Below are 72,089 nucleotides of genomic sequence, written 5' to 3'. Positions count from 1 at the left end.
GAATTTGAAGGACTTTGCTGCCTAAACCTGTCCTCAAAAGCTCCCAACGTCCATGGAGCCCTCCGAGAAATGAAGAACCTGATAGGACAAGTGAAGCAAGAAGCTGAGGACTGGTTTAGTGAGCTGTTCAAAGGCTGGGGACTCACAGGATGGTGGACCTCAATAATCAAAACAATCTTGTTGTTTTTTGTTCTGTTTCTAATCATGCTAGCCTTCAGGATTGTCCATTGTTTAGTTTTAAAAGCTCTCAAAAAATTAGTATCTACTACCTCAGAGATCAACCACATAGAGCTAGCAGACCAGAAAGCAACTGGACTGTCCCGTCAATCACGAGTGGTGGACAAGCTCATGACCGGTATAAAAATGATCTCACAACCCTTCTTCAAAAATTTTATATAATAAGAAAGGGTGAGATGTTGTAATGCAGTTAGGAAAAATCGTATGACCCAAAGAATGTACCCCCGAAAACGTAGACTTGTAAGTCTTATCTTATCTTATCTTATCTTATCTTATCTTATCTTATCTTATCTTATCTTATCTTATCTTATCTTATCCCTTATCTTGTTCTCCCAGTTTCCCTTATTGGTTGTGTAAATTCCCCCCACCCCTTTCCCCTGCCTTGAAAAAGGGGTGCTTATCGATACCTCTTCCTCTTTCCCTCCTGCCATCTCACCCCGAAGGATCCCAAGAAATAAAGCTGCAACTGACATCTCAGCTAAGGGAAAAAGCCTAGTTTTTAGGGTCTCCACTGGCAAGCTAAACTACCTCCCCAGCCTCCCTGGCCGCTGCGGGGTGGACAGTGGTAACAGAGAGGCTGGGGACAAAGTAATAATAGCACTCCCGTACCTCAGTTTCCCTCTGGAAAAATCCCTCCCGTTTTCTGGGATTGAGGTCGTTTTCCCATTAAAATCCCAATTTGGGAAAATTCCCTCCCGACCACTCCCAGATTTGGGAAAAATGGGATTTTTCCATCGAAATCCATCCTGGTCCTGGAAAACGGGAGGGATTTTCCAGAGGGAAACCGAGGGATGGGTGGGGTTTTTTTGGTTTTTTTCCCCCAGATCTGGGAATGGTTGTGAGGGAATTTTTCCCTTTCATTTTTCCCATGCCTCAGTTTCCATCTGGAAAAACTGAGGTTTTGAGGTTCAACAGTATTTCAGTGTGTAATGATATGGAGGGCACTAATTCATCTCAATCAGTTCAGCTTGAACTTACTTTCAGTACTACAATAACAATAAAGCTATACTTATGTGGAGGTGTTGGTGTCTGACTAAAAGAGAATTTCTCCAGAGAAGTAAAGGTACAGAAATTACCAAATTGATATATTGAATCATCTAGTAAGTTTGGAATACAACCTTTCATACAACTGTAAAACTAGATTACAGTAGAAAGTATCTATTATAAACAAGCATATGGATACTGTAGGAAACAAGTGAGGAGGAAAGGCAGGTTGGTCCATGTGATGTCCCAGCAGCACACAGCAACACAAGGCATCCTTACAAGTGGAATTTGGGCAAACCTAAGTCAGCAGAAATACCAACTACACAAAAAATACCAGCTACACAAAGAACCACATCATTGTTTCTGCATATGTTAATGAATGTCTAAGGCTGAATTATCTAGGGCATGGCATGTCTCACAAACAGTTAACTTAGTGAAAATTCTAAGGGAAGGAACACCAACACTTCAAACTTGTCACAATAATCACATAACTGAGCCTCTAGAGAAAGAGACAATGTTTCAGTTACTGAGCTCAACCCTCAGGCTCTCATGCATCAAATTCACAAATGAAAACAAACTGGAATGGGGGATGGAAAGATTTGTAGTGACAAAATGCCAAGATAATGTAGTGGACTCAAATAAATTTGCCAGTGGTAAATACATAGTCTTAAAAAAGATGTCTGAACTACAACTAAGTCCATTCCTGTAAAACATAGCAAAACAGAACATGAAAAAATAAGAATAATGGGCATGTTGATAGGAAATAATGTAGGTGAGTGGTCTGAAAAAATGCAACAGCTTTTGAAGATAAATATGAGGTGAGTAGACCTACCAAGGTATCACTTGTACTATCTTTATAAGAATAGTAAAAACTTTGGAGAAGAGGACATTTTAGGAGAGCAGACAAAGGCGGAAAAGAGAAGGTACTACTTAGGAGAGACACCAAAACAGGTAGGTTATAGCCTCTAAAGCATATAGAAGTTAAGAAAGATTATAATGTCAACAACAGCATGTTTATAGTAGAATTACTTTTCCAAAATTAGAGTAGAATTACTGATTTGAATCTTTATTCTTACCTTCTAAAGATACTTTTGTGAGTTTCCATTTAGAATCAATACTGAGAGATTACAGAATGATTATTTTATTAGAAATGTTTACCTGACTAATTTTAGGTTCTTTGAAGACTTCCTGTACCATTCAATCTGGAGCATACCAGTGGCTCAGTTTCACTTGCAAAGTTACCATGAAAACATTTGTAATATATTACAATCCTGGAAATGTTGGTATAGAATACAGAGACATTTAATAGGTCTGTTGCAAGGATTATTTACTTTAGAGATGTTTTGGCAAGTTTTTCATTTCATGCTCAGGGACACTCTTTACTCATTAAGCATATTTGGTATTGCACACCATTTGCTTCTACTGACAAGCTCAGCAAGGCTAGAGGGCTGTTTGAACACCAGGGTGGATGGTTGGGAGAAGATTTTTCTAGAAAGATGTTTCTTCTCCAAAGTAGGATCTTTTTTCTGTTATAGACTATAAATGTGTAATGATGTTCTAAAAATTCAATAGACAGATAGTGACAACAAATTATTTACTTCTTAATACTATGTTTGTGTGGCATTTTTTCACAGGAGAGGTTCTACTGATTAAAAATTCATTTTAGATGACTGAGAAAGCATGTCGCATGTTCTGCTTAGAAAGAAAATTTTTTTATATAAGGGTCTGATTGTATATTGCATCTCGTAACAGTTTGGCACAGACTTCTATTTCATGGAAATAGGTGGATTCATGTTTTTTCTATATATATCAAAGTTTTTAGGTAACTGTCAGGTAACTGATGACAACCTCTAGGAAAGTAATATTTATGTAGAAACACTCCAAAAGTGTTTGGCAGAAAGTTGATAATCACTGAATTTGTGGTGGAAACCAATAAAGGAGTCTAAGTTTCCAGTCAAGATAACTTTTGCATCCATGTATGTCAGATACGTCATGATAACGTGGTATAATCATTTAGAAACTCTTTTTCAAGGCAGCCAGTTAAAAGGTTGGTTTCTATATAGCAGGGCTATACTCATGTTTATTGTTCTATAAAATCTGGTACAGTTGAGAATAATGAAAACATAGTTATTCTAATGGGAAAATAGAGATATGTATAATCTTTCAAAATTTTGGTCCTTTCCTTTTAAAGCTTCAAGCATGTCCCATCATGAGGTGGCATATGGACATATAGTAGTTCTACAGAGGCACTGCAGAATACTATGAGGCTCTTTGTCAGTACACTCATTCTGCTGCGGAATCTGTGGAGAAAGTCTCTTGTTCTCTGTGGAAAGCGTCTTTTTAGACTAGTGTCAGACTCAGGTATACAGTCCTTGTGGTTTATGATCAAAACTGAGTCTTTTGCTGTTTCTGGCTTAACCACTACTTGGGTGTGGAATCTAAAGCACTTCTCTCAGTGACAGTTTTTGACTGGTATTTATTGTTGGTTATTACAAAGCCAAATCTAAGACAGTCAGTATAACAGTTGAAGGTGAAAGCTAGTCTAATACAACATTTTTAAGCCTATGCTTTTATGATACTGGTCATCTCCTGGCATTTGTGATATGAAACAACAGCAGTGGAAATGCCTTAAAAATATCTTTTTTAAAAGAAAGTTATCGCATCTCACCGGAGCTTATCTGGCTCTATCACTTCGGCCTGCAACAGGAATGAGTCACACCCCAGGAGCAGGATGACCCCAGGTGTGACTAGAGCACTTGCTCTGTGGCTTTTTGGCTGCCAGTCTGCCCTCTGAGGAGACAAGAACAAGAGGGAGGTCTTTTGCTTGGGATAACAGAGGATTTATTGCTCTGGGGGCAAAAGACAGAAAATGCGAGCGTGCAACAGCTAAAATAGGGAGGCTGTTCAAAGGGAGGGTACAAAGCATCAGCTAATCAGAGATATCCTGGGTAAGCTAAAAGGCAGGGTTCACAAAATCATCATCCAATGAGGGAGGTAGGGGGGGAAGTTGGGTCACGTGGACTAATCAAGCATCGAAGTTTAGGGGATTTCTGAAGAGGAATTCCAAGCATGCGTTGGGCCTAAGACAGATTGACAGGAGACTCAGGGCAGACTGACAACATGGGGTGGGAGGGTCTCATTTGGACCAAACCATCAACTTAGGTAATAACAGACCATACAATTAATAAGAAACACACTGCAACAGTGGGGAAAATATCTTCCAGAAGTTTTAAGGCATGCAGTTTCTATATGTGAATTGGAAATCAAGTTGGCTTTATAAATTTGTCCTGCACAGAAGATAGGCAAGTTTCAGATTAATAAATGGAAAGCTTAGTTAGGCTTGTAACTTAGAAGGCTTTAAGTTTTCAGAAAACAGCATTTCTTATCTTGTAGTAATTGGAAAGTTGTAACTGAAATGTGAATGGCATTTTATTACCACTTACAAGCTTCTTCCTGCTTTTACTGCTGCTGTACAAATGAAAAATGTTCTTCTTGATTTCTTGTTGATCTCATAGGACATGTCTGCAGAGTGTGTGTGGTGGTGCTGGAGAAGAATACCAATCCTCACACTGGTTTATCACAGTTCAGCCTTGTGGTGTATTACCAAAGCATATGCTGCTTTGTAAACTGTGCTTTAAAAGTGCATCTTCAACCAGCAGCACAAAACCAAATTGAAGCTGTTTTCTGACATACAGCCTCCAGCTACCTTTCTGCACAGTGATTACAAAAGGGTAATTTTCAAAGAGGGGAAATACATTCCATAGTTTTTGCTGTTTCTCTGGTAGCAAGGCTTCTGAGTATTTATGATGCTTTATTCTGGTGTTCTGCTGCTTCCTTAGGAGGAGCACAGATGTAATGTAGTAGCTCACAATTTATAATGAACCAGGTGGAGCTGAGGTTGCAGTTCAGTGATTTGTTGCCCTCAGTAGCAGCATGGATCCCACAGGATGCTCTCTTCTGACACCTAATAACACAGATATCGGTCATATTGCAACATGTTCCACCTTAGAAAGTTGATCTGGCACAGGAGAACACAAATGAATTAATGTTAAACTAAGGTTCATTTGTGTTCTGCTGTTTATATGGTTTACCACTTCTGTTGTGGGAAAAATAGAGGATAGTTGAAAAGGTGAGTGGGGGGAGAACTTAACAGAAATACATTCTTTTTCATTTTTGATTCAACCAATTTAAACTCCAGATTAAGTGGGAGCAACTGACCTCAAGAAAAAGTTCAGTTCAAGATAAAGATGCTGGGTAAGATAATTGCATTGTACATAAAATCACAGTGTAAAAAAAACAGCTGGTAACTGTTATTACTGCCTGGTTTTACTATGAATTTTGTATTTTAAACCACTGTAAGAAGCCTCTGTTTCTCCTCAACCATAATGCCTTTGGTTTGGAAGAATGTAAGATGCATCTGACTTACATAAGCAGGTCTTCAGAAAGGCTGTATGTATTGAGCTGTTGTTGTGGTTTTAAAGCAGTAACTAAGAAAATTACTAGAAAACTTACTTATTTCTTGCTGTGAGATATGGATTAGAACAAGAGCAAAACAGGCTTATATCTTAAAAGGAATAAAGAAAGTTTATTAACAAAACTACAGGAAGAAGAACACCAGAATAAACCTCCATAAAACTCCTTTATCGCCCACTATCCAACCATTCTCTTGTACACATGACAACATAGAGACAAAAAAACTTTGGAACTTTGGTGTTTAAAACAGTCCCAGTTCCTGCTAGAGTCTTTTCATCAGCCTTTGTAGAGAAACAGAAGTTTTCTTCTTCTAATTTATGGAGTTTCTCACAAGAAAACTATTTCTGTTATAGTTTTCTATTTTTCTGATGCCAGCTGCCTGGAAATCTGTCATCAGGTCACTCCTCCCATTTCACATCACTCTGAGGTGTGTATGGGCCATGAGTCTAGGGATGTCACTTTTTAAGGATGAGTTATTCAAAGGCAAAAGTCTTCTTCTTCTGTCTCTGTGAGCTTCGCTGGAAAACAGTTTTCTCATTGCCCTCAAGGCCTCAAATCTTCGCTTCACTCTGTTCCAGCACTTCACTGTATCACAATTACTCTACTTTTTGCTCAAAATCCATACTTTGAACACCCCATTCCTCCCAATATACTCTGTCATGAATTAAAGGAGTTTTTTTCAGAACACTATTGCCCATCTGCATAGCTTTACCAAAAAAATATTTCAGCTTATAAAGCATCTCCTTATTCTCTCTTCCCTTTCAAAAACTTAACTCTTTTCCTCACTGTCTTCTTCATGTTGATTTCTCTCTCATTCTCTCTCTGTCTCTCTGGGGAAAAAAAAGGTAATCTGTACATTTTATCCAGGTAGTAAAAGAATTAAAGCTTTAGAAAAGCTGTAGATGTTCATGGTGTCAGGTTTCAGTCCAGCAGCAGAAACTACAAACTAAGCCAAGCTGGCCGGCTCCGTTTCCTTTCCTCCTCCCCTGCCCCCCACCCTCTGCGGCCTTGTCCAGTCTGGAGGGGGGGAAGGAGGCGAAGACAGAGCCTTGTTACCTTCTCAGAAGCCGGAAACCCAGAGAGAGCAAGAGAGCTCTGGCTTCACATCTTAAGGGGGTGTTCACAAGTTGATTTCACTTTTCAATGGTCAAAACTGCTGTCAATTCTTACAAATGACCGATAATCGGTCAGGAGAAAAGACTCCCATCAGCCACCAGCAGCTTCAACTTCCTTAGCTCTCAAAGCTATCTTAAAGGTAGAGTCACCCCATGACAGCTGTGTTTTAGGACATTTATGTGTACTTTGCCAAGCGTAACATTTACCATTTTCAGTTTCCTTTCTTAAAACTGCCTCAGTAAAATGTAAATTTCTTGCAGCTTTCAACAGGACACTGATGCCTAGGATCTGCAAGGATTGCTGCTAATAAAGGCAAAGAAAACCTGGGCCAGATCTGAAGCTTGAAAGCTGTTTATAAATTCTGTTTCTAACATTTTTGAAATACTTTACATATTGTAATTGTAGCCCATCTGCTAAATATTTTGTCACTTTTTCCTGGAATGTACTTCTACCGCACAAGGTTTCATTTTTGTTCGTTTCTGGGAAGGAGGCATGCCTCTGTTAGCTCGTGTATAATGGAGATTTATTTCTTGGTGTTTCTCATGTTGCCAAGTGATCTTGTTTGCTTTTTTGCCTTCATGATTTTTAATTTTTTTTTTTCCAAGTGGTTTTGAGTTAGTGCTGTTGTTTGGATGGAAATCTCTAGATTTGACTCTGAATCAATTCTTGCATAAACCATTTTCTGCTGACACATACCAGTAGTGCTACCTGATATTTTGATATCAAATCTGATTATTTGAATAATTTGGAATATTACATTATTATTACATTATTATAGTTGAATGGCAGGGGACTGAGATAGAAGGGAGTTGGGTTGAATAGTGTGCTGCAGGGAATGACCAAACAGTACTGCAGTTCTTGGTTTTTACCACCACTGGGAGGAGTTCTAGAGGCAAAGTAGATTGAGCAGTATGTGCTCTACAGGTAGGCAAAAACTTTTGGCTGTTTCATGACTTGTTTTTTACTCTTGCCATCTGTGTAATTGCATATTTTGTCTGCCAGTGTTCTCTTATCCCTAGTCTGGATAGCTTGGCAAAGACATTGTAGTTCAAAGATAAAGAAGCTTGAAACTGATTTAGGCTATAGCATTAAAAAGGAACAAGCAGGCATTTAGTATAATTTTGTCTTTTGTCCTACCCTTCCCCTTTTGTCATCCTTGACATCTGTTAAAGCAATTTAAAGTCAGATTATGTTGTATTTGCACATCATCTTTCATGGTGACCAAGAAAAACAGGTTTTTTACACAAGTTTGCTGTTAGCAATTAGAAATAAGCCTGAGCTGTGTCAACAAACAATTATAATTTTAGAGTATGAATGGAATCAATCTAGTATTTCTTGTTGGATTTCAAGGAGAAGTTTCTCATGCCAAGGAAGAAGCAGTTTGTTCAACAGGGAAGAAGTCACATAAGTTCAGTTTTTGCACATGTACGTGGCCATTGTCATCAGAGGCACGGACACATGGATATTTCTGCAACATTTCTGTTCATTACTTCCCTGTGGTTGTTTTGTCCTTTGTAGCCTGAGCTGTGTTGTAATTTCTAAAATTACTAAAGGGGGTTCCCATGCTTTATAGCTCCTGTACTTGCTGTGGAAAGACGGTCTGAGAAGAGCTTTGCACCACATGAGGTTCTGGATTTATGTATTTATTGTATTCTGAGATTGTTTTGTTTGTGTGGCGTTTGTTTAACTTTGTTTTATTTGGTGATTTTCCCCTGTGGAGGGCTCTTTTGTAAGTTGCTGTTTTGCACTGACAAGGACTCTGTCAGTCTTTCTTGGTGACTCTTTCTTTTACACTGATATTGCTGCAGAAGAGTGTGTGTGTTAGAGATACTCACTTATTGAGAGACCGCCAGCTATTCACAACCTTTCACAGAAGTAAACGTGAATGCCGTTTATTTCTGTATTTAGCACACCTTTTATAGGGTTCTGCAGGGTCTGCAGGCTAAGCAAGTTACTATTGGCCAATACACACAGGTTTACGTTTTTCACTTATACACAAGGATATTGTTTTGCTTTACTCTCTCTTCTGCAGGAAGGTTTCAAGGACTTTAGCCTTTAATATCATGACATTTCAAAGACTGGTTTGTGCAGACAGGCCTTTACTAATATATAAAATATAGCAGCACTCACTGTTTGCTCTTTGATCTTAATTTTGCAGGGAAACATTATCTTATTTGGGAACATCTGTGGTAATATAAAGGCAAGAAACAAAAGGGAGGAGGTAGAGAAGAGGGAAAAGGATGATGAAAAATGTTTTCAATTTCTGCAAAATCTTTTAAATTATGGACTGGATTCAGAAATCATTTGTAATCTCAAATACTTCAGGCAAAAATGTTTTGAAATGTTTTGAAAAATATTTTTATCATAGAGTGTGGGACTGTGTGCATTAATGGACAGGACTGAACAGTCCTGGCAGAGAAATATGTCAGCTATGGGCTGGCAACTTGTTTTTGAAAATTAAGCAGCTTGACTTCTAAAGTAAGACTACCTCTGTGGACTCTGTGTCTAACTCTGAAACAGAGAGCCTGTAGAAATTACAGGCCACATAGCTTCTCAGTCTTGCCTGAGAAACTAGCCTGGGAAAAACATGAGAAAGAATTAAAACAATCCTCAGAGACAGAAAACAGACATGCTGTTTGTCTGTCCCTTGTTTTCTCTGCAAGAGAAAGTCAGAGGGTGTTGTGTCCCACTGACCAATGATGGTGATGTAGTTTGCTAACCAATAAGAGTTTGCTTTCTGTACTTTCCACGAACCAGTCTATAAAACAAACCTAAAGTAATAAACTAGAGACATTCTCCTGATTGACTCCATGAGAGTCTGTGTTGCTCATTCCCAGCCGTTCCTAATAGAGCGACATACCTCAAATGCATATTTTGGTAGAACTTCCCTGTGTGGTTTGCAGTGGTCTAATATCTGTCTTATTTCCTGGGACAGTGTCCAGCCCTGAGTGACTGCTGGTCACAAACACAGTCTTTGTGCTCTACTAGGAACAGCTAGGAAGCTTCAATATAATTTTCTATCTGTTTTATAGCTATCTAGTATGCAGGTCACAGTTTCTGCATTGCTTTCTGAACACCATCTGTCTCTAATCTGCTGTTGTTTGCCATATTGACCCATGATCGAAGCAAAAGTTATTTTGTGATTAGGATTGCTGTTAGGGTTCTTACTTAGTTTTATGAACCTTAAGGAGTGTTGTGTACTAGTGCCTATGGTATCAAGACCAGAACACATTCTAGTAAGTTTGTGAAGATGGTATGGATGACTCTGGAGAATAAGTTAAGATTGTTCGTGAGGGGAAAAGCTAAAATGCTTTGGTTGACACTGGTGCAAGAAGAGGAGATGCATAAACTAATGAAAAGAGCAAAAATGTCCCATCAGCACAATGTGGCTGAAAATTTCAAAGTACACAGGTGGTTGTTTTTTCTTTTGGTTCTAAAAAATGTGTATTCCTCCCTTTCTCCCAGTTGAAATGCATTAAACAGTAGCTTTTTATTTGAGGCAGTACTGCAGAGTTGTTGATAGATGACCTTGAGTGCAATATTGCCTAATGCTCTCTTCCTTTCTACAGAAAGATACAGATTACCTGAAGCTCTGGTTGGATAGTTTTGTGTCTAGCTATGAACAGTTTCTGGATGTGGACTTTGAGAAGCTGCCAACAAGGTATGTAGAATTACAGACCTGTTCATCTTCCCCTGATATCTGAAACACACCTGGCTGGGAGCCCAGTCTTGTTCAATGGCAGTGCTGCCTTTAAACAAAAGAAAGTTTTTTTGTTGTTAAGTGGCACTCCCATTCATTTCAAGGTCAAGTTGGGCTGGGAATGATGAAACTAGACGAATACTGGTATTTGCATTATATTAGGAAATTGGCATGAGTGCTTCTTGTTCTTGCTCATAGAAATATAATTGTTATTCTTTGTGTTCCTCATATTTTTTAATAAGTATTTCTTAATTGTTGCATATGAAATTGTGTTTACTATCTGCATCAGCAGTGACAGAAGAGAAGCAAGATATAGGTAAAGAGTTTACTCAGTAAAAGATTTGGATATCTTAGTTGAAAACATTTCAAAATTAAAATATGCACCAGATATAGACTTAAAAGTGATCTCCTTTCATACAAAAAGACTTCAAGGTAGGGGTATTGCTGACATCTCTCATGTTGCTGACCAAAAGCTCCCACTTATAATCATGAGGGTCTGTTGGAGCCTGACTTCAGAGTTTCATATTCAGTATTTTAAGGTTGTATGCTGTGTTATCATGATTGTGTTTTCATGTCTAACTTTGAAAATGAGGAGTGAAAATTTAGGCATTGGATGTTTTCTCTTGGTTTTGAGATTCTTGGATGGACTTGGGATTTTAAGGAAAAACAAATGGTAAAGGATTCTGATTTCATGAAAACTGGTGTCAGTATTATAGCTGATACAACTAATGGTGTTTGAAAGCAAAGAATGGTGCTCCTTGCATGATGGCTGCATTACAAGCCTTGTTGAAATCAATGGAAATTCTTTAATGGGTTTTGGATCAGATCCTGTTTGAAGTGCAAGTGATAGCCTCGACTGTTACAAGGAAATGAAGAATGCTGCAACTGGACCTCAGCAGATAAAACCTGGACTTCCCAGCTCTTTTTATTAAAATTTTTCTCATAATGCCTATATGAGTGCAAAATACATAGTGCAATTACCGATAAGCAAGACCTTCAAGTTAATTCTGTGCTCTTTCTGAGTATTTATTCCTTTGTAGTATCAAAAATGTATCTTACGATGTTTAGTTAAGGAAAAAAATGTGTCCTTTGACACAGGTTATCTTTAGCATGCTCTTTGGTATTGAAATACAAACACTGGAAGAAAATAATGTCTTGGAACTTTGATTTTAAGTTTTTTTTAATTTATATGTACTCTAAGTGTTTTTTAGTATATGTGTTCATGATTTTCATGTTGGGGTTTTTTTCAACAACATAAAGCTTAGTTATACAGAACAGTACCAGCATCTTCATTGTGATAAATGGTGACTTTAGTGAGTGTAAAAATAATGTGTGTTTTTCTGAGCTTAATGACAGGATTAGTGATTTAGTCTGGAAGAATAGCAGCATGTGGATTTAGACTCATTTGTGTAACAGATCTAAAGAAAAAGCATCAAAACAACATAGGGGTGAAGGCAGATCATTCCTATGCTTTTATGTCTGCATAAAAAACCAAACAAACAAGCAAACAAACAAACAAATCTATGGCAATCAGATACTAGAATTAATAAAGAATTGTAGTTTCTGGCCATATTTGCGTTTGTGATATAATCAGGCATTGAAAAGTGAAAAGTGTTATCTCTGGGCTTTGTCAATTTGTATTACAGGCCTTTCCATTGTGAAAACAGCAACACTGGGTGCATGAAAAAGAAAAGTAGGTTAGTGTGGAACCACCAAATGCTGATTTCCAGTGACTCCAGGGGCCACAGGACTTTGTGGACTTACTTTATTTATTTTTTAAACTGGATTCCTTATTAGACAGCTAATTCTATCTTTTGCTCTTAAAGTATGATGCTAGCTAAAATGAGAAACTGACTGATTTTTTTTTAATTTTTTTTTTCCTTCTATAAATCTTGGTATGCTTTACAGCTAAATGCCTGAAAGACCTTGATGACAGGAAATAATGAGAAACTGTTTAGGGAGAAAGCTTGTACAGATTGCTGGACACACTAACCTTTTGGAAGACAGGCATGAAATTTTGTGTCAATCTAAAACATATGTTGGGGTTTTTATCATCCAAGAAAATACCAGTTAAGAAATGTAAAGATTCTATTACAGGTTTGGTTTTGGGTTTTTTCCTTCCTGAAAGAAGGACTTTTAATTGGCACTGTCACTTGATGATTTAACTTGTAAGAATTTTTTTTTTTATAAATTAGAATATCAAATTTCCTAAAGTCTGCTTTGGAAATGTGTAGATGCTAAGCAGTACAGAATTAGGAAACCTCTAAATATAGTGTGTGAGTGTACCCAGTATAATTTTACAGTGTAAGTAGAGCTTATACAGTTACACAGCTTATAGGCTTACACAGCTTCAGTTCTACTCCATCTTTGTGCCTCTACTCGGTGTAAAATGGCCCATTGATGATGTTGCTAATGACTTTGCTGAAAAGGTGAATATAGCTATGCTAATGGTTGGATCATTGAGTACAAAAGTCCAGCGGACCTGTATGTTATTTCCCTCAAAACATGTATCCTTGTCATATATATTTACCATAAAAAGGATAAAACCTTTACCAGCTGGTTGGAGGACTTTTTTCTCCTCACTGCAGAATTGTCATTTGATTCAATACTTCTAAAAATAACAAAGGCCTCCAGAGTGTTGTCATACTTTTTTTCAGCTTTTGGTTTGCATGATCTTGAGCAAAGGAGCTTAAAGGAAGCTCATGCAAAGAATCACAGAAACCATATTTTATTAACTTGCTGACTTCAAATCCACATAAAAATGATGCAGAAATCATTACAGGAATGCTGATTACATGTGAGAGGAATGATGAGCTTGTCTTTACAAACAAGCTGTGGGTCTGCTGATAAGATGCAGCTATCAGTGAGAGACAACAGAAACAATGGGATAGATTCCACTAAAAGATCAAAGAGGCACTGAAAGAGTATCATGAATTCCACAAAAGTTAAGAATTAAGAAGGGATTATGCGTGGGGGGGGGGAAAGGTATCCCAGGTATCAGGCGTTCCGGGAAGCCTGTACCTCTCAAGTACCTCAGCCTATGGGGAAAGAGAGAAGGGACAAGCGGCCGGGAATTAGGATAAAAAGGAGGCTGCGCCCTCCAAAAATTTGAGAGACCCCAGGGGAATGCCCCATGGCCTCTCCCTTTATTCGAATAAAGTAAAAGGACTCCTCTGTCTCCTTTTTGGACATAAACCTCTGGTGTTTGTGGATTAATTTTCCTGACATATTTTTGGGGGCTCGGTCCGGGATATTTCCACCGTCCGGGGCAGCGGGCAGCAAGCGGAGCTGAAGGCGCGCCTCACCCAGTTTTGGTGATCAGCTTCTCTTGGTGGCGGCCAGCACCGGGCGATCGATTGGGTTCCTGAGACTGTCCAGGAGACAGACGAGAGGCAGACCAGGGGGGTCCGTGAAGAGTCCACAGGGAAGGACCACTGAAAATCTCACCGGTGAGTAAAATGGGATCTTCAGGGAGCAAGCCTGGGAGGGCACCCAGGGAGGGTTGCACAGGCAAGCCTGGGAGGGCACCCAGGGAGGGTAGCACAGGCAAGCCTGGGAGGGCACCCAGGGAGGGTAGCACAGGCAAGCCTGGGAGGGCACCCATGGAGGGTTGCAAGGGTACAGCCAGGAAGGGGTCTCGGCAAAAGGGATGACGATCCCATAATAGTCCCAGAGAGTCCCTTGGGGAGAATGCTAAGATCTTGGGTGTCGCTGCCTGCTCGGCCCTTCACGCCCCGGCTAGCTCGTGCCAAGCGTCAGCGGCAGGAGTGGGGAACCAGGTGAGCACTGTGTGGCTCGACCTGGAACCTCTAGAGCTCCTTTGGGCTTGGGCTCTATATTATGCAGGGCGACACGAGGTGCAGTAAAGGGAGAGAGAGTGCTCGGAGTCCTCCAATTTCCCAGGAACAAGTTTATTCCAGCAGGTGCAGGGAGAAGGCGATGAGGGACAGGGCTGGGATCATGAGGAGAAAGTCCGAGCCGAGACCCTGGGCACCTCTGTGCGCCAGGTTTTAAAGCCCATGGGCGGCTCATACAACAACCAATAATGTGGCAGCAGGGGAGGTGTTGTGGGAAGGGGTGACAATACACAAATCCAATGGTAGGGACTTGGGGGAGGGAGGATAGCTATACAACCAATAGAGCATCGAGCAAGGGATGATGAGCAGGGAAGGAACCAGAACAAAAGGTGTGGTGTACATAGATTGATAGGGCTTGGGGGTAGGACCAAAGTGATGGATGGGGAACAATCTGGAAAGAAGGGAGAGGTTTACAATGACAGGCAACTGGGAACAAACCATATCGGGATAGTGGGGAGTAACTGGGGCAAACCAACTCTAAACTCAACGAAGGTGAACAAACATACTTAATAAAGGTAAACTAACAGGCGGCAACACTTGGGACAGATTATGCATTCACACAGAGGTGTTATAAATGCAACGGCAAATTAAAGATTAACAAAGATTAATTTATTATAAATTAATAAAGCAACAAACAGCGAGGAAAAAAACCACAATAAATGGACAGCGCAGCGCTGGGTGGACAGGGTCTATACGCAAGGTATAGGTGTTCCCAAATCCACGTCTGAGGGTTCTCTGGCCTGGGTTTTTATAGGGATTTTATGTCCCCAGGCTAGAATTCCAACCAGTTTCCATTCACCAAATGTCCCTGATTGTCTGGTGAATGGATTTCCTGGCCTAGAACATTGAGTCAGTAAGTATCCGGGCAGAGTCTCCTCAAATGCAAAGTGAGTCTGTATGTATTTTAACATTTTTCATCACAGCAGGATTGAGAGATCCGGGCTAGCGCCGATGGATATCTCGGAGGAGTAGTCTCTTCTTTGTCTTTCTTGATTGAGTTTCTGTAGTATGGGTTTGGCGGGTGTGGTGTTCGATTCTGGCAACGACCATCTTCCTGGGGCTTGTCCCTTTTGTCTTGCTTGATGGTCTCCGGCCGAAATCGGCCGGGCGTTGCCTTTCTCTGGAGGTAGACTTTTAGGCTGGTTCTTTTGTTTCTATGATGGCCTGTGTCCTGTCTTTTCCTCCGAGTTGATGAGTCTGCTGAAACCTGTTATCTGGGGGGGGTTCTTTTGCCATTCGTGATTTTTGGAAAAGGAATTCTACCTCGACCGGGAGGAGAATTCCTTATTCCATACTTACATTTAGTTATAATTATACATACTTTATTTAAACTTCTTATTCCGAATTTTTTATTTACTCAATTCTTTATTACAGAGGTAACTATGGAGATGATGGTAAAATATTGTTATTATGTATGGCCAGAGTATAAGTTGCCAAATGGACTTATATGGCCACCTTAGAAAACAGAATTCATTTGTGTTGAGTTCTGTGAAAGTATCTAGAGGAAAATTGGAAAAAATGGATTAAAAGAAAATGTGGATTGATATGGTTTAAACAATCAACAAGAAAAATCTATGTGTTCAGAAAAAAAAAAAAAAGGAGAAGAGGAAAAAAGCCGGGGGGGAGGAAGAAGAAAACAGCGAAGATTAAAATGTTTTTCAGCGCCTTCCCCCGTCTTGTCCTCCGGTGTTACCAGCTGACCTAAGGCCAGCTGCAAGTCCCTGTGTCCTCACCTTCCAGAACTAGAAGGGATCAGAGTAATGCTGTTCCTACCGCTTCACCTGAAAATAACAGTGGTGTAAGGGAAAGGGAGCAGCATATCATATCAATGCCTGGAACTAGAAGGGATCTCAAGAATCCATGCCCGGGGTGGGGGGGGGGGGTGGGGGCAATAAAGGAAGTCAAGAAAGAGTCTTTGGCAGCAGGAGATGGATGGATGTGCTGGAACAGAATTGATTAATGGAGAATATAGAGAGATATGGTTGAAGCAGGGACCAGGAGTGGAGGTGCAGGACCAGGAGCACAGGCTGGGGGCCTGTGGGGCTGCTGGGACTCAGCACTGGGCAGTGCCTGACCCCACCGGCCCGGGCAGGGGCAGCAGCAGCTGCGGGCCCTTTGAGGCTGCGGGACACCCTGGCTGCCTGTGGTGCTGCCAGCTGTGCCCGCCAGGAGCCCTGGAGCTGGGAGGAGCTGTTTGGACAATGTGGCAGGACAGGGACTGGCTCTGGTATTCGGTGTGTGATAAATGTAACTTTGGAAAAAATTTGTGAAAGAAGAAATAAGTATATAACTGTATTTATAACAATGTAGACCACATAAAAATATAGTGTGGCCTAAAGATTCCTCCCCAGACCCAGCAGTAACTACCTATTCAGGCAATAACGACCCTAAGCCATGCTTATCAGCCTGAGAGAAAGAGCAGAACACGGGCCATCAGGCTAGACAATGAGAGGAGCCCAGCCGAGATGCTCACCGGCTCCACATCAAATCTGGATACCCCACCCCATGAGCCACGACCGAAAAAGCAATCTAACTAAACAATGAGAGAAGCCCAGCTGAGATACCCATCTGCTCCACACTGGACCTGGACACTTCTCCCTGAGAGTCCAACCAAAGATACAATCAGAAATCAATCAGAACTTTTCATAAACAAAAAGACTCTGCCCAGTTGTCTGTTGATTCAGTTCGAAGGTTCCAGGAAATCTATTCAACCAACCATCTAAACTCTTTGTGGAACAGTGACTGCTCGGATTTTAGACTCAGGACACAAAACCCCTATAAAAACCCTAGACAGTCAACCCTCCATGTGGATTTGGGTAAATCTGTACCTCTGGGTATAGACCCCTGTCCACCCAGCGCTGCGCTGATCTATTTTATTGTGTTTTTTTCTCACATTTGTGATTGAAATTGTTTTATAATAAATCGCTGTCTATATTAATCATATTTTTCCATTGCATTTATAACAGGTGTGTGGTAAATAGAGTGAGCACAAGGAGGAAAGGCGAAGGTGATAGCCTTTTTCAGGCCAGAGAAGGAAAAACCGCAAGGTCCAAGGGGTCCCCCGGGACAGAGGGGACGGGATCAGCCACAAGGAAGTGGCAGAGGCGTTCTCTCCCCAGCAGGGGAGACCCAAGCCAAACAGTGGTTGGGAAAGGATCAGTGTGCTGTCTTCAAGGCGTAGGACACTGAAAACGGCAATTTCTGCAACAAAAAGCCAAAAACAACTGGACTGCCGAGGAAGTCCAGAAGATAAGAGAAATAGATTGTTAAGAGTGTCAAAAGCTCTCATTATATCCACCAACCTAGAGCCGTTATCAGTTTGGAGGGGACCACACCCTTCTGCTTTTTGTATGTTTTGTTGTAAAAAGCCAGAATTGGCAAGTTTCAGTTATGAAGCCAATGCTGCAAGTCATATCTTGTGGGGAACATCCCCACCAGTCTGTGGTTTGTTGTAGCCCTAAAGCAAATTCTGTAACTGCAACCTTGTAAAAATAGTGTCCTATGGAAGGCCTGGGTATTTGTCATGCACTTCCTCTGTGGAAGTTATGGGAAAACGTTAAAGGAAAGTATTTTGTTTCTTTCCTTAATAAAAGTTTTAAATGTTAAAAGTTATAAAATGTTATAAATATTAGAGTTTCCTTAATGGAAGTTAATTTGTTAGTCATCTCCTTATGCCTAAGATGGACTTAATGTAAAAATTGAGATAAAGAGTGGTTAGTTACTAAAAAGAAAAAAAAAATAAAGAAATGTAATGTAATTGGCTTGAAGCAGTGGCATTACTTGCTGCTGAACTAAATCATGTTTATACAAAGTCACGCAAAAGAAATTTTGGTTCAGGAGCATGGGAGAACACAGACACCTGTTGCCTATTTTTCTAAAATGTTAGACTCAGTGGCCAGAATCTGGCCCCATTGTCTGCAGAACTGCGCAGCCACGGCTCTGATAATGGCTGAGGCCCGAAAGCTGACAAGGTGGGGGGAGGCCTTGAGCTGTAAGTCCCTTCCAGAGATACCAAGTAGGTTTTACTGAGATGCCCCAGGTGAAGAGATTTTTTTGGTAATAGTATGTCTGTTATAAGTAGTCAGAAGTGTTCCCAGGTGTTTCCGCAACTACAGGGTCAATTATTAAAGTCTTTTTTTTAAAAACAAGATCAGGTCGAGTTGAAAAGATGAATGGAAAAATAAAGAAGCATCTTCTAAAGCTGATGATAGAAACTGATATGCCATGGGTGCGGCTCTTGACACTAGCTTTAGCAAGAGTAAGAGCCAGACCGAAGAGAAATATTCAACTATCTCCCTTTGAACTGATGTTTAGAATTCCTTATCCTTGTAAGTCTCGGCCTGGGTCAGGAGTAAAGTGATGTATATTTAGAACAATTTGTGGCCTGCATACTGTCTCTTGTGAAATTTATTCAATAGGAAACTCAGCTGGCACAGACCCTGCCTTTGGACAAGTGAAAACCAAGAGACTGAGTCCTAGTTAAGGAGTGGAAAGAAGCACCACTGGTGGCTAAGTGGCGTGGACCTTTCCAGCTGTTGCTGAACACAGAAACAGCCGTCAAGAGAGCTGAACACGAGTCAAGGTCTCTGATGCCCCAGAGGTTTGGACATCTCAGCTGGAGGAGAAGGATGGGAAGCCGCGACTGACACTCCGCAGGAGTGGACTGGAGCAGTAGCTGGTGTGTCGACATCGGGGGAAGCCCTGAGTGCCTACCCACAGACTGCCTGTTGAAATGGTCTGTATGGGCATCCCTACTCTCAGATCTCCAGACACTGGGGGCCAATCCATGCTGTCATTGCTTTCTTTATGCTAAGCTGTTTCTGTGTACCACCACAGGTGGTGTAGAAGACAAAGTGAAATTGAAAATTAGAAATTAGACTATAACTCTATTAGAATGTTTCTCTTAATAATTTTACCTTTATATTTTCAGTTAAGTTGGGGTCTAAAGTGGGAAAATAATTTTTTTACTTTAGGAGAACAAGTAGCAAAGACTTTTAACCTTAGAAACTGTTGGGTCTGCGGGGGGCCAGGGGGATCTGAAAGCTGGCCATGGGTGGCCAGCCCAGTCGAGCCTAAATGGTGGGTTAGCACCCTGAGTGAAGTCTATAATGGAACAGGATTTTGGGACAAAGAAGGAAGTCCATGGCAGCTTCATTCTTCTGAAAGAGGCATTTATTGCTTAAACAGAACAGGAAGCACATACGTGGGAAAGAGCGTTTGTGACTGGACTTTAGGTTTAGATTGTTGGACCCCCAACTGCCCTCCTTATGACTGTTCCAGATATCGAGGCAGATGGAATCAAATGCATGTTAAGCTCACTAATGGTGGCTGGGTAAGGTGCTCCTTCCATAATTACCAAAAAGATTTTGAAGGCTGTAAAGCAGTGGGGAAGGATAAGTTTTTTGACCCTTTATTTTTAAGCTGCCCCCAGGATAATTCCACAAGTCAGACACATGTTGTCCAAGACTATCAGTGGAAATGGCAACACCGTAATGGAACTCGAACCCTTTTTAACAGGTTCTGGTCCAGATCTAATAAAACAGATCTGGGATGTGATTGCAAGTGGAAACCTCATGTAGGAGCTTGGAAATGTAAATATTGTGATTCTTATGGCGAGGCAACTATTGTGGGTGGACCCCTAAGCCCTGGAAGCAAGCTGTATTTTGACCCACCAGTTGATGATGAAAATTGGAAAGGTCCTTTCGCTAACAGGACCTGGACTCTAAAGGGGCACTACTGAATTTGTGGCCAAAATGCTTACCGCAGGCTACCTCCAAACTGGTCAGGAATATGTTATGTGAGGTATATTAGACCATTGTTCTTTCTGCTACCACAAGTTCAAGGAAATCAGTTAGGAATCAAAGTATATGATGATCTAATTAGAGAGAAGTGGTCCATTGATACATCCCTGGTTGGAAGGAGCACCCAAAAGTGGGGAAAAGATGAATGGCCACCTCAACAAATCATACAACACTATGGACCAGCTACCTGGAACCCAAATGAATTAATATCAGGTGCCAGAGAACCCATTTATAATTTAAATCAGATAATTAGGTTGCAAGCTGTCTTTGAAATAATAATCAACCAGACAGCTACAGCTGTTGACCTTCTTGCTGACCAGTCTACTCGGATGAGAAATGCAATATTTCAACATCGGATGGTATTAGACTATTTATTAGCAGAAGAAGGGGGGGTGTGTGGAAAATTGAATGACTCAAATTGCTGTTTGCAAATAGATGACAATGGAAAAGTGGTAAAACAAATAACAAAAGGAATAAGAAAGTTAGCCCATGTACCGGTCCAAACATGGAAAGGATGGGAATGGGACATGTTTTCATGGTTGCCTGGTGGCCTATGGGTCAAACAAATGCTTTCTTTCCTCTTATGTGTTGTAGCAACTCTAATCTTTTTACCATGCATGATCCCTTGCATAATACAACTCATTCAACATGTGATCAAAAGAATGCAGGTAGTAGCCGTGCCTACTGATCCAGAGATAGCTACAAAAGGGCAGAAAGTAATGCCACCGCAAATAATTGCAAAGCCAAAAAGGACCCAAGAACAAGAAATTAGGCCAATGATAACTAAAGTTTGTAAGGACAATTATTAACAAAAATTAAAAGAGGAGGGATTGAGAGGAATGACGGGTTTGTCTTTACAAACAAGCTGTGGGTCTGCTGATGAGATGCAGCTATCAGTGAGAGACAACAGAAACAATGGGATAGATTCCACTAAAAGATCAAAGAGGCACTGAAAGAGTATCATGAATTCCACAAAAGTTAAGAATTAAGAAGGGATTATGCATTGGGGGTGGGGGGGGACGGTACCCCAGGTGTCAGGCGTTCCGAGAAGTCTGTACCTCTCAAGTACCTCAGCCTATGGGGAAAGAGAGAAGGGACAAGCGGCCGGGAATTAGGATAAAAAGGAGGCTGTGCCCTCCAAAAATTTGAGAGACCCCAGGGGAATGCCCCATGGCCTCTCCCTTTATTCGAATAAAGTAAAAGGACTCCTCTGTCTCCTTTTTGGACATAAACCTCTGGTGTTCGTGAATTAATTTTCCTGACACATGTTTGTGGAAAAATAAAACCTGGTTTGCTACAGCAGTTTTTTCCCAAGTGTTTACCACTGTCAGAGGAGAGTTCCCAGTGTGTGTTTGAGCTGGAATAGGTGCATACAATGTGGAGGTGATTCAGTTCTCTTTCAGACACCTGACATAGTTTGTGTGGCTGCATAGCCATGTTAATGTAATGAAGGAAATTATAAATAAAAAGAACCCAAATGTGTCAAGTTCTTTGACATATTTTTGAGATAGCATACCAGCGGTAAAATAACGATAGGGTATGTTTTTTTCATATTAATTTTTTTTCTTCCTTTTGGAGTTCTTACTTTAAACAACAAGTCTGCCTGGGAAAAATTTGTACTACATGTCAACAAATTTAAATCTTTGTTTTAAATCAAAGGTTTTTTTGGTGGTGTAGTAGTAATTTGGTCTGGGGTGAAAACAAGCTTGATTACTTATAAATGTTTATATTTATTTGTATACTCCAGTGTATTAATTTTGTGTAATGCGAATTAGGATTTCTCATGCCGGTCTCAAACATCTCTCCCAAATTCTCATGGCTTGTGCAACACGCAGGCAGCTTCTGCAAAAAAGACAATCTTTGAGATGTGAGGCATGAAGAGTATGCTGTTTGTTCTCTTGTAAAGCATTTCATGATCTTACTGAAAAAGACTTGTTGGCCATTTTAGGGAATTAACTTCTGGAGATATTACTTCAGCTGTCAAAAATTACAGTTTTCCTAATACTGAGAGGGAATTATCAGAATCCGAATTATTAGATTATGACAAACCATGCTTGTAGTTCCAGAGAGCATGGATCTGCCAGCATCTTGAGAAGTGAAGTTGCTATCACAGAAATTAAAATTTTCTTCTTGGCATTTTTGTTGGAAAAAAACCAGTTGCTCCCAGTTTTGTACTTAGTGTTTCTATCAGTTTAGATCTTAGCCTGTAAAATGTGTGTTACAACTCTCTGAATCCCTCAGGATTCTGAATTCCACAATGTGAAAAGCAAATTGCACAACTGTGTAAGAGGCTAGGGAATGAACCTTAGGTGGTTGTATGTATAAGTATAGGTAACATATGTTTTCTAGAATATGGGAGCTTTCTGTCACTTAGACCAGTCTAGGTGTTTTAGTAATCTGATTTTCCCTCCTATAAAGGCTTCCTTTTAAACATTAGAGGCTAAACAATGGATTGTTCCCCATTTTCCTCAAACAATAGCCATCACATTGTATAGGGTCACTGCATTTCTACACATCTTTTTTGTGGTTTTTCTCGCATAGATGCAACATACACAGCAGTTGTATCCGTGAGGTTTTGAGCTTGCTGAGTATTTTTGTTGTAACTTTCCTCTGGCTTTGGTTGTGTTAAAGGCTTTTGTAAGCTGTGAGGCTCCTGCTTGTCTTCCTTTTCTGCATACAGTTCATAGAGGATTTGTCTGGGTAAATAGCTGCTGCTAAAGGCTAACTGTTTTTAACATGTGCAACACTGGATGAAGAGTTTTCTTCCTGAAAAATGTTCTTACATTTTTAGATCTGTAGATTTCTATACTGTTACTGAAAGGGGTTTCCTTATGGTTGTTCCTGGGTCATTTTCTTATTTGGTTTTAGATCACTGGGAAAAAAAATGAAACCACAAATAAACCCATTCTTTTCTTCATGTCTTGCTTCTCCCTGGTGTGTTTCTAAAAATGTTTTAGTTTGCAGAAAACAATAGGCAAGATAATTTTGTATGACTTTTTGAAATTTATATAAGAACAATACGAGGTTCACTGTGGATGAATACAAATTGGGCTTCAATAACTATGTAATAGTTGACATCTCATTTATTTGGACACTTTTAATCTTCAGTAGAAAGTTGAAAATGTTCTTCCAAATGCGTTTTGTTCTCATGCTTCTTTCCACTGTGGCTGTTCATGGAGATTTCCCAGGCCATTTGTTTACCTGATGAAGATCATGCAGTTTCTTTGTGGCAACTAAGGTGGGTCATTGCAAGGAGGACGATTTAGGAAGCCACTTAATGCATTTTAACACCTTTATTTATTTTTTTTTTTTTTTTAAATGTAGTTCATTGTTGGGGAAAAGAAAGCTCAAAGTGGCTTATTGTCACCAGACATTTCCTTGTGGTTCATTAGAAAGTGTTTGTGATGTGTCAGTTGGATGACCTTTCCTACAGAACTTCACTGGAACACTACATGAGTACATGAAGATGGATTGGCAGCTTGGCATTTGTATGATTAACAATTTTGTGTCTGGTTTTTTTCATTAGGGTGGATGACATTCCGACAGGAATATCGCTGTTTCCTGATAACATTCTTCAGGTCCTCAGGCTCCAGTTGCTACAGTGTGTCCAGAAAATGTCAGATGGCCTGGAAGAGTGTCTCGTTTCTAGAAGACAGGTGTCTGCTAGGGAGAGCAGGAGCCTTCCTTGAGATGAAAGAATGTAGACCCCCTCCCTCCGAATTATTATAATTTTGAAATCAAGGGGCTTTCAGGCAGAGATCTGGGAATAGGAATAACAGTTCTTTACTAGTATAACCAGGCAAACAAACAAACAATAACAACAGCAAAACCAAGAAAACAGAACCAGGGACCCCGTGACAGCTTTCTTGGCTGAGACGGAATGGAGGAGAGGCTTTGTTTTCACAAAGCCCCTCGGGCAGTCAGTCCCGGTGCTCCTGCAGGGCTCCGAGGAACAGTCAACTGGAACAGCAGGGATGATCAGAGATCCTGGGCTGGTGGATGAGGTGCATCAGCAGCTCCACGGCGGTGCCTGGCACTGCCACACGTCCCGGCAAGACAGGGGGTGTGAGGCCACCAACAAAGAGGGAAGAAGGAGAAGAAGCAGCAGCTCCATCTGGGTGATGGCGAAATTCCCTTCTCTCTACCGCAGCAGCTCCGTGACCCAGCAAACGAATGTCTTCCCCCGAAGCCGAAGAAAGCCGGCCAAAAACTGTCCCCACCCTCCTTTCCTGCCCCCTTCCCCCCCCCCGCCCCCCAGGCCGGCCACTCTTTGTCCTCTGTCGAGCACCCACTAAATATCCACAGTTAGGTTGTCTCCGCAGCTAATGGGTAAAAATTTCACGGGCAGGCCAGAACAACAAAAGAAAAGAAAAAAAAGGACACCTAACCCTAAACAAAGAGCAGCAGCAGACTCTGTCACTTTTGCTTGTGAAATTCTTTATCATCCTTTGCAGGTATTTGTTATAATTGTTACCACAGCAAGACTATTGTTTTGTTTAAGAAATCTTGATGTAGTTTATAAATATAGATTTTAATGACACATGCGATGTGATTTGATGCCTTCCAATAGGTAGAGAGAAAGGACACTTCTCCCAGTCTTCAAAATAAAGGCAGAGGGAATAAAAGAGAAAGAGGAGAGAAACGCAGTCATCTTAGCAATACTGTTTGCAATAGGAATAGAAGGGCGCTAAACACTAAACTCCATGTAGCTATAGAAGATATATCTATGGGAATTCAAGATAAGATGTGTAATAAAGAATTGGGTAAATAAAAATTCGGAAGAAAAGGTTTAAATAAAGTATGCGTAATTATAACTAATGAAAATATGGAATAAGGAATTCTCCTCCAGGTCGAGGTAGAATTCCTTTTCCAAAGTCACGGATAGCAAAAGAACCCCCCCCAGATAACAAACTTCAGCAGGCTCATCAACTCGGAGGAAAGGACAGGACACAGGCCATCATAGAAACAAAAGAACCAGCCTGAAAGTCTACCTCCGGACAAAGGCAACGCCCGGCCGATTTCGGCCCGGAGACCATCAAGCAAGACAAAAGGGACGAGCCCCAGGAAAATGGTCTTTGCCAGAATTGAACACCACACCCGCCAAACCTATGCTAAAGAAACCCAATCAAGAAGGACAAAGAAGAGACTACTCCTCCGAGATATCCATCGGCACTAGCCCGGATCCCTCGACTCTGCTGTGATGAAATATGTTAAAATACATACAGACTCACTTTGCATTTGAGGAGACTCTGCCCAGACACTTACTGACTCAATGTTCTAGGCCAGGAAATCCATTCACCCGACAATCAGGGACACTTGGTGAATGGAAACTGGTTGGAATTCTAGCCTGGGGACATAAAATCCCTATAAAAACCCAGGCCAAAGAACCCTCAGACGTGGATTTGGGAACACCTATACCTTGCGTATAGACCCTGTCCACCCAGCGCTGCGCTGTCCATTTATTGTGGTTTTTTCCTCGCTGTTTTGTTGCTTTATTAATTTATAATAAATTTATCTTTTTAATCTTTAATCTGCCGTTGCATTTATAACAAGATGTATCTTGTATAAGAAAAATCTCTAAAAGAAAAGGTGTACTCTAACAACTGTTAGCTATGGAATAACTTGGGAGAGTTGTACAGGAAGAACTGTTTCACATTCTTAACACGCTTATAATTCCATAAACAGTTTGTGGACCTTATTGCACTACTCATGTAGCTGATTTCCTTCTGAAACTTCCGACTGATAGTGTAATTCTGTTGATACAAATAAACTGACTTAGTTTTTAGGGATCTATTCCTCACTATTTCTTCAGTTTGCTGTTGTAAAATGGTTTCAGATAGAGGAAGGGGATAAAATATAGTGGAGATAATGATAATCTCCTTTGCTGAGGAGTATTTGAAGCAGTATTTTTGAATACTTTGGCTCACCTTCCCTCTGAAACAATACAAAGAGCTGTATGGCAGTGTTTTAAGTATCCTGGAATATTGAATATAAGCAGAGTGGATGGGTGGTAATATGTTTCTGAGTTACAAACTGGTGTCAGCTTTACTTGCTGAAAAGTTCTCCTACATTATCACTTTGGTATCTGATCTTTGTAACTTCAAAACTGAGAAATCCTTAGTTGTTGCTTTATTTTCTAAAATAATTTATTAAGTGTTTGTTTTGCTTCAGAGCATTTAAAGTGAGTAAATGTTTTTAGGTTATATGTTTCCTAAAGTTTTAGAAAGTCTATGTGCTAAGTAAAGTGGAAGTTACTGTCTTTGTTATCAGATGCCATTTCTGAGCTTTCTATTAGGGTGTCCTGGTAATTTGCTTAACCTCTGAAACCCCAAATTCCAAATGGACTTGGCCTGTAGCAGAGTGACTTGAATATTTCTTGCTGTTAGATGAAAACTTGTGAGCTCTGTAATGGTGACAGAAATAAACATTTGAGTTTATACAGTGTTTTGGAGAGTATTTATTAAATGCTGGTATCCTTCTGTATGAATACAGACAAAATGCTAAAACAAACATTGTTTGAACTAGCTTCAAATGGTACACTGTGTACAGTCTATGGTTTTTATGTTGTTGTCTTGGTTTTAGAAGACAGGTGTCTGCTAGGGAGGGCAGGAGCCTCCCTTGGAATGAAAGAATGTAGATCCCCTCCCTCTGAATTATTATAATTCTGAAACCAAGGGGTTTTCAGGCAGAGATCTGGGAATAGGAATAACAGTCCTTTACTAGTATAACCAGGCAAACAAACAATAACGACAGCATTAGCAAGAAAACAGAACCAGGGGCCCCATGACAGCCTTCTCGTCTGAGACGAGAAGGGATGGAGGAGAGGCTTTGCTTCACAAAGCCCCTTGGGCAGTCAGTCCCAGTGCTCCTGCGGGGCTCTGAGGAAAAGTCGGCTGGAACAGCAGGGATGAGCAGAGATCCTGGGCTGGTGGCTGAGGTGTATCAGCAGCTCCAATGACATCACATCAGAGACAGAACCAATTTAAACCTCTCTGTGATACCACAGCCATGACAACTTCAATTTCATCCCCTTTGTGGCAACAGACATGTCAGAGCAGCTGTGTTACTTTCTCGGAGACTCCACAGCTGTGACAGCCTCAGTTTTCCACTCTCTGTGACATCACAGCAGTGGGAACCCCATTTTACACCTGCCTGTGACGCAACAGCAGTGACAGACCCAGTTTCCCCCCTTTTTGACATCACAGCAGTGACAGACCAAATTTCATCCTTTCTGTGACACCACAGCAGAGACTAGCCCAGTATTACAAACTCTGTAACATCCCAGCACTGACAGCCTCAATTTAATCCCCTCTCTGGCATCACATCAGTGATAGAGTCAATTTACGCCTCACTGTGACTCCACAGCCATGACAACTTAATTTATGCTTCTAATTGACACCACAGTAGTGACATACCCAATATCCTACTCTCCGTGAGACACAGCAGTGACAGGATCAATTTACACCTCTCTGTGACACCACAGCGCTGACAGACCCATTATTCCCCTCTCTGTGACATCACATCAGAGACAAAACCAATTAAAACCTCTCTGTGATACCACAGCCATGACAAGCCCAATTTCATCCCCTTTGTGGCAACAGACAAGTCAGAGCACCTGTGTTATTTTCTCAGAGAGTCCACAGCTGTGACAGCTTCAGTTTTCCCCTCTCTGTGACATCACAGCAGTGACAGACCAAATTTCACTCCTTCTGTGACACCACAGATGGAACAACCCCAATTTACGCCGATCTGTAACACCACAGTTGTGACTGGCCTAGTATTACCAAGTCTGTGAAACCACAGCAGTGACATCCTCAGTTTTCCACTCTCACTGGCATCACAGCAATGACAGGCCCAATTTACGCCTCTCTGTGACACCACAGCGCTGACAGACCCATTATTCCCAACTCTGTGACATCATATCAGAGACAGAACCAATTTAAACCTCTCTGTGATACCACAGACATGTCAAGCCCAATTTCATCCCCTTTGTGGCAACAGACATGTCAGAGCAGCTGTGTTACTTTCTCAGAGACTCTACAGCTGTGACAGCCTCAGTTTTCCCCTCTCTGTTTCATCCCAGCAGTGACAGCGCCAATATTCCACTCTCTGTGAAACCACTGCAGTGACATCCTCAGTTTTCCTCTCTCTCTGACATTACAGCAGTGACTGGCCCAATTTATGCCTCTCTGTGACACCAAAGCACTGACAGACCCATTATTCCCCTCTCTGTGACATCACATCAGAGACAGAACAAATTTAAACCTCCCTGTGATAGCACAGCCATGACAAGCCAGATTTCATCCCCCTGTGGCAACAGACATGTCAGAGCAGATATGTTACTTTCTCAGAGACTCCACAGCTGTGACAGCCCAGTTTTCCCCCTTTTTGACATCTCAGCAATGACAGACCAAATTTCACCCTTTCTCTGACACCACAGATGGAACAACCCCATGCAACCCCATGGTACCACATCACGAATCCCACCTTGAGGATCATGACATAAATTGCTGTCACAGACAGGATTCTGAGAGACAGAAGGGGTTGCAGGTTCGTTGTGGAGTCTGTATCAGGGGAAGGACGTTTCTCTTCAGCCACCCCTAGCCTGCCACGCTGGTGAGCAGTGTCTAGAAAGCAAGGGAGGTGACTCGAATTTCTCGCAAACTGCACACGCCCAGGTGAAAAGCACCCCTACACTCATTTGAGGGCTCTGTCTTCAGAATTTTACAAGGGATCTTCAAGTACAAAAGGTGGGTCGTACTGATTTTCTATATGCTGACTGCTTGGTGTAGCGGAGAGACAACCTGAATTTTAAGATAAAGGGGTGCCTCCCAAGCAGATTTGGTCTCTCCACCCACGGCAGGGGGAAGGCAGCGTTGGCTGTGTCTGATGTAGTGTGACTGAGTTTTACCTCCCTGTAGTGATTCTGTGTACTGTTATGTGTTTTTGATGAATTTTGACTGCTTGGTCTAGTGAAGAGACAACCTGAATTTTAACATAAAGGGTTGCCTTCCAAGCAGATTTGGTCTCTTCATCAATACAGGGACACGAAGGGTGACCTGGCAAAGGCTGCGTTTGTGTAACTTAAGTCTTACCTCCCTGTAGTGGTACTGGACCCTTCACACACAAAGATGAGTGAACACTCTGAAAACTCTAGTATAAAAGATAAAGCTGCATTCATTGCTTTGTTAGCAAAGCACAATGCTAAGCCCTCCCCAGCCGGGGAAGAATGGGCTCAAAATAATTGGTTCAACCTGGAAAATGTAGCTGATAGAATTTGCTTCCTGCAACATGAGGCAAAGTTCAAATTTGGCCGTAATAAAACCATAATTTGTTCTATATTGGGAGCTTGCCTTACGTCAGCTGTAGAGGCTTGCACAAGACAAAGGCAGGAAGAAAATGCAATTATACAATCCTTACAAAATTTAGTTGAAAGTTTGCAAAATGAAATTCATTTCTTACAAACTGCTCTGAGTGAGGAGCGCCCCAAAAATCACAGTCTGCTGACTCCTTTAAGGAGTTGCTGGAAAAAGAAACTCCTCAGATAAATCACATATATCCTCAAGCAGAATTACATTTGGTAAAAAATTGTGGTGAAAACTGCTGCTCCCAAATAAGACCTTTGATTAAAACAGAATATAACTATATCAATGATGAAGATCTTGATCCACATATAGCCACTAAAGAAATCCCATACACTGCTACTGAATTGACTAAGTTGAAAAAGGAGTACAGGCGTCTCTCTCATGAGTCAGAGACAGAATACGTATTTCAAGTGTCTCTCACAGGGGGAGATCAAATTTGATTATCCAAACAAGAAGCAAGAGGTTACTGGGGACATGGTGTTTTCTTAACAACAGGAGATAAATGCAACCCATGGTCCCTAACCCAGCAAGCTGCATATTGGGCAGGGGGACTTAACCCCCTGGAAAGGGGAGATCCTGTAGCTTTGACCAGCTCTCCAGACCAAATTTTAGAAAATATTTATAAAGCATCTTATTTGCAACTGATTCATGAAAGAAAATTAATTGCTGGCTATGAATCACCAATGTTGTTACCTGTGAAAGCTGAAATTATGACCCCTTTAATTTGTGGTCCTCCAGAATCACTGAAACCTACAGCAATTCTCCTCCAAACAACCATAGATGATATCCTTGTGGGAGGAGATGAAAAAGAAGTAATAAAAAATAAAGATGCTGAAAAGAGGTACACTACCTGGGAAAAGGGATTGTTTGTAGTTAATCCAGCTCTCATAGAAGTAGAAAAAATTGCACAACAACAACCAATTGCATTAAAAGGCCCTTTTGAAATTACTAAGACAGTCACTACTGGGACTCTCCACCCTGACGGGGTGGCCCAGAGGACCTCAGTGAGAAAGTGGTATGCCCAGATTGAACGTTACTCTAACATCTTCTCAATAACAGAAGGAGCTGTAAAAAATCAGGTGATACAAAAAACTGAGAGCTTAAGTAGCAGCCATGACAAACCTGACTTGGTAATTAAAGAAACCCCTCCTAACATAAAAACAGAAAAGGGTAGGATGATTTCTAGCCTACAGTATTGGTGGAACTTGGGGGTGAAGAAAGGAGTACCGAAGGGTTTAATGGTTAACCTGCCGCTTGAAAAATTAAGTAAATTGGTCTCTCAGTAGCAGGATTCCAGCCCCATTGTACCAAGCTCTCCACCTCACCCTCAACTGATTCTGGGCAGTGGGCCAAAGCAACACCACTCACAGTTTCTGGACAGTGAGCAAAGACAATCAACAAACTCTTGGTTCACTGATACCTCTGCCAAACGAGAGGGAGAAGTGTGGAGGTGCAGGGCAGTAGCCCTCCACCTTTCCTCTGCTGAATGAATCGTTACTGAGGAAGAAAGCAGCGCCCAGGCTGCAGAGCTGATAGCTGTTTGGGAATGTTTTCCAACATGAGGTACAGAATACCTCTCCTGTCTGTATCTACACTAACTCCTATGCTATGTTCAAGGGATATACTGAGTGGCTTCCTTTTTGGCAACAAAAGGATTGGGAAGTAAACAGAATTCCAGTATGGCAAAAGGAAAAGTGGCAAGAAATTCTACGCTTTCTACTGGTAAGAGTGGGGATTATATCTTGGTTAGTCCAAACTGAAGTTTTTAAAAGAACTACAGGAGAATATGCATGGGTAGCCTCTGATGCCTTGGGTAAAGAGCATTGGATAAACACCCATTGGATAATTCCATCACTTTAATCTCCTGCCCCAATGTGGCAGACTCTGTTTTATTTATTTTCTACAGAAGAACACCGAGGGACATGAAGATCAGATAAACCATGAACTTAGAGATGTAAAATAAATGCTGTAGCAAGGCCTATATTTAGTGTAATAATCACATACCATGGTGTGAACACCCCTTTTTTTGTTAAATGACAAAGCTAATGTTTTCCCTTCTTTTATGTTAGCCCAAGGTGATGATGTTTCAACACACTGCAGACCAGATCCCACACTGAGCCTGTACACAGTCAAGTCACTGGATCTCGTGGCCAGGTTATATCTTGTGAAACTCGGAATCAAGATTGTTGGCTGAATTTAATGGCTGTACAATGGTACTCTAAAGTTGTGTATGTAAAACAATACCAAAATACTGGGGAGAACTTGATGTTAATATTGCAACACCTATACCTATCACCACCAACCACTGGTTATACTAAACCCCAATTTTTTTTGAAATTGGACCCTATATAATCAGGAATACTGGCCAACAACAAATGCTATTTAATCCAGCATGGTCTGTCAAACAAGTCAAATTACTAATACAAAACAATGTCTCAGAGATTGTCATGGTTTTAAAGCAGTAACTAAAAAATTACTTATTTCCTGCTGTAAGATATGGATTAGAACAAGAGCAAAACAGGCTTAAAACTTAAAAAGGAATAAAGGAAGTTTATTAACAAAACTACAAGAAAAAGAACACCAGAATAAACTTCCAGAAAATCCTTTTTATCCCCTACTACCCACCATTCTTTTGTTCACATGACAACATAAAGACAAAAACTTTGGAACTTTGGTGTTTAAAACAGTCTCAATTCCTGCTTGAGTCTTTTCATCAGTCTTTGTAGAGAAACAGAAATCCTCTTCTGCTAATCTATGGAGTTTCTCACAAGAAAACTATTTCTGTTATAGTTTTCCATTTTTCTGATGTCAGCTGCTCAGAAATCTTGTCATCAGAGCTCACTCCTCCCATTTCATATCACTCTGAGGTGTGTTATGGGTCAATGAGTCTAGGGACTCATTTTTAAGGATGAGTTATTCAAAGGCAAAAGTTCTCTTCATCTGTTTCTGTGAGCTCCACTGGAAAACAGTTTTCTCATTGCCCCTCAAGGCTTCAAATTTTCGCTTCACTCTGTTCCAGCACTTCACTATATCACAATTACTCTACTTTTTACTGAAAATTTACATTTTTAACAAGCTATTCCTCCCTATATACTCTGTCATGAATTAAAGGAGTTCTTTCAAGACCTATTGTCCATGTCCATAGCTTTAACAGAAAAATATTTCAGCTTATAAAGCATCTCCTTATTCTCTCTACCTTTTCTGAAGCTTAATTCTTTACTGTCACTGATAGTTTGTAAAGTCTCTTTACATGTTGATTACTCTCTTTTTCTCTCTCTGGATAAAAGGATTAATCTGCAAGTCTCATCTGGGTAATGAAAGGGTTAAAATCTTGCCCAGGCTTTTGGAGATGGTTCTGTGATCTCTGCCGGAGCAGGAGCTGGAGCTGTCTGCGATGGGAGATTCTTCATGGCTGCTCTGGAGAGTGTGGTCACTGTCTCAGCCCGACACAGGTCGAGAGCTTTTTTTTTTCCTTTCTTTACTCGGCAGTCTCTAGTGAATTCCAAAAACTGCAGCCGAGCCAGGGACCGGCCTGGCCTGGCCAGAGCCTGGGGCAATCCCCGCAGGCCCCATCTCCCGGCCGGGAGCCGCTGGGCCCAGCCCAGCCACTGCCCGGGCCGCATGGCTGGGGCAGAGAACTAGAGGCCAGATGGAGCTCTGTTACCTTTCACAGCCAGAAAACAAAGAGAACAAGAGTGCTCTGACTTTACATCTTAAGGAGGTGTTCACAGGTTGACTTAACTTTTTAATGGTCAAAACTGCTGTCAATTCTTAGAAATGACTGATAATTGGTCAGGAGGAAAGACTCCCATCAGCCACCAGCAGCTTAGCTCCCAAAGCTATCTTAAAGGTAAAGCCACCCCATGACAGAGATTCAGCCAGCTTGTTCACCTTTTTTGCAAACTTCCTTTGAGTGGTGGACAACCTGGTTGTGAAAGTGCAATTCTTTTCACAAACGGATGACAAGAGATATAACCGGTGTTGTGGGATCAGGACTAGAAATTTTGAATAGTATTGATTCAGAAGTATTAATGAAAAAATTAGCCATTGCAACTGAAGATTTGACCAAAATACAACCACCACCGAGGTCATCTTTAACTGCTTTGGGAACCCAACAGTGGTTACTATCAAACATATTACCAAATTGGGAAATGCTAAATGTAAATGATCACAAATTAATAATTGATGCACTCAGTGCCACCCAAAACAACGTTTCTCTGGCTCTTAGCTGTATTCAAGCCCAGTTGTGGATGCAGTCAGTTGCTGCATCAATTATCAGAGAGGGTGAAGAAGGCACCTTTCCAACTGAAATTTGGAAAATAGTCTGGGACAATGCCAATGATTTTGAAAAAGAATTTCAATCTTGCTGGAATTTGGTGAATTTTACCTATGATCCCACCACAAACACAGCCACAGCTTTTGTGTTGACAATACGTAATGCTTCAGTACATTCAGTCTTTCCTATCATTGCATTGGGGCTGAATCATGATGGAGCTGTTCTCTATCCTTTAGAGCAGAGGGAACGGGCCCGTCAGATTGGTGGGGAATGGCAAACGGCTGGTTTAGAAAATTGTATTGTCCGGGAACAACCAGGGTTTATCTGTGAAAGTAATGCAATCAAAGCTCAAGACACTTGTTTAGACACAGAACAGAATATCTGTCACTTTGAAATCCATCCTAATGAGACTTCTGAAACAGTGCTTGTGTATGTAGGCAATGGATGCTTGAGAACTGCTTGTGAGAGCATGCTTGTAGAAAACATAGTAGTGGATACTAAGAATCATTCAAATTTTTGTCTATGCAATTTTACTGAGATTGTAGGATGTGACTTTTCTTATTTAGCTCCAGTTACTTCATATTATCTTTTGCAGTATAATTACACTTTGATTCATCATTTAGTGCCTGCTCCAATTGGAATGAACTTTACTCTGGTGAGGCAATTGTTGTTTCAATTGAATTTTGGAAAAGATCAAAAAGGATGGAAAAAAGACCTTAGTTACGGTTCATCACAATGTGAAAGAAATACACCATGTTTTGGAAAGAGTACTTTACATGTTGATACCCCTAAGATTATTGATACTCACTACAAGAAATAATTTGCCATTGTGACTATGAGGTTAATCATTTTATCATGTTGTATTTTAGAATGAAATTGATTATATAAGATAAGAAACCAATATGTAAGCCTTAGCTGAAATTATATATATGGATTAGTTTTATGGATTTTTGAATCCATATATATATGGATTAGTTTTTCTTTGAAATCAATATATTGATTTTTGTTGGTTTTGTTTTCTTTTTCCTTTTTCTGTCCCTTATCTTTTCCCTACTATCTGTGGTGTGGTTAGATAGGGAAAGCCGATCAGAAGATCTCATGTTGTACGGGAAGATAGGGCCCCTCTTTCTCCAAAGTTCTGTAACCCTTAATATCACGGGGATGATGTAATCATAACTCATATAAAGTCATATAAAACCTTGCACACCAGAAATAAATGCTCTTCACCATCCACCACATTGGTGTTTGCGTGTGATTAGCCCGACAGGCCTGTAAGTTTAGCCGTCGTGTCACTCACAAACCGGGTCACTATGCCTCATCCGAGGCAACATAGTGGTGCCGAAGCCCGGGACCACTCTCCGATACACGTGGGTACAAGCGGCTGGATTTTGGGAGTCTCACCAGACGCTGAGGGATGGCTGGAGCGGCAGGACTGACTCCAGCGGGGAGGATGCTCCCGTACCACCGTGATGCAGTCGCTTGGCAAGGTAGTTTCGCATCTGCATAAGCAGTGGGGTATAGACTGCAAATCAAGGGATTTTGAATGTGTGGTTGTCAGATTACTAGAATTATGTGCTATTGATGATCCCGTAGATATATTACACCCAGATTGCTGGGTTAGGTGTACTAAGGCACTCATGGATGACGTGTTGTGCTTAAAGTCAAGCAAGTGTCTTAAAAGCTGGGCGAGAGTTATGCAAGCACTGCAAAAAGTGCTCCAAGAGCAGGAAACTTGGAAGGTAGCTCAAAGCTCTTTAAAGGTTGCACCACGGGTGGGGGTTGGAGCTGCTACTCAGACCACGTTTATTGACTGCCCCACCGATTCTAACTGGCCATCTAATGATGACGGGCGACCCGAGTCACCATCCCGTATGCCCGGCCCTAATGAGGGTTTGGCCGCGGAACATAATCTGCCACCGGGGGGTACCAATGCCACTGAGCCGCGGGGCACGCCCAACACCACGGGCCCTGGAGATGTCGGAGAAAGGCCTCCACCATACGCTCCGCGAAATGGCGCCGAGGAGAGGAGCAAGGGGCAGAGTGAAGGGTGCCTAACGCGCACAGACATACGCGATCGGGAGCCTAAGGAGAGGCGGGAGGATAGCGCCGATGGTAAAGAGGAGGAGAGCCCACCGTCTAATCAGAGAGCGTGCCCTAGAATATCTCCCTGTAAGGAAAAGAACTCACTGGAAGGAAGGCAGAGAAAGGGAGGGGAAAAACCCATCCCTGGGAAAGGGAGAGGGTGGAGCCCAACAAAAAGGCACTGCAGCCTGAAAACCTCGAGTCAGTCAACTTCCGGCACTGACCCAGACACCGGTCAGAGCAGGCGGTCAAATGACGAGCCCACAGCATGAGTTTGCAACCGCAGTAAACTAAGCCTTGTATTTGCACCCAAAGCTTTAACTCCTCCGCTGACTTTATTAAGAGATCCATGTCCCTTCTAGAGGGGTCAGTCTCCTCTCTCTCCGAAGTTGTTTTGCAAATCTCAGCCTTCGGTTCACGCGATGGAAACATCTTTGTGCCGCCCTGAAGGAAGAGTGCTGCTTCTGCGCGAATCGCGTTAGAGTTGTGCAAGACATCGTGGCTGAGCTACAAGACAGACTGTCCCAACAGAAGGCAGAGAGAGAAGCCCAGCAATCAATGCTAGTCTTAGCACTGATTTTCGGACCTTGTGGACTAAAGAAACTGATGGCTCTCATCAAAAGCCACCTGGACACAGTTAATATTATGTTGGTTGAATGCCAACAACTGTGTTAAGTTTCGGTTGGAAACTCATTTGTTTGTTTACTTTTAACCACATTTTAGTGTTTTTACAATTATTAACACAGCATTTATTTTGAGGAGAAAACATGCCAGCTTAAAAGCCGAAATAGCTCAGTTGGGAGAGCATAGTTCAGTGTAAAAGACAGTTAACCTAAGTTTGCTTACTAGTCTGTTCAGAGTACTAACACACCACAGTTTCGTTTCATGTTCATTACTAACCAGTTCATGGTTTGTTGTTAATTACATAAGTCGTTCAGTTATAAAGTTCTGTTCATGAAGAGGGGGGGAGATGATGTTGTTAGATAGGGAAAGCCGATCGGAAGATCTCATGTTGTACAGGAAGATAGGGCCTCTCTTTCTCCAAAGTTCTATAACCCATAATATCACGGGGATGACGTAGTCATAACTCGGTCACATAAAACCTTGCACACCAGAAATAAACGCTCTTCACCGTCCACCACATTGGTGTTTGCGTGTGATTAGCCCGACAGGCCTGTAAGTTTAGCCGTCGTGTCACTCACAAACCGGGTCGCTACGCCTCATCCAAGGCAACATACCTGTCTCTGTTTTTTCCGGGATATAGTACCAACTGTAACAAGTGATGAAGACTTCAAAGAAGAATTTTGCAGCAGCACTACAACATTGTGCAGAAAGACCTCGACGATTGTGAACCACGGGGTGGTGTAAGAGACGGTCCGAAGATTCCCTCATCTGTTTCACAACCGTCTCAAGGACAGAGACTGAGACCCTGAATATCACAAGGGACTTGGTTTGGGGCTTTGGGCCTAGCTGAGATGGAAGTTTGCTAAGTGATTTTTTGCAGGTGGTTGCATGGTACACTGCTTTCGTTCCTGCTGGTGAGCAGAGGCTTGTGCGTGGTACCCTGTGCAATGGGTTTTCCACGACACATTGCCCTCGTTCCTGCTGGTGAGCAAAGACTTGCAAGACATGGATCGCTCTGTACCCTACACCTGCTCCCTGTGCAATGGACTTCCTCACAATGATCATCAGTCTCATCTGTTTTTGGCCCTGTCCCCCTCGCTTTGCATAAGACTATAAAATAATACCCCAAACTTACCTTCCTTTGAGATCTCCCCAACGGACAGAAGACTCTGCATCGCTGGACGGCTGAGTGGACATCGACGTTGGTAGCTATAATCCCCTGACTCTCTTTTCTTTATGCTTTGCTTTCTCCTCTTTTCTCTCTATTGGATATTAATGCTGATGAGCACTCAATAAAGTGTGTTTTGCTGTTCTTGGTTCCTTGGTCCTTGGTCCTTGGTTCACTGATAATCTTTAGTACTCTAAGACCAACAAAAAGAACCACATCACAAATCCCACAGCAGTGACAGACCAAATTTCATCCCTTCTGTGACACCACAGATGGAACAACCCAAATTTACACCTATCTGTAACACCACAGCAGAGACTGGCCCAGTATTACAAACTCTGTGACATCCCAGCACTGACAGCCTCAATTTCATCCCCTCTCTCTGGCATCACATCAGTAACAGAGTCATTTTACGCTTCTCTGTGACTCCACAGCTGTGACAACTTAATTACGCTTCTATGTGACACCACAGTAGTGACATACCCAATAATCCACTCTCTGGGAAGCCACAGCAGTGATAAGCCAACTGTACTCCTCTCGGTGACACCACAGCACTGACAGACCCATTATTCCCAACTCTGTGACATCACATCAGAGACAGAACCAATTTAAACCTCTCTGTGATACCACAGCCTGACAACTTCAATTTCATCCCCTTTGTGGCAACAGACATGTCAGAGCAGCTGTGTTACTTCCTCTGAATCTCTACAGCTGTGACAGCCTCAGTTTTCCACTCTCTGTGCCCTCATAGCAGTGGGAACCCCATTTTACGCCTGCCTGTGACACAACAGCAGTGACAGACTCAGTTTCCTCCCTTTTTGATATCACAACAGTGACAGACCAAATTTCATCCTTTCTGTGACACCACAGCGCTGACAGACCCATTATTCCCCTCTCTGTGACATCACATCAGAGACAGAACCAATTTAAACCTCTCTGTGATACCACAACCATGACAACTTCAATTTCCTCCCCTTTGTGGCAACATACATGTCAGAGCAGCTGTGTTACTTTTTCAGAGACTCCACAGCTATGAAAGCCTGTTTTCCCCTCTCTGTGACATCCCAGCAGTGACAGCCTCAATTTCATCCCCTCTCTCTGGCATCACATCAGTAACAGAGTCATTTTATGCTTCTCTGTGACTCCACAGCTGTGACAACTTAATTTACGCTTCTATGTGACACCACAGTAGTGACATACCCAATAATCCACTCTCTGGGAAGCCACAGCAGAGATAAGCCCAATTTACGCTTCTCTGTGACACCACAGCGCTGACAGACCCATTATTCCCAACTCTGTGACATCATATCAGAGACAAAACCAATTTAAACCTCTCTGTGATACCACAGCCATGACAACTTCAATTTCATCCCCTTTGTGGCAACAGACATGTCAGAGCAGCTGTATTACTTTCTCGGAGACTCCACAGCTGTGACAGCCTCAGTTTTCCACTCTCTGTGACATCACAGCAGTGGGAACCCCATTTTACGCCTGCCTGTGACACCACAGCAGTGACAGACCCAGTTTCCTCCCTTTTTGACATCACAGCAGTGACAGACCAAATTTCACCCATTCTGTGACACCACAGATGGAACAACCCCAATTTACACCTATCTGTAACACTACAGCAGTAACCGGCCCGCTATTACTGACTCTGTGACATCCCAGAAGTAACAGCCACAATTCCATCATCTCTGTGATATCACACCAGTGACAGGCCAATTTCCGCCTTTCTGTGAAACGACAGCAGTGACAGACTCAGTTTTTTCCTCTTTCTGACATCACATCTGTGGGGATTTGTGATACCCCTGCCCCAGAGAGTGGTAAATCTCCTTGGAGAGTTGCCACTATAATTTAAGGGTTAAGGCGTCCCCTATGGTCCATCCCTGTTGATGGTGCCCATACCCCAGTTCTACCCTTCCCCCTGGCCTGTTGGCCAGTCCCTTTTCCTTCCCCCTGGGCGGTTCCTTCCCTGCATCCTTTCCTCAGACCCTCCCTTATCCCTAGAACCTTCCCTCATCCTTAGTCCCCTATTAACCCAAGTTCTCTAATCCCTACCTCAGACTGGTTAGCTCTGGCACCCTGGACCCTCCTCTGTACAGACCTCCGGCCCTAAGTTCATTGGTCCCAGTTGCTCTCCACTCCTAATACAAACGATATTGCACAGCCCTGCTCTGGGCCCTTTGTTCCTGAACCCTTCACGAGCTAGGGAGAATAAATTCTCCTCGTGGAACCCATACAAAGGCCCCTCTCTACTCCTTGCAGCTGACTCCAACAATATCTGTCCAGCTGCATGAGTGTCTGCGTGGGTATGTGGTGCTGACCAGAGCAGCTTTCCCAGACACACTTCTGGGAAGGTTGCAGCACCCTACCATCGACCCCACGCTGCAACAAGTGGTGCCCAAACAGGGACCCCTTGATGGTCATCCCTGGAAGCATCTCCAGTACTTTTAGTACTGGACATCAAGTTGCTTTCAGTGCATCACCTCCCTGGAGAGAGCTCCACGTTACAGTGGAGTAATCTGAAGAGGCAGCCAGCAACCCTCTAGGTGCAGAGGATCGGCTGAAAGTCAGTGGACCACCTCTGAAGTTTCTTTTACCCCCTGGAGGCAGTGGTGAGTGGAGACATTGCGTCTCCTGGGGTTTTACTTTTCTGTTACATTTTTTCCCTCAGGGGTTGGGAGGAGCTTGTGACTGTGACAAGATGGGAGCTAAGCTGTCACAGCCACAGGGAGAGGTTTATGTCCAAGTTAAAAATACCCTAATTAGGAATAAGTTTAAGTTTTCAAGAGGGGAGCTTAAACAGTTGGTTCACTTTCTGTTTAAACATTTTTTGTCGGTTACACCTGATTTGGTTTTGACAGACCCTTTTTGGGATGCTGTGGGGAAAAAGTTATATGGTTTAACAGTTAAAGGGAATGTTACAGCTTCAAAGCTTTTTCCTTTGTTTCAAAGCATTGTTTGAGCTGTTGAGGGTTTGGGAAAATGTTCGGGACCCCAGTTGGAACCCTCTTCCCCTTGTTCCTTTCCCTCTGCTCCTAATCCCCCTCAACTGTCACAGAAGAGATCAGAAGGTAGAACCTGCCTAATGGCACAGGGTTGCCACCGTCTCCCTGCCACCTCCCGATCTCCTCTGAACCGTTACCAGAGTGACACTGGCCATGCCACTCTGGATTTTTCCCTTCACATTTCCCCTATACCTGTATTCCCAGTTCAGTCTTCCCCAGTTGTGAGTTTGCAAGATGGCACCCATTGCCATGACGACTCCACCATTTTGCCTTCCTCCTCTCAGAGTCCCTCTACCCACAACCCTAATCCCCAAAATGGCGGTAGCCACATGGCACCTGCCTTCAGTTTGTTACCTTCTCTCCACAATCCATTTTGGGACCCTCCCCCTGTTTTGAGATTCACCCCTCTCGCGTCGATGGGAGTTACTGCGTCCGGCTCCTCCCCCTATGTTGCACTTCCCCCTCTGGCCCCAGATCCCTCCCCTTCCTTTGGTTACTCCACCCCTTCAGTTAGTCACTCCTCCGCGGGTGACCTGCCCACTTCCACTTCCCACACCACCAGAACCGGAAGTGGGGCCTTGGGAAACCGGAAGGAGACCATCTTGGCCTTTAGTACCAAATGAAAACAAACAGCCCCAGCTCATCACAAGCATCATGCCCAAACCACTCACTCTACTCCCTCTTCGGAAGAAGAGAGTAATGACTCCTTGGACACCAATTCAGAACCCGAGGATAGGTGGGCAGCGATAATGAGACAAGCCACAAAAGAGAACGACTGGGACCTGGTGGACAGTATCATGGTGTTCGCGGCTCTGGTCATTTATGAAAGAGGAAGGAACCCCAAATGGGAGCCCATTCAATATTCACAACTCAGAGAGCTTTGCAAGGCTGCCAAAGACTATATATGTGGATCCCCCTATTTTAAAAATCTCCTGCAGGCTACGCTCTCAGCTCAAACCATGGTGCCACATGATATTAAAAACATAATGTCCTGCCTTCTCTTCTCTGTGGAATATCTGTTGTGGGAGAGGAAGTGCAAAAAACTGCTTAGGGCGCAGTTGGAAACATACAAAGGGGATGAAGCAAAAGCAAGGCTAACCATGAACCACATGAGTGGAGAGAGTAACTGGGAGAAACCAAAAGACCAAGCACAGAAATCATCCTTGAAGATATCAAAAAGGCTGCTGAAACTGCGTTGTTACAAACGCCAGATGATGCCATATAGAGGAATGTCTAGCTAGCAAAGGTCATGTTCCCATGCAGCAGTTAGCTGGGAAAGAATTAGACAATAGAGTACAGTTAGTGTGAGATGTTGCAAAGTCAGGAGGACCTTAGTGATAACTGTTAACTGAGAACAGGACACTGTGATCAGAAGAATGTGAATTCAGCATAGATGAGCGATCACAGGAATGTAGAATTAGGTGGAGTTGACCTTAAATGAAATATCCAATAATGAGCTTGCTTTTGCACTATGTATGAGCCTAATTATTGATGCTATATAAGTGGTTTTAGAGTTACCAATAAATGAGACTTGCTGATAATTCATATTGAGTGCTGCTTTTCTCCCGCAGAACTCATCAAATGGTGCCCGAACAGCAGGGACCTTTGGGACCTTTGGAACATTTGGGACCTTTGGGACCTTAAAAAGAAGTTAGCCAAGGGAGTTGGTGTCAGGGGACGGGTCCTCTGCAGCAAGGACAGCGAAACACAACAGCTGTGCCGCGTTCCAGGCAACCTTGAAGGAGGGTCCTGGTCGAAAAGCAACATTGCCATGCCCAGGCGACCTTATAGAAGAGTTCTGCCATAACATGCTGCTGAAACCTTGTAGGGGCTGCAATAGCGCGCACTGACGGTAAGATGGAAAGGCAAGCAGCATATGATTTATTTACCTGCTTTTTAGAAAAGCAACAGGTTAAAAACTTTGATTTGCGCAAGGAGCTTCCTGGACTTCTTGCTTATGGGTATGCTCAGGGTTGTTTTCATATGGATTTCAGAATCCCCATATGGTCCATGAATTAAGTGAGTGGCGAAAATACGGAGATAAATTGTGGGAAGCTGTTTTAAATGATGATAAAACTGCTAAAAAATTGGGAAAACTGTGGCGGACAGTTCATAATGTTCTTTTGCAGTATAAGGCTGAACAGGCAGCTGCCACAAAGGCATCTGCAGCTATGTCAAAAAATAGATTATTAGATGGAATTAATGAGTGTCCATTGCCACCCGCCAGGAATACAGTAATTTTGACTCCCCCCACGCAGCCACTGACCCTTGCTGCAGCTACTAATCCTTTTGTGCCATCTCCAATACCTTCACCTATTAACCTTGATTCTGGAACAGAGTCTTCGGCACCGTTACCACCCTCCCCTATGGGAAATAAGTCTGTCCCTGGGGTAGGATGTAATTTAGGTGAGGCTGTTGCACAGGAAAGAAGGGAGACATGAGCTACGTTGGCACAGAATGTTTTGCAAGAGGGAGATGAGGAAATAGCAGACTCTGTATTGGAAGTACCATGTCCCATAACCTTTGCACAGATTCAAGGGAGAGGAATGCAAGCTCAAATTACAGCTTTAGATTAGAAATGGTTATCACAGTTGCAATCTACAGTCAGTCAGTTTGGAGTGACCAGTGAACTGGTTAGACAAATGACTGATTATTTGTGGGGTACACAGATTTTGTTGCCTGCAGATTGTAGGAGTATTATGAAATTGATTCTTAGTCAACATCAGCAGTTGTCGTTTAATGCACACTGGCAAGCTTATTGTCAAGAAAGTGTAAATGTGCAAAGACAGGCAGGTGATCCATTGCATGGGTTAACTTTGGAAGAACTTACCGGCTTAGGAGCATATAGTCAGGTGGAAGCACAAGCTATTTTGGGACCAGACAAGTTGAGAGAAGGAATGTGGTTAGTGCGAGCTGCATTTGATCGGATTAAGGAGCCAGGAGGTATTCCATCTTATATGGGTATTAAGCAAGGGGCGAGATGAGCCATTTGGAGCATTTATTGATAAATCAGCTGCAGCTATAGAGCGGGCAGGTGTTCCTGAATATATGAGGGGAGCATTATTAAAACAATGTGCATTACAAAATTGTAATCCAGCAACTAGGTCAGTTTTAAATTCCCTAAATGCTAACTGGACTATTGAAGAGGCATTAGAGAGGATGTCTAATATACCAGTGGGGTCACAGACAATGTTAGCCCAGGCAATTAAAGAACTAGGGCAAGGGTTAGAGAAGCAGGCTGCATATACTCTAAGTCAGGTTTTAGCAGCTCTTGCACCCCTACAAGTGGCTACAACCAACAATGGCAGGATTCCAGCCTCCCAACTCAAATGTTTTTGCGGTGGCAACCTTGGACATATTCAAAAGGAATGTACTGTATCATCTGTTTGGTGTAATCATTGCCGGTCTAATACCCACACTGATAGTGTTTGCCGCTGGAGATCGGGAAATGGGAAAGCCAGTGTGAGAAGCTACCACGTCAGGACAAAAATAGCAGCTGCTGGAACATCAGTGCAACTTCCCTCCAGCCTGCCACAGCAGGGAGCCTCGGCCTGGACCTGGCAGCCTCAGTGACTGTGGATTTATTGACATCCCACCCTTACAAGATTCCCACGGGAATTATTGGACCAGTGATAATAAATGGAAAAGCTATGGGTGCAATAGTGTTGGGGCGTTCATCTGCTAGTCTAATGGGACTGTTTATTTTACCTGGAGTAATTGATGTGGACTATTGTTGCCTTTTAAGCAAGGCAAACACCCTGGTTCAAGGAACAGCACGGTGGCCTCCCTTGGCCACTCAGTCCATTACCCACAGACACCAATGTGATGGATGGCAAAAATGGCGTTTATTGCTGGAGAATTTGACATTTTATAACCTAGGGTCACTGTGTTACTCCCATCTGCTTTCATCACAGCTAGGTACTATTGGCTAATTGCAGGAGTCATTACCATACACTGTAGAGGAGGGGGGTGACTAACTTTCCGTTACATCCCGATATCTTCCAAACGCCAGACCCTGCTTCAATAGACTATTCTGGTGAAATATATATCATGGCATATACACTGGCACCACCAGTCAGAATTGATAAAGGACAGCGAATTGCACAATTCGTGCCACTACTGCTATATACCCATCAGTTGACACCGTTGAAAAATCAATTACGGAGTACGTGTGGATTTGGTTCCATAGGAGGACTTACATTGCTTACCCTGGACTTAAACACTCGACCCAAGCGAACAGTTGTTCTCAATTACAACGGAGAATCCCACCAATTAGAAGGACTATTGGATACTGGGGCGGACTCAAGTATTGTTGATCCACGGTATTGGCCTCAGGAATGGCCTTTGTTGCCTAGTATGGTGACTGTTACAGGGGTGGGAGGTTTAACTTTGGTGAAAAAGTCTCCACAAATCCAGGTTCAATTAGATGGGAAGGTTATCAGTTCTGTTTTGTCAATTGTTCCATTACCAGACAAGGTTCAATGTCTAATTGGACGAGATATTTTGTCACAACTTGGTGTTATTTTGACCAATGAGCACCCTTTAGAAGAGAGGTCATTGTTTGGACTTTCCCACTCCCACTTAAATGGATAATTCAGGAACCAGTATGGGTTGAACAATGGCTTTAAAAAGGGAAAGTCTGCAACAAGCTAATCAATTAGTGCTGGAACAATATCAACAAGGACATTTAAAGTTGTCAACAAGTCCTTGGAATACTCCCATTTTTGTTATAAAAAGGGAAATATCGATTGCTGCATGACTTACGTGCAGTAAATGAACAAATTGAGCCAATGGGAGCACTACAACCTGATTTGCCCAATCCTGCAATGTTACCAAAAGATTGGCCCTTGTTAATAATTGATTTAAAGGACTGTTTTTTCACCATCTCACTGCATGAACAGGATGCTTGCAGATTTGCTTTTACCTTGCCTTCATTAAATCGAGCAGAACCAGACAAGAGATTTGAATGGACAGTTTTACCACAGGGTATGCGTAATTCTCCTACCTTGTGCCAGCTTGTCATGGAGTTACTTTACCTTTAAGGGAGTTGGAGTTGCTGGGAACTGCCTGGAGTCTTTTCTCCTGACCAATTATTGGTTATTGCTGAGAATTGACAGCAGTTTAGGCCATTGAAAAGTGGGATCAACTTGTGAACCCTACCTTAAAGTGTAAAAGCAGAGCTCTCTGAGTTCTCTTTGTTTCCTGGCTGTGAAGGGTGGCAGAGCTCCAGGCCTCCCATTCCCTGCCCAGGCCATGCGGCCAGGTGGGGCCGGGCCTGCCCCGTCTCCCGGCCGGGAGATGGGGGGGCCTGCGGAAAGTTTTCCTCGGGCCCGGCCCGGGCCCGAGCCGGGCCCGATCTCTGGCTCGGCTGCAGGTTTTGCTGTAACTAATTCACTAGAGACTGCCGAGTGAAGAAGGAGAGAGGCTCAGGACCTGCAGCAAGCAGAGACAGCCACACTCTCCAGAGCAGCTATGAAGACCTTCTATCGCAGACGGCTCCAGCTCCCGTTCGGCAGAGATCACCGAACCATCTACAAAAGCCTGGGCAAGATTTTAACCCTTTCATTACCCAGATGAGACTTGCGGATTAATCTTTTTATCCAGAGAGAGAGAGTGAGAGAGTGATCAACATGAAAAGAGACTTTATAAACTACCAGTGACAGGAAAGAAAAGAAGCTTCAGGAAAGGTAGAGAATTAAGAAGATGCTTTAATTAAGCTGAAATATCTCCCTGTTAAAACTATGGAGATGGACAATGAAGTCCTGAAAAGAACTCCTTTAATTCATGATACAGTATCTAGAGAGGAATAAAGTGTTCAAAGTGTAAATTTGAGTAAAAAGTAGAGTAATTATGGTATAGTGAAGTGCTGGGAGATTTGAAGCCTTGAGATGCAATGAGAAAACTGTTTTCTGGTGAAGCTCACAGAAACAGAAGAAGAAGACTTTTTTTGCCTTTGAATAACTTATCCTTAAAAATGCTATCTCTAGACTCATGGCCCATACACACTTCAGAGTGATGTGAAAATGGGAGGAGTGAACTCTAATAATAGCAGCTCTGGGCAGCTAATATTAGGGCAATGGAAAACTATAACAAAAATAGTTTTCTTGTGAGAAACTCCATAAATTAACAGGAAGAAACTTCTGTTTCTCTACAAAGACTGGTGAAAAGACTGTAGCAAGAATTGGGACTGTTTTAACCATCAAAGTTCCAAAGTTTTTGTCTCTGTTGTCATGTGGACAAGGGAATAGTGGGTAGATAGGGGATGAAAAGGTTTTTCTGGAAGTTTATTCTGGTGTTCTTATTATTGTAGTTTGTCAATAAACTCTCTTTTTTTCCCTTTTAAGTTGTATGCCTGTTTTGCTCTTGTTCTAATCCATATCTCACAGCAATAAGTAATTTTCCTAGTTATTAGTTTAAAACCATGACACAGCTTTATGTTGATAATGCTTTGCAGCCACTACCTGTTCGGTAGCCTACAACCATTATTTATCATTATATGGACAATATTATTTTTGCTCAGTCACAACCTTTTGCAGATAAACAAGTTAAGGACATTCAAACACAGCTACTTCAGAATGGACTGATTGTTGCACCTGAGAAAATACAGCTGTCATCCCCATGGAAATATCTCGGGTGGATGTTAACTGAGCAGTATGTTGCCCCTCAGAAACTGTCATTAAACATGTCCATTCATACTGTTCATGATGCTCAGCGATTGCTAGGAGATTTGCAATGGCTTAAACCTGTTGTGGGTATTCCTAATGAACTTTTACAATCTTTACGACCTTTGTTAAAAGGTACCAATCCTACAGCACCTATACAGGTCACTAGTGAACAACAAGAAGCTCTCAATAAAATAATGGACTGTATCCAGACAGGTGTTGTTTATAGGCAAGATCCAGACTTGGACATTAACCTTACTGTATGGTTTGGACCTCAACATCTCATCGCTGCCCTAATGCAGCAACAAAAGAAAACAGGGGAGATATGGGTATTAGAGTGGTTGTTGCCACCACTACATCAGAGACATACTTAGATTCAAAAAGTTGAAATTTTAACAAATTTGATAAAACAAGGGCGGAAGCGATTGCGACAAATTATGGGAGCAGATCCAGCTGTAATTCAGATACCAATAAAAAAGGACACTTTAGATTGGTATTTAATTCACAGCTCCACATTGCAAGAAGCATTGCTTGAAAATAGCAGTGTGATCAGTACTGAGGAAGTGCCTCAAATACCATTACGATGGATAGGCCAGCAGAATTGGATTGAGAAGCCCAAACGATCATTTGTGTCATTACCAGGGGCATCAACTGTGTTCACTGATGCTGGAAAGAAATCTCGCACAGCTGCTGCTACATGGCAAGATTCAGAAGGACAATGGAATCATCATATTATTCCAGCTCAAAAGGAGGATACACTACAAAATCTGGAGTTAGTCGCTGTTGTTTGGGTTTTGGTGCAGTTTAAAGGTCCTGTTAATGTGGTAACTGATTCTTTATATGTTGCAGGACTAAGTGAACGTATTGAAAATGCAGACATTAAGGAAGTAAAAAACCCTCGTTTATATGAACTGTTTTTGCAGCTTCAAAGAGCAGTAAAGTTGAGAACTGCTGCCTTTGCTATTATCCATATTAGTAGCCACAAATGGGATGTGGGTTTATAAGAAGGAAATGCTAGGGTAGACCAATTGGTTTCATTGACACAAAATAGTCCTGTCCCACCACAGACATTAGCTAGAGAAGCTCATGCCATGTTTCATCAAAATGCAAAAGGTCTCCATCGGGAGTTTCAGATACCTTTAGAGGAGGCTCGGGCTATTGTCAAAGCATGTCCCATTTGTAGTTTTCATAATCAAGGCAGTGGATTGGGTCTTGGGGTAAACCCTAGAGGATTACAGGCTAATGAGTTGTGGCAAATGGATATTACTCGTTGCAGAGTTTGGAAGAGTTAAATATGTACATGTCACTATCAATACTTATAGTCATTACATTTGTGCCACAGCTCAATCTGGTGAAAAAGCACAGAATGTTGAGCAACATTTAGTAAGTTGTTTTGCAGTCATGGGAGTTCCACGTTCTATTAAAACAGACAATGGGCCTGCTTATTGTAGTAGTAGAATTAAGCAGGTGAGGCAGTCATGGGGAATCAAACACATAACAGGGATTCCTCATTCCCCCACAGGTCAGGCAATAGTAGAACAAGCAAATGGTACCTTAAAACAATATCTGAACAAACTTAGGGAGATCAAAGATCCACAAGAACGATTATTGCGTTGTTTATTTGTTTTAAATTTTCTGTGTGCTTTTGGAAACAATGATTTGCCTGCAGCAATACATCATAGTGCACCTGAAGCAGAGAAAACCCAAAGTCCAATATGGGTTCGCTATAAAGATCCAAAAACAGGACTGTGGGGAGGTCCCAGCAAGGTACTGTATTGGGGACGTGGTTATCTTTGTGTGTCTACCCCCACAGGGCCTGTCTGGGTGCCGAGCCGATGGACTAAACCTGCTGAACCCAGTGGTTTACCTTCAGCTGATCCAGAAAATTCAGCAGATACTTCTCGCTCTCTATCATCAACATAGAGACGGGATCTGATGAACTCTCACATTCAAATCTTGTGTACAGTACCAGATTGTGAATGTTATCCTTTTGTATGTTACATTTGTAAAGTGTGTAAAGAAAAGTGGTGGACACGTTCTAAGTGGGGTCGATCCCCAAGAGGGATTTGTACAGAGTGTTACAACTTTGAAAGAAATTTGACTGAGATTGCATTATAGAAAGGTGTACAAACAGGACAATTTGAAAAAGGATCTGATTGATGGTGGGAGATTTAGGCTTTTGGGATAAATCCAGAAAATTATTGTTATCATCCTAATACCCCTTTACCATATATTATTGAAATAATCACAATACATTGTCACAAGACACTGACACGTCAGGTGTGATATTCCAGGGGTAAAAAATAAAAACTTGGAGCAATTCTTAAAACGGCAGCCTCGAGAAAAAGAGTCTTTCCCTGAAAGTTATCCCTGCTGCTGAGAAGATGGAACACCCCATGGTTCGAAGCAACTGAATCGACAGGCAAGGCAGAGGGGTGAAAGAAAAGGGAAGCAAGATCTCACATGGGATCCAGCCAAGATGCTGGGTGAACTGCTGCAATCCTTTTAAGGTCCTTAAAGGACTACCTCTGATCAGGTTGTTGTGGTGGTTTACAATGATAAAGGGAAATTAAGGGTTTTTGAATTACATTGATGAAAGACAAAATATGTGGGTAGTATGGGCTAATCAAACTGGACAGGATAATTTTTGCCTTTCAATGGCTACTCCTTCAGATCATTTTCGAACTTGTTTAGTGGGCACACCTTTAGATGATTCACTCAATGCCACAATGTTTAAAAAATGGACAAAGAACTGAAAAGCACCCAAGGAAGCAAACAAAACATTATGTGAAATTCCATCAGGTAAATTCATGATCAATATGTGTGACACAGGCTTAATCCTGTCTTAGTTTAGGGCAAATTAGGGAGGAAAATTCGAAATGGGGATTTCCCCAGGGAATTGCCCGCTCCCCACTATCTGGTCTGGGAAGGAAATGCCCTCTTCTCCACTAACTGGTCTGGGAAAGAAAAAAAAAATTCTTGGAGAGAAGTGGAAAAAGCTGTTTATTTAACAGAAATAGAATAATATTAAATAATAAAACCTCTCACTGTTCGATGGGATGACAAGTCTAGGAAGAAAAGTCCTTTTCACGTGATGTAGCTCGGCTTGCTCAGGTCCTTATCAGTCCTTTCGTCACTGGAAAGTGCCGAGGCCCAGGCCCCGGTGGGCCAAAAGCGTGAGCTCCCAGGGTTTGGCTGGGTGTTCAGTCCAGAGCAGGTTTGCACAGATCCAAGAGAAAAAAAGGAGGGAAAAAAAACAAAGGTCCAGGGAACTCTTTTGCCTCAGCTAGCTAAAACTAACTAAAAGCCAGAGAGAAGCTCTGTCCCGCTGTCTGTCCGTGCTGCAGACACTACAGTCCAGGAGTGATGTTTTTCCTTAACACGAACTGCGCGCTTCTTCTTCCCCCCACTCTTGCGCTCAGAGCCAGTCTTAAAGGTGCAGAACTTAATATATAACATAAACCAGACGGTTGGGGATACCAGTATCATAAAGTCACCCTAGGACAAATCCCAGCAAACCCCATTGGTGCTCAAAATTGGTACATTGCTACGGGTTTAAACGTTACCGGGTCAGAACCACAAGAATTAATACTGTTAGGTTCAGCCCCTAGCAATTACTGTTTAACTTTTGTCAATTGGGCTGGGAACAATCATGCAAAAAGGTCTCATGGGCCAAATGGTACGAATATTTCTCCACAAAATTTGTTATATTTGCAAAATAATGATACATACTGTGGCAATTGGTCTCACAAAGTAAATTCTAGCAGTACGCCTCTACAATTGCCACCTGGTATTTTTTTAATTTGTGGAGATGGTGCATGGTAAGGACTGCCAGCAAACATTTATGGAGGGCTTTGTTATTTTGGGAAATTGACATTGTTTGCACCCACTATACAGCAACTATTAAGAGCCAATAGAACCAGGTTACGAACAAAGAGAAGTGTGTTCCAATTGGGACCAGAATGCAAAGATCAGGTTGAACTTTGGGAACGACCTACAGTGATTGTGTCGTCTATTTTTACACCCGGAGTATCTAGTGCCCAAGCTTTAACACAGTTACGACGACTGGCATGTTGGACAGGAAAACAGTTTAATATTACATCAAAGGTTTTGTCTGATTTGCTTTTGGATATGAACAGTGTTAGACATGCTGTATTGTAGAATAGAGCTGCTATTGACTTTTTGTTATTAGCACAGGGCCATGGCTGTGAGGATTTTGATGGGATGTGTTGCATGAATCTTTCTGACCATTCAGTGTCTATTCATGCTCGTCTTCAACAACTACAGGACAATATGAAAAAATTAACTATGGAAACAAATCCATTGGATGAATGGTTTCAATCCCTAGGTCTCACAGGATGGTTAAAACATTTGGCACAGATGGCAATTGTTGTTATATTGATCATTGTGATTGTGTTACTGTTTATTCCTTGCTTGCTGCAATGCTTGCAAAAAATGGTAAAGAAGGCCACTTCTACAGTTTTGTTAGTACAAAAAGAAAACAGGGGAATTATAGAGGAATGGCTAGCTAGCAAAAGTCATGTTCCCATGCAGCAGTTAGCTGGGAAAGAGTTAGACAATAGAGTACAGTTAGTGTGAGATGTTGCAAAGTCAGGAAGACCTTAGTGATAACTGTTAACTGAGAACAGGACACTGTGATCAGAAGAATGTGAATTCAGTATAGGTGAGCGATCACAAGAATGTGGAACTAGGTGGAGTCAACCTTAAATGAAAATATCCAATAATGAGCTTGCTTTTGCACTATGTATGAGCCTAATTATTGATGCTATATAAGTGGTTTTAGAGTTACCAATAAATGAGATTTGCTGATCATTCATATTGAGTGCTGCTTTTCTCCGGCCAACCTCATCAATGCCACCCCACAACAGAATTTTACGGATATTAATCAGGGCCCCAACGAGACTTTTCTCAAGTTTATTGAAAGACTAAAAGCCTCTATCGAGTGGCAGATTGATTAACACTGAAGCTCGCAAAGAGCTCATATGCAAAATGGCAATGGTCAACGCCAATCAGGACTGCTGCAAAGCCTTAAGGGCACTTCCCCTTGACCCTGAACCTACTCTGGGTCAAATGATAGAGGCATGCTCTAAATTAACATCAACAGAGCAGATAGTGGCAATGGCAGCCTTCATGGCCTCCAAAGAAAAGGTTGTTTTCGTTGTGCAGACTCCGGCCATTACTTCAAAGACTGCACGGAGCACAATGAGATTCGCCGCACAAACAACCGCTGATGGCGGTTGGGAAACTTCCAGCGGAGCGTGGGACAGCCCCGCACTATGACACCAAATGCCAGGCCGTTCCCTCCCGCGATGCCCGTGATTCCGGAGAATCAGGTACCAACAGTAGTTCTGCAGAACAGGAACACTGGGTCACTGAAGCCTACCGTAACATCCAGGTTCACGCATCCTGGGTTCACGCAGGCAGTTAGTGAGTGACCTGTCTATACAGTTTGACAATGAAGTTTTCCACAAGATTCCCACAAGGAAGTATGGTCCTCCAGATGGCCCTCATGATATTCTTGTTGTTGGGGATGTTATTAATGGACCAGACTCTCTTCACATACTCCCTGAAGTGCAAACCATTGCCCGGGGAATTAAATCTTTGTGACCATCATGTGCTTGGATTCCCCTTGGTTCCTGAATAAGGGGATACCAATTGCACAGGCCTTCTTATTACCTCGCTGCTCAGACATGGACCATGTTAACCCTATAGCATGCTGGGTGGAGACTATGGGAGTGAATAAGCCCATTGTAGAGTGTGGCCTGTCCTATAAAGGGAAGACATTTTATTTTTCAGGGATGGTGGACACCAGGGCGGATGTCACCATCATCTCCCGCTCCGAGTGGCCAAGAGACTGGGATCTCATCCCAGTGGCCGGGGCTATCTCAGGAATAGGGGGGGCGGCAGCCTCTATGAGATGCAAACATAACATTGTTGTGGAGGGACCAGAAGGCCGAATTGCAACTATCAGGCCTTTCATGGTAAGGTCAGGAATAAATTTATGGGGCAGGGACCTGCTGTCTCAATGGGGGACTCGATTTGAAATCCCTCCTCCAGCATGGGATTTTTGACTGGGGCCACTGTGGAGCGCGCGACCCTGCCTCTCACTTGGAAAACGGATACCGTGGTGTGGGTCAACCAGTGGCCCCTGTCAGTAGAAAAATTGTGCACTCTCGAGTCCCTTGTAGAGAAGCAGCTCTCCATATCGTCCCAACAAATAGCCCCTGGATCTCCCCTGTCTTTGTCCTCAAGAAACCGGGCAAGGACAGATGGAGACTCCTCCATGACCTCTGACGGATAAATGAAGTTATTGAGGACATGGGTCCCCTGCATCCTAGCTTACCATCTCCCTCCATGTTGCCCCATGATTGAGGGCTAGCTGTCCTAGACATAAAAGACTGCTTCTTTAATATTCCCCTCCATCCTCAAGACGACCCCCAGTTTGCCTTTTCAGTCCCATCCTTGAACCTGCAGGCCCCTCTAAAACAGTACCACTGGCGGGTCCTCCCCCAGGGGATGAAAAATTCACCATCAATTTGCCAGTGGTATGTGGCACAAGTCCTTTCCCCCATTCGAAAGGCCTTTCCTGAGGCCATTATATATCATTACATGGATGACATCCTCATTTGTGCAAAGGACCAAACCTACCTGGACATGACTCTATACAAAACTATAAAGGCCATTGAAGGGTCTGGATTTCAGATCCAAGAGGACAAAATCCAGCGCACCTGCCCCTGGACCTACTTGGGACTCCGGATCAGCAAACGGACAGTCATGGCCCAGCGGATTACCATCAGGGATGACCCAAAGACCTTTCGTGACCTTTATCAACTATGTGCGTCTATCAACTGGGTCCGTCTGCTGCTGGGGATCATGAATGAAGACCTCGCCCCGCTGTTTAACCTCCTGGGACAGAGTAAAGACCTCGACTCGCCTTGTCCTATCACACCAGAGGCTCAGGAATCTATCATCAAAGTCCAGGATGCTTTATCATTGCCTCAAGCCCACCGTGTGGATCCAGCCATTCCCTTCCAATTCATCTTCTTGGGTAAGTCTCCCAGGATGTATGGATTGATTTTCCAATGAGATGCAAGACTGAAAGACCCCCTTGTAATCATGGAATGGGTCTTCCCCCATATTCAACCCACGAAAACGATTACCATGCCAGAGGAGCTGATGGCTCAGCTCATTGCAAAGGCACACCTTCACACCCTGGCAGGGTGTAACTTCACATGCATCTATATGCCATTGCCCATCAGAGCTCTAGATAACTTGCTCCAGACTAATGAACCTCTCCAATTCGCCATGGATAGTTACCCAGGACAAATTTTGGTTTCCAAACTGTTGGGGGTTAGGTGTCCTTTTTTTTGTTGTTGTTCTGGCTTGCCCATGGAATTCTTACCCGTTAGTTGCGGGGGACAACCTAACTGTGGGTACTTAGTGGGTGCTCGACAGAGGACAAAGAGTGGCCGGGCCCAGGGGGGGAAGGGGGCAGGAAAAAGGAGGGTGGGGACAGTTTGGCTGGCTTTCTTCAGCTTCGGGGAAAGATATTTTTTGGGCGCGGAGCTGCTGCGGTAGAGAGAAGGGAATTTCGCCATCACCCAGACGGAGATGCTGCTTCTTCTCCTTCTTCCCTCTTTGTTGGTGGCCTCACACCCCCTGTCTTGCCGGGATGTGTGGCAGTGCCAGGCACCGCCGTGGAGCTGCTGATGCACCTCATCCACCAGCCCAAGATCTCTGATCATCCCTGCTGTTCCAGCTGACTGTTCCTCGGAGCCCTGCAGGAGCACCGGGACTGACTGCCCGAGGAGGTTTGTGAAAACAAAGCCTCTCCTTCATCCTGTCTCAGCCGAAAAGGCTGTCACAGGGTCCCTGGTTCTGTTTTCTTGTTAATGCTGTCGTTATTGTTTGTTTGCCTGGTTATACTAGTAAAGAACTGTTATTCCTATTCCCAGATCTCTGCCTAAAAACCCCTTGATTTCAAAATTATAATAATTCGGAGGGAAGGGGTCTACATTCTTTCATTCCAAGGGAGGCACCTGCCCTCCCTAGCAGACACCTGTCTTCTAAAACTGAGACACAAACCAAGACATAAGCTTTTTAATTCGGCCTTCCATTTAGTACCAAAAATAATGCAAAGTTGAACTCCTCTAAGGGCCCTAATGGTTTTTACTGACAGCTCAGGTGGATCCCACAAGTCTGCAATGACTTGGAAGAATCCTCTGACAAAAGAGTGGGAGGAGGATGTTCAAATAGTGGAGGGATCTCCACAGATTGCCAAATTGGTAGAAGATGTTAGAGCCTTTGAAAAGTTTAAAGAACCTTTCAATCTGGTAACTGATTAGGCCTATGTCGCTAGAGTATCTAGCAGGGCGGAACATTCATTACTTAAGGAGGTGTCCAACCCAAATTTATATCGCTTGCTCTCGAAATTGACCTACCTCCTATCCCACCGAGAGCAACCATATCATATAATACATGTGAGGTCTCACACTGACCTCCCTGGGTTTATTACAGAAGGCAACCATAGGGCAGATGCTCTAGCCATGACAGTACAGCAGGCCAATTTGCCCGACGTTTTTGCACAAGCAAAGTTGAGCCACAGCTTTTACCACCAAAATGTGCCCGCTCTGGTCCGCGTGTTCCGCCTTTTGCGGGATCAAGGAAGAGCCATTGTGGCAACCTGCCCAAATTGTCAGTCATATCAGATTCCCTCAATGGGCTCAGGGGTAAACCCCAGAGGACTCCATAGTTGCCAGTTGTGGCAAACTGATGTCACGCATGTAACTAGTTTCAGACGTTCAAAGTATGTACATGTATCCATTGATACTTTCTCAGGAACCATGTTTGCTTCAGCCCATGCAGAAGAAAAAAACAAAGATGCCATCAAACATTTCCTTCTGGCATTTGCCACACTAGGTGTCCCAGAAAAAATAAAAACTGATAATGGCCTGGCTTACACATCCCACCAGATGAGAGAGTTTCTCAGCCAGTGGGGGATGAAACACGGGACAGGCATACCACCTCCCCCACGAGACAGTCAATTGTGGAGAGGGCACACTGTGCCCTCAAGCAGGTCCTAGATCAACAACAGGGAGGGACAGAGACCAGTTCCCCGATTGAAAGACTCTGCAAGGCTCTTTACACCATAAACTTTTTAAACAATTCATTCCCCCTCCCCCGTATTCCGGTACTTTTCAAATTCGGCTAGAGCTAAGCTCGAAGAAAAGCCACTGGTGATGATTAAGAATCCAGAAAGCAAACAAATAATGGACCTGTTCCCTTTGATCACCTGCGGGATGGGGTACGCCTGTGTTTCAACACCATCCAGACACAAGTGGCTCCCAGGGAAAAATGTTAAACCTTGGACTGCCCCAGCGAATATAGAACCTGAGAATGCTACTCATGATGCTGCTGAGTCAACAGAAGGTCCTGAAAACGAGCCTGCAGACGTTTGGAGACAACGTCAACACAGGCCTCCAGGAATGCCTCCAAGTAGCCGACCTGTCACCAGAAGCCAAAGCCAAGCACAAGACACCGGATAAGTCAAGCCCTTTCAAAGGCCCCTTTCAGACGACTACTCCCAATAATCCCCTTTTACCTGCATTCTCCCACACCCTCACTACCCCTTTGGTTAAAGAACTAATGGGGGATGGACGGGGAGAAAGAGAAAAAAGGTAAAGTGGGAATAGTCAAGCCCCAGGTTGTCCACTTAATGTTAATTATCATTTAACATTACAGAACCATCTAAGGAATAAATCTGGGGAGCCAGCCACTTCAAACTGCCACATGTGCCACCCTCCGTCTGCCCCTGCCTGTCAGGCCCCAAATCGTTAAAATCCTAGTTTGCTGGATGCTGTTGGGAATAACAGCGAATGCGTGGATGGTAGCACAGCCCCGAGAGAATGTCTGGGTGACTCTTGCCAAGCCTATCAAGCAAGAGCACCTGTGCTTATCCATGAGCAGTGTGGACAACCCACTGTCCACATGTCTGGTGGGACTCCCACTTGGACCCCATGACTACCCACTCACAAGTAAGGAACCCAACCCTGTAGACACCTGAGACAAATGGACATAGACTCTGCCGCATGCATCAGAGGAGCCCCAGGAACTGGACCTACTGGAGTCCTCCATAGCCACCTACTACATAAATTTTTACTTCAAAGCAAAAGACCCCAAGGAATATCACTGAGGAAAAAGGCCCTTTAGGCCCTCTAGCTTTCGGGAGGCCATCCACCGATTTGATGTTTGCCCCACTGAAAAAAATTATACTGCCTACTGGTGTAATTATACCAGTGCTACACTATCCGCATCCACGAGCTGTCCCAGGGTGCTCCCACGAGGGGTGTTCCTGATCTGTGGAGATAAGGCATGGGCCAGTCTACCATCCCGGCTCCAAAGAGGACCATGTACACTTAGCCAGCTTTCCATCCTCACCCCAAATGTCACGCTGCTCCAAAATTAGCGTAAAAAGATTAATCTGGCCAGCCAAAAAAGAGATGTAATAAAATTTGACAAAAATTGTGACAGTAAATTATGAAGCAGCCTCCCTTTGTCCCCCAAAGTAATCCTGGCTAGCTCTGTCAAGGGGGGAGGTCAGGAAGGCTCTTCACGACCAAGATAAAAGACCAAAGGGCTGCTTCTCCCTCCAGGGTAACGGAGGATATTTATTCTGGCTGGCTTCCAGGAGAGAGAAGATGCCGAAGCTATAATTCCCGGACTCTTTCAAAGCTCGGGAGAGGGGCGGGGAGACATATAACACCAACCAATGGAAGAACATTTCAGTGACAGGGAGGGGAGGGGAAAAACACGTCACAGCTGCAGGGAGGGTTTACACAGAAAGTAAGTAACTCCCAGAAATATGCACTACCACATCTCCACCTATTTTGTAATATATAATTAAATGAATCGTAACAAGCCTATATGACTTACCGACCTGAAGTGGCCCACCAGTTCCCATTTGCGGGCCGGTGACGCTTACTCTGGTCTGCCAACTCTATATGGTTGACGTCTGAGGTAGCTGAGATTAGCTTAATTATGCTTCTGTACAGTATTTTGCTTAATACTCCAAACACTAACATCATTAGCAAAATAATGACTAGCAGCGATAGGATAGTTTTCACTACTGAAGCCCACCACCCCAAGAGTCCCCAGTTTTTAAACAGTCCATTGAACCAGTCATCTGCTTCTTGCTTGACTTGTACGATCATGCTTTTCATCTCTCGGAGCGTAGCATGGATGTTAGGAACTTTCGATGTCAGATTCATGCAGCAGAGACCCTCGAACTCCTGGCACTCGTGCCCGTGGAGCAATAGGAGAAAGTCTATTGCTGCATAGTTTTGGAATGTCGCCTGCCTGGTAACTTCCTCATCTTCAAGGAGGGCAATTATGGCATTAGATGTTAAATTTGCTTGTTTTACCATGCAGCATTCTAGGTGTCCCAATTCACCTAAGGTTTTAGCTGCAACCACCCAAGGAAGGAAAATGGATGCAGCAATCCTTTTTGATTTGGACCAATGGAAAATCTCTGAATCACAACTTTCATCTAATTTTGTAACACTTCTCTTTTGAATTTTTCTGGTCAAATTTTTTTTATGGGTCCATTCCCTAATTAATGTTTGATTGGGTGCTAACAGTGATAGACACCCTATGGTACACGGCCCTCCGAGAAGACGGGATGGAATTCCTGCCCATGCGTGATCCCCACAAATGAGGAACAGTCCTTTGGGGAGGCTTTTGGGATGTGTATGAGCTGAGGAGTGCACTTTGATGTAGCTTAGCACACCACCTTTTTGCTGTGAATTCTTCTTGATCTTGTCCTATATAGTGGAAGGTTTCTTTATGAATTGGAGGGCTGACCCTAAAGTGTACACAGTATGATGCTGGGGAGGAACCCAGTAGCTCTAACTCCTGGGGTTCCTGGGTTGCCTTAGGAAAATGTGGCAGCCACTCTTCGACGGGGTTTCTTAACTCTGCTTCTATTTGAGTGCTTTGTAATTTATTACCTGCTTCAAGAGTCAGTGTATTAAAGCTGTGTGTGAATTCATCATGCGGCAAAGGAATTCCTACCAGGCAGGTAGACATAGGATTTTTCGCTGCTGCAGTAGATAGACATAAGTTTTCTTGCTGGAGTGTTTGTGCCAGGGTCACCCAGATGTTCTGGCATGGCTGTGGGACGATCCAGGCTGCTGTCAGGCTGCTCAGTGCGAGCAACATGACAGCAGGGTTAAGGCCCATCATGGATTTGAGTAAGAGGTAGGTTCTTTCTAAAAAAAAGGAAACAGACATTTTTTAAAACATATTCACAGTTAAAGTATGCAGGTCAGAGGCTAGAAAGGTTTCTTCTTGCTCTCTCCAGTGGCGTCTTCTCTTGGAAGCAACAGCCACTTGCTTCTCTTCTCTTCTTGCTGGTGCTGGATTCTTTGGAACAAAAGGTTTTACCCATTTCTGAGGAATCCATCAGGGGCCTGCAGGGGTGGAGACACACGTGTAACCACGCCCCCAGGTGACAAGTTCATAGGGACCCTTGGTTTGCCAAGTTTCAGGGTCCCTGATTAAAACTGGTGGATGCTGTGACAATTTAAACTGATCACCACTGTTAAAATGCCAAGTCACAGGAGGATTCATGTTTTCAAATGAGCAGTTTAGGAAGTTAATGGTAAACAGAGCTTTACAGAGTTTCTGTTGTAGAGACATCCATACTACCTCACTACCTTACTTGGCTAGGACTTGTTTGAGAGTCTGGTGGGCACGCTCAATCACAGCTTGACCTGTGGGGGAATGGGGGATGCCCATTTTATATTCCACTCCCCACTGCTGTACAAATTCCAGGAACTCCTTGGATTTATACGCTGGGCCATTACCTGTTTTAATTTCTTTAAGGATTCCTAATGCGGAAAAGGCCTGTACTAAGTATTGTTTGGCATGTACAGATTTTTCTCCTGCATGAGCAGAGGCATACACTGCTCCTCAGTATGTATCAATGCTCACATGTACATACTTAAGGCGACCAAGAATGGGGATGTGAGTGATATCTGTTTGCCACACCTCACAGCTTCCAAGGCCTCGGGGATTAACCCCGATGCCTAATGATGGCACTGCCTGGAGCTGGCAATTTGGACAGGTAGCCACAATGGCTTTAGCCTGACCCCGTGTCAGCCGGAACTGACGGATCACTCCTGGCACATTTTGATGGTATTGCTGGTGACTTAACTTTGCCTGTTGGAACACATCTGGGAGACGTTCTTTTTCAGCTGGGGCATCAAGGGAATCAGCCTTCCGGTTCCCCTCAGCAATTTCACCTGGCAACGGGGTATGCGACCTTACATCCATCACATAGAAAGGGTGTTCTCTATCCGAAACCAAGTAAATCAGTTTTGAAAGCAATCTAAAGAGATGCTCATTCTCAATGTCCTTGAGAACTGCCTGCTCTGCTCTGGACACCACTCCTGCTACGTAGGCTGAGTCAGTAACCAAATTAATCAATTCTGAAAATTTCTCAAAGGCTCTCACGACCGCTGTCAGTTCAGCTATCTGAGGTGACCCCTCTACAAACTCAACATCAGCTTCCCAAAGCTGAGTCTGTGGCTTTCTCCAAGTCATCACCGACTTGTGGGATGTCCCAGATACATCAGTGAACACTGTGAGAGCTTTGAGTGGCCTTCGGCTCCTTTTCTCACGAGGAATGAGATGGAATTCCTCATGAAACAATTTGTGTGATGGTGCATGAACTGAAATTTGCCCACTATAGCTGTCCAGAGCTAACTGGAGGTTAGCATTCCTCTGCAGCAGATGCTCAAACATCTCTTTGGTCAGTCTCTCAGGGGAGTTTTTCCCTTCTACAGAGAGCCTGACTGGGAGGTGAATACACAAAGTCACACCCTGCCAGTTCCCGCAGCCTTACCCTGGCTTTTTGAATCAGCTGAGCCATCAGCTCTTGTGGCTTGGTGATAGTTTTAGGTCGTTGATGGGAGAGGAAGACCCATTCTATTATTAAGAGTGGATCTCTCTGCCCCTCAGCCCACTGGAATATTAACCCATGTAGGTGTGGCAATTTCCCCAGGATAATAAATTTGAAAGGTAGCTCAGGTTTGAAGCAATGTGCCTGTCTTTCTGTCAAGGCCTTTTGTGCTTTTTCAATTACAGTTTTTGCTTCTGGAGTCAGCTCCCTGGGAAACAGTAACTCTCTCTCCCCTTTCAATAAATTGAGTAAGGGACTCAAGTCTTCATTTGTGAGACCTAGCCATGGTCTGACCCAGTTTAGTGACCCCCATAGGGAATGAAGATCTGCTAGAGTTTTAGGATTGCAAATAATTTCCAATTTTTGTGGAACAACAGTTCGTGCAGTAATTTCCAGGCCCAGGTGTTTCCAAGGTGGCATCCTTTGAACTTTGTCTTCCTGCAATTGGAATCCAGCAGAGGTTAAAACTTTAACCACTAGGTCAAGGGTGTCTTTCAGTATGTTGTTATTGGGACAGCATACTAAAATATCATCCATGTAATGCAGAATGATGGCATCTCTCTTTTCAGCATGCACTGAGGACAGCAACGATCCCACATACCACTGGCAGATGAAGGGGCTTGCTTTCATCCCCTGAGGTAGTACCGTCAAGTGGTACCGTTTCATTGGAGCTTCTCGGTTAATTGTAGGAATGGAAAAGGCAAACCTTGGTGCATCCTCTGGGTGCAGGGGAATTTGAAAAATACAGTCTTTAATATCCAGTACTGCTACTAGCCAATTTTGTGGTAACATAGTCGGGGATGGCATATCTGGTTGAAGAGACCCCATGTCCTCTATTTATTTTTTTATTTCTCTCAAATCCTGAAGGAGGCGCCATTTATCTTTTCCAGGCTTTTTTATTACAAATATCGGAGAATTCCAAGGGCTGGTTGCTTCTACTATGTGTCCCTTGGCCAATTCTTCTTCCACCAATTTTTCTAGCGCCCCGAGGTTCTGATTGCTGAGAGGCCACTGGTTCACCCAAATTGGATTATTATCTAGACAAGATAGCTTTTGGACCGGATGCTCTACAGTGGCCTCCATCAAAAATACTGAGGTGTCTCAGGAATTGTTAATTTCACTCCCTATTGAGACATGGTGTCTCCTCCCCACAGCAAGCACTTATAATCAGTGACAAAAGGTCGGACATTAGCTAACCTACCCTCCGGGCCTTCAATCTGGATGATGGCTTTAGAGATATTTGCCAGTTTCACCCCTCCAACACCCTGTATTTTTCCTGCCACAGGTTGCAGTTCTCTATGTGAGGGCCACACCTTTTCAAGTATGATAGTCACATCTGCCCCAGTATCAATTAACCCTTTTACATGGAGATGTTTTGATTTATGTGTTAAATTACATCCCATAATGGGTTTGTTTTCACTTACTACTTCTGCCCAGTAGACTCCTGGTGCTTTGTCATCTACTGGGACTTCTGTTGGAACAGGGGTTACCTGGGCTATTACCTGCCCTTTATCTATATAGAAAGGTGGTTAGGGCGCCTAGCTAAGGGAGTGAGGTGTGCTAGGTCTCCCTTAATTGTCATGGGAGCCACCTCAATCTCTATTGGTGTGTGTGCTGTGTCTCCAATAACAAAATACCTACTATCCAGTCCAGCCAGGTCTTGTGAATTATCCTGCAAGTCTACTCCAACGACAGTCCAACAATCAGATCTGAAACAAAAAGCTTTAGCAGTTACAAGTCTGAATCGCTTTTACGGTTGCCAGACCTTATTAGGCAAATGTTTTTCACAATTATATTTCTGCAGTTTTTCACCCCCCTCCCCCCTTTTTATTAAAGGACAGAAATTGGTCCCCGCTTCATTTATGTCTGCGCGCCGGGCAGGTAAGCACTGAGACCCAAGCTTTTTGGCAAGCTGGTATCAGTGTGTTTCCATTGTTTTAAAGGACAGTTTTTAGCAAAATGTCCCAGTTTTCTGCAGTGAAAACAAATTTGCTGTTGCTGGTCAGACGTCATCTGTTCACTCCTTGTTTCAGATGAAACTGCAGCAACAGGTCTTTGGGTGGTCCAAGGAAGTCTCTTTTCCTGTGAAAACATCTCTGCTTTCCTCGCACAGGCTTCTGCCATCTGTGCGAGTGTCGGAGGGGTGTCCATTGGCAAGCATAGAGTGACGCTACGGCAAGACTTATTAGCATTTCTCTGAGCAATTTCTTTGATTAATTCTGCCTGTACAACAGGGTCTTCTACCTGACGGGAGACTTGTTCTCTTAATCGGTCTAAGAATTGCAGAAATCCTTCCGAAGGCATTTGTTTTACATTAATATAACTGCCCTTAGTCTCAGCTGTTGGTAACTGGGTAAAAGCTTTCTCTGCAGCTGTAGTGATTTTATCAAGCATGACTTCTAGTAAAGCCATAGTTTGGTCCTCAGGTTTTTCCCATACTCCTTCTCCACATAAATGCTCAAAAGTAATAACATTATTTAATAAATCTACATTTTGGTGATTGGTTTTTAATAATTCCACCAGTAGGTTTTTTAGAAACCGTTTCCATGTGTTTTCCCATAAATCAAATTCAGATGGTGTAAGCAAATACCTGAAAAGATCTTTAATATCTGTGGGAACTAAATCATTTGAGGTTAATGTTGTTTTAATAATGCTTTTAAATATTTCACTATTACGGCCGAATTCTCTTTGAACTTTGCAAATTTCTTTTTTGTCTTGGTAGGAGAAGGGCTTGTAATGCCGGTTCTGTGGTCTTGTTCCAGTCAAAGTTACTGGAGCAACAGTAGGGAAAAAAGCTGAGTCCAAATTTCCACGTTCCCCCATTCCCAGGAGTTGTATTGAACCGGCAGGCGAGAGGCTTGTCCTGCCTGGGAACTGGGAAGGCTAGCTGCATTTGTTCTGGTTTAGGGCAAATTTGGGAGAAAACTTCCAGTGGGGCTCCCCCTCGGGAAGCAAACTCACGTGGCCTTTTTCTCTCCTACTCCCTAACCGGTTCGGGATGAGATTTCTCTGAGAGAAGTGGAAAAAACCTGTTCATTTCACAGGCACAGCACTACCCAGCACAAAAATGAATGATATCAAATTACAAAACCTCTCGCCCTTCAGAAGAGATAACAAACTTCAGAGGGTTTCTTTCTTGGGGGTGTTCGCTCTGTTATCAGTCCTTCTGGTGCTGGAAAATGCTGCTGCCCAGGCTGGGCTCCCGGTAGTCCACGGGTGCAAGCTCCCGGTGCTCCCTTGAGTCCCCAGTTCAGAGCAGGTTCGATTCGTTTCAGAAGAAGGGAAAGAAAACAGTCTAGGAAGACCTCTCTGCTCCGGCTAGTTGGAAAGCTAAGGTGATCTGTGTTTTGTTGTCTATCTGTGCTGTAGTCAAAACTCCCGATGCAGGGGGAGCAAGTACAGTCTGATAACAGACTTGGTGCTTCTTTTCCACTCACTTTTACTCTCAGATGGAATTTTAAGAATACAGAACCTGTGTCTGGGTTAGGTGGACGAATGGGGATACAATTTAACATCATAATCAACCCAGGACACTAGCATTTCCCCATCCCCCAGGGGCGCCGTGTGGCTCTACAGTGGGAGCAGGCTGAGGGTACCCACCCTCCCATCCCCTGGGGTGTCCCCCGGGGCCATGAGGGCAGATCGAAGCAGCACAACCACACCTGCCTTTGGAATGTGATGAGGCAACCTCACCTCCCTGCTCACTTCTGGGCCCGCCCCCCGGACCGTGGGAACTGGGAGGGGCTCCGCCCCTCACCCCCATCCCGGCCCTGCCCCAGCCCCGCCCCCAGCTCCCGCCCCATTTCGAGCCCCTACCCCAACTCCCGCCCCATCTCTGCCCCCCCACCCCACCCCCCACCCCGCCCCCCTCCCGTAAGAAGCAGGCAGAGGGGAGGGGTTATGGGCGGAGAGAGGCTTGGGGGTGGGAACCTGTGGGAGGAAAAGGTTATGGGATGGGTGGGGAGGGGGGAGGAGAGCACATGGTCGGCATAATGATGGCCTGGCACATGTTTCTGAGTGAGCTCAGCCGAGCTCCCCCCTCTTTGCAGGGAGGATTTTAAAGTGTGCTTTTCGGGGTTTTCTGCAGGGAGGGAAGGGTATGGGAAGGAGTTTTCGTCTGCCTGCACAAGGCAGATGGGGTCAGTACACTCCAGGGATTGTCTGAGCCCCGAGAAACAAGCATCTGGAACTCTCTCACAGAATATGCTTCAGACGAACCCTCTGACCGGGGAGCTGAGGGAAGGGGGGGAGGGGAGGGAGCCAAAGATTTTTCTAGCCTTTTCTCGTGTCTTTGTAGAATTGCTTTCCGAATTAAAAGGAACAGCGGGATGTATTTACCAGCTGTGTTCTCCCCCAGTTCAACTTGCATAGTGAGTGTTTGTCCGATTTTTTCCCAGTCAGACAGGGAATCAATATTTAAATCCGGAAAATGCAAAAAAAACCCATTTTACAAATTTTTTCAGCTTATATTTTGAGAAAGTGATATTTCCAGCCTTTAATATATTCTTAATATGGGAATATTTAATCCTTTGCTGTGTAGAAAAATGAGAACCCATGGCCGATATTAAGGCTTTGCTACAGACTGGTCTAACCTTTTTTACCACCGAGAAAAGCAGAAAAGATCCAAACTGCGGTCAGGGTTTAAAAACCACTGTGGAGCCCAGGACGCGCCACCGGTACCCCCCCACACACACTGCATGTACTGCCACGTGGGCTCCACTGGTCCTGATATCGGGGGCGGGGGCCTCGTCTGGCACCGGCACCACCACCACCGTGCTTCGCTAAACCCCACAACAACCACCGGATCCTCCGTGCCATTGCGCTCCCCCCGATACCTGTTTCCTGAAGGATGCAGCAGTGTTCGAAGAAAAAAAAAAGGGTTCTTGATCCAAGTTGGCTCATGTTCTCTGCGAGCTACCAACTCGATCCCCGTCAGTAAGACTGCGGGGTAGATGACATTCCCTAGGCTTATTAAAACACCAGTGGGGTGTTTTCCAGCCGTCCCGTGGGGTTCTGAAGTCCCCACAATTTGGGCGCCACCTGAAGCAGCCTCCCTTTGTCCCCCAAAGTAATCCTGGCTAGCTCTGTCAAGGGGGGAGGTCAGGAAGGCTCTTCACGACCAAGATAAAAGACCAAAGGGCTGCTTCTCCCTCCAGGGTAACGGAGGATATTTATTCTGGCTGGCTTCCAGGAGAGAGAAGATGCCGAAGCTATAATTCCCGGACTCTTTCAAAGCTCGGGAGAGGGGCGGGGAGACATATAACACCAACCAATGGAAGAACATTTCAGTGACAGAGAGGGGAGGGGAAAAACACGTCACAGCTGCAGGGAGGGTTTACACAGAAAGTAAGTAACTCCCAGAAATATGCACTACCACAAAATTATATGAGTAGTTAGAGCCAAAAGAGGGTCGCAATCTCGGTCTTCCTACCCTGGGTGGCCACTGCAAAAGCCCTTGGGGAAATTTCCCATCTGGGATACTAGCTTGCAAAGCAGGCCAACCTCACATCGGCTGCCTTAAGTGATCTCATGGCCAATGAAGAGACCACCAGACATGCCACCCTGCAAAACAGGGTGGCCATTGACTACCTCCTGCTGACCCATGGACATGGTTGTGAAGAGTTGGATAGATTGTGCTGCCTGAACTTATCTTCGCGCAGTGAGAGCATCCACACAAAAATCCAGAAAATCAAAAGCTTGGAACAAGAACTGAAAGAAGAACAAACTCCTAAATAGTGGAAAGACTTACTTAGATATTGGGACATCCCAGGATGGTTGGCTGCAATCCTACAGACCATTTCTTATTTCTTTGTAATCGTGTTTGTTGTTGTTATGATCTTGAGTTGTTTCAAACATTTATTTTTCAGGATCATGGGAGACGCCTTTTTAATAAATGAAAAAGGGGGAGTTGTGGGGATTTGTGAGTCCCCTGCCCCAGAGAGTGGTAAATCTCCTTGGAGAGTTGCCACTATAATTTAAGGGTTAAGGCGTCCCCTATGGTCCATCCATATTGATGGTGCCTGTACCCCAGTTCTACCCTTCCCCCTGGCCTGTTGGCCAGTCCCTTTTCCTTCCCCCTGGGCGGTTCCTTCCCTGTATCCTTTCCTCAGACCCTTCCTTATCCCTAGAACCTTCCCTCGTCCTTAGTCCCCTATTAACCCAAGTTCTCTAATCCCTACCTCAGACTGGTTAGCTCTGGCACCCTGGACCCTCCTCTGTACAGCCCTCTGGCCCTAAGTTCATTGGTCCCAGTTGCTCTCCACTCCTAATACAAACGATATTGCACAGCCCTGCTCTGGGCCCTTTGTTCCTGAACCCTTCACGAGCTAGGGAGAATAAATTCTCCTCGTGGAACCCATACAAAGGCCCCTCTCTACTCCTTGCAGCTGACTCCAACAATATCTGTCCAGCTGCATGAGTGTCTGCGTGGGTATGTGGTGCTGACCAGAGCAGCTTTCCCAGACACACTTCTGGGAAGGTTGCGGCACCCTACCATCGACCCCACGCTGCAACACACATCAGTGACACAGTCAATTTACGCCTCTCTGTGACTCCACAGCCGTGACAACCCAATTTACGATTCCATGTGACACCACAGCAGTGATATACCCAATATTCCAACCGCTGTGACACCACAGCACTGACAGACCCATTATTCCCATCTCAAATTTCACCTTTTCTGTGACACCACAGATGGAACAACCCCAATTTACACCTATCTGTAACACCACAGCAGTGACTGACCCAGTATTACCGACTCTGTGACATTCCAGCAGTGACAGCCCCAATTTCATCCCCTCTGTGATGGACCAACGGATGATGTGTGTGGGAAGATGCCGGTTGGCGTCCAGGTACTGGAAAGCACGAGTGCTGCAGGAAGGCAAGTAAGGCAGGTGCTTAGCAGGCAGCTTGCGCTTGAAGCTTTCAGACTGCAAGAGGAACACGGCTGCTGCTCGCCCGCTGCTGAATAGATGCTAGCTGTCATCTGGAAAAAGTTCAGCCATGGCTTCCTTGTGCTGCTACCTGCTGCTGTTGCTGCTCTCTGCGGGAATTCTTGCCATTTCCCTTAGACTCCGAGATGCAGAGAAATGCCCTGCACAGCGCAGAAGCCCGCCACACCAACAGTGGAAGAGAGTGCTGCAAATCTGTGTTTGCCTAAGTGGCAGGGGTAGGCTGCACAAATATGTGTTGTCCTGGCACACGTTCTCCTCGCCACACGCAGTGGAAAATCTCTCCCCTTTATGTTCATGATTCATTTAGGTTTAGCTGTGGTACACTTAGTGATCTTTTCTAAATTTTTGTTGTAAATATTTCATTATTCAAAATGAATTGTGGTCTAAATTTCTAATGCATATACTATATTAATTGAATGTTCTTAGGGCATCAATTCCTTTTGCTTTTCAAAGTAAGATATACTTCTATCATGCATATGAATATCAAAACAAAACTATATTCATAATGAATGACAACTTAATGCAGCTAGATATTAATTAGATAATAAACACTATTAATTATAGAGGAATGGCTAGCTAGCAAAGGTCATGTTCCCATGCAGCAGTTAGCTGGGAAAGAGCTAGACAATGGAGTACAGTTGGTGTGAGATGTTGCAACGTCAGGAGGACCTTAGTGATAACTGTTAACTGAGAACAGGACACTGTGATCAGAAGAATGTGAATTCAGCATAGATGAGCGATCACAGGAATGTGAAATTAGGTGGAGTTGAACTTAAATGAAAATATCCAATAATGAGCTTGCTTTTGCACTATGTATGAGCCTAATTATTGATGCTATATAAGTGGTTTTAGAGTTACCAATAAATGAGACTTGCAGATCATTCATATTGAGTGCTGCATTTCTCCCACCGAACTCATCAATTAATAACATATGTGATATATATCATATATTTATATCTATATATAGATATATAGATATATATATAATTACTGTTAACCTCTAAAACGCTGTACCAGTATCTCAGAGTCTGCACACAGCCAATAAACTTCAAATCGGGGGAGGATTGGATAACTGCCTTCAGAAATGATTCTCCAAGTCCGCTTCTCTTGGAATCCAAAATAAAAGCCTCTCTGAGCTCCTCAGAGGGAGAAAACAAAAGATATTAAACAGTGGATATAGAGTAAAAGTGTACGTTTTAGTTTTAAGTAGGTAAAAATAGAGCTTAAGTGCCCTAAGAGTCTGTGTTAGCTAGTGAAAAGCCTTATTACCCAGTTTAAAGGTCAGTGATAATACCGTTTGCAGATTCAACTTAGCTCTGGATGTCATGAAAATAGAGTTTGTGTTCTTGGATAAAAACAGACAGGATTATTCACATAAACATATAATACCCTATACGTAAGATTTAGGTAAAAAGAACATTGCTTTCGCATGTTAGAATTAAGTTTGGATTGGTGTACAAAGTATTGTTTTAGAAGTGTGTTTTTAGCTAACTGGATGATTATGAATTTAATCTCCTGTATTGGGGACGGAAAAAATACATCCAAAGAAGAACAGTGGCACCATCATCGTCACGGACTGCTTTTACGGCCTGGGATGATGGAATGCCAAGCTGAGAAGCTGCCGCTCAGAATTAGAGACTTTATGCCAAAAGCTTTTAGCCAAGACTTTAACTCTATGAACTCTTTGACTTTGAGACTGATGCTTTTATACAATAAATACCTTTCCAGCAACCATCAACCGCTCGTGTCTCTTTAAGACCTGGAAAATTCCCTTGAATCCCCATTAAAGCATTGACATGTATCCGGGTGAAATAAACACCACAAACAGATCAATGAACAACAGATGCACAGGACACTGTCAGCTTGGATCTACGACTAACACCTCTCCTGCCGCTGTCTTGACAGAGCAAAAGAAAAACTTGAAAGTCTTGTAATAAATATAGTTATGAATAAAAATTTGGAAAGACCTAAATAAATATATCTGTACTTATAATAACATGAGAAAATATAAAATACAGTGTGGCCAGAAAGTCTTTTCCCATATCTAGTCGCGAATTCCCATTCAGGAGATAACAATACAAGCAGAAACCCCGATAAAGATCCTAGCCGGCGCCCATCAACCGAAGAGAATGGGCAGGACACGGGCCATCAAGCTAACAAAGAAACGAGCTCAGAGGAGATACCCATCTCTGGACCTGAACATCCCACCTGGCCGACCACTGTTGGGGAAGCAATCAGGTTGACAAAGGAACGAGCTCAGAGGAGATGCCCATCGCCGGACTAGGACACCCCATCCGGCAAACCACTATTGAAAAAGCAATCAGACCGGACAAAGGGAAGAGCCCAACCGAGATATTCATCGGCTCCAACCCGGATCCCACTATTCCACCCTGATGGCCCGAACCAAAATGAAATCAAGAATCTCTTTACATATGAGGAGACTCTGCCCGGACACCTGTTAATTCTATTCTCCAATGCCAGGAAATCCATTCACCCAACAATCAAGGACCTTTGGTGAATGGTGCCTGCTTGGAATTTTGGCCTCAGGACACAAAACCCCTATAAAAACCCTGGACATTCTACCCTCCGTGTGGATTTGGGTAAATCTGTACCTCTGGGTATAGACCCCTGTCCACCCAGCGCTGCGCTGATCTATTTTATTGTGGTTTTTATTTTCCCCCGTTTGTGATTGAATGGTTTTATAATAAATTGTTGTCTATATTAATCATATTTTGCCGTTGCATTTATAACAGTCTCAAGACAGAGTGCAAAATATACTGAACGCTGTTTCTAGGAAGCACCCGCGTCACTACTTAAAGGTATGGGTCAATTAAGGAGCAATACCAACAAAGCCCCAAGACAAGAAGCCTGGAGGGTCGGGGTTGTTTTTTTCTCTTCCTTTCAGTGACTTTTGCAAGCAAACGCTGAAGCTGACAAGCCACGAACGAGTGTCCCCCAGCACCCCTCGCTGGGACTCGCTCCCAGACTGGCACCAGTCCAGGTGCAGGGAGACCAGGGGAGCCACGCAAGCCACGGCACCAGCGGCACTCGGCACTCCCGGTCCCGGACGGAGCGCGGCTCCCGGCAGGAAAGCAGCTCCCGGCAGGCGGGGGCGGCCCCGCGCTGGAACAGCCCCGCCCACCCCGCAGCACCGACCCGAGGGAGCCTCGGGGTCACCCGAGCCCCGCGGACAGAGCGGCAGGGACGGACATGGCTCTTCCTGTCCAGGCGCAAAGACCCGTTCCGCCTCAGCGATGCCCTGGGGAATGAATGCTGGGAGTGCTCCACCGAAAGAGATTTGGTGCTGGGCGATGAGCAGAAGCACCCTCGAATGCAGTGGCATGGCCCATTTAAACCCTTTAAATGCTGGGGAAGCGTTTCCTGCAATTTAACCCCGGAACCTGAGACAACAGAGGCCGTTTACTTCAATTTAAACCAATACAATAGCAAAAAAGTAAGTTCTCCCCATCAATTGAATCCCCTAACAGAGCAGAAAAAGAGGGGTTTCCCCTCAAATGATGGGAAAATGGAGATTTTTACCTCAATTAACATCCTTTAAAAGCAGGGACAACAGGGTTTTCCCCTCAGCTTAAATTTTAGGATGATGAAAATGGGGGAGTTACCCTCCATTCAAATCCACAAAATGGCATCGATATTTTTTTCCCTTCCGTTTAAAATGTAACTCAGGGATTCCCTATTGACTGAACCTATTGAATTAGGGGTCTAAGACTGTGGAAAAGGCAGGTTTTCATTTGATCGACACCCTTAAAATCACAGGTGAAGGGGGATTCCCCCCAGTTCA

At 43.5% G+C, this 72,089-nt stretch overlaps 3 long non-coding RNA genes and 1 pseudogene across 3 annotated transcripts; 3 read left to right on the top strand and 1 right to left on the bottom strand.

The window, feature by feature from the left end:
• Positions 1-28,463: 28,463 nt before the first annotated feature.
• LOC147648781 (uncharacterized) lies at positions 28,464-35,047 on the top strand. Its single transcript, XR_015279848.1, has 2 exons — positions 28,464-28,918; positions 31,151-35,047. It is a non-coding gene; the product is annotated as an uncharacterized LOC147648781 (long non-coding RNA).
• Positions 35,048-38,196: 3,149 nt separating this feature from the next.
• Positions 38,197-44,351, top strand: LOC111930683 (uncharacterized). Its single transcript, XR_002865267.2, has 3 exons — positions 38,197-40,298; positions 42,263-42,543; positions 44,117-44,351. It is a non-coding gene; the product is annotated as an uncharacterized LOC111930683 (long non-coding RNA).
• A 4,656-nt stretch (positions 44,352-49,007) lies between these two features.
• LOC147648780 (syncytin-A-like) lies at positions 49,008-52,027 on the top strand (annotated as a pseudogene).
• A 3,444-nt stretch (positions 52,028-55,471) lies between these two features.
• LOC147648779 (uncharacterized) lies at positions 55,472-67,883 on the bottom strand. Its single transcript, XR_015279842.1, has 2 exons — positions 67,514-67,883; positions 55,472-63,043 (listed from the first exon to the last, which is right to left on the bottom strand). It is a non-coding gene; the product is annotated as an uncharacterized LOC147648779 (long non-coding RNA).
• Positions 67,884-72,089: the final 4,206 nt, after the last annotated feature.

This window comes from Cyanistes caeruleus, chromosome 30, assembly GCF_971803275.1.
Source record: "Cyanistes caeruleus chromosome 30, bCyaCae1.hap1.1, whole genome shotgun sequence".
NCBI lineage: Eukaryota > Metazoa > Chordata > Aves > Passeriformes > Paridae > Cyanistes > Cyanistes caeruleus.
This window is presented reverse-complemented; position numbering and strand designations above follow the sequence as displayed.